Raw genomic sequence first — 72089 nt, forward strand, 5'->3', positions numbered from 1 at the left:
CAGCACTCCCTGAGTGATTCTGATGGCCACTAAAATTTGAGACCCACGGGCTTAGACCAATCAGGCTCTTTCTCTAGAGTGAGGGAGGAGGTAAATGCGTGAATAAAACCAGAGAGGTCTGTTAGAACCTGGAAGCCCAGGGCTGGTGGATCCTGGCGCTCCTCGCTCCCACCTCCAGGTGAAGAGAGGGGAGAAGTGAGACCAGCTATCCGAACCCCAGAGCCCCTGGCTGTGCAAAGAGGCCTCCCAACGGTGCCATTGATGCTCAGCCACTGAAATGAGCTGTTGGAAAAGGAAGAGGAATGTTCTGCAGCTATCCAATTTTTTCTAGCCTGGGGAATCTCTGTAACCATTTCTGCAGGAGTTAAGAGGGCTAAGAAAAGAGACTTGGTATACACTTCCCTGAAAACCCTACGAACTTATTTCAGCCTCTACAGTTTCAGCAGGATCCTGGAAAAGAAAAAGGCCATTAGGTAAAAACGAAGAAAATCTGGACAAAGTAAGGACTTCAGTTAATAATAACGTATCCATATTGGTTCATAAATTATGACAATGTGCCATACTAATGTCAGATGTTAACAGGAGAAACTGAATGTGGCGTATATGGGAACTGTGTATAAATCTTCCCAACTTTCCTCTCCATCTAAAACTATTCTAAAATGAACTTTATTCTAAAAAAGAAACATTAAGATGTACAGTTCTGGTGAATAGAGACACCTTTGGAAAAGCCTTTCTAAAATCAAGCAAAAAAGGTTCTTTACTCCATATTAACATTTGACATTGCTGTATTTTTTACGATTGATGCAAAGTCTTTTTTTTTTAGACATTTTCAGCTTAAACAAGAGTTGAACTGGAAAATATTAATGAATCTTCCTGATATGTCACACTTCCTAGAATCCGTACACGGCCAGATTTATCAAAGAGCAAATAAGAGACTGAAACTTGTCCATATGCTGAGAAACAATCAAGAACTGATATAGAAAGTCAGTTTCTTTGCCATCCTCTTAGACACGGGAAGGGGCAGGATGGCTCCACTCCACAGGGAAGGCAACACAAGCAGATGCTTCCTTCCCCAAATCCAATTTATACCAGTGAGCTTAAGACCATAAATTCACTTCAAGCACTCTCATTTCACCAACTCCACTGGAATGAATTCACTCCCCTGGCCTGAGCAGTGGACCATGCACCCCAGCGGACTGAGGTGTAGCTCATTACCAACAACTGTCCCCAACAGACCAGTACATCACTGAATTTGATTCCCGAATATCCTGGTCCATAATCAGAATGGAATAAGGAGCAAATCCTAATTTGTAGTTTGGAAAATGACTCAACGTAGTCGTCAATTGAATAACTTATGGTAAGTTGTGCTTATCTTTCTTCTGCACCAAGTATCAGGAAGGAACCCAATAATTAAAATTGTCATTATGGGTGAAAGTGTTATGATTAAGAGTTACAACAAAAGAGTATGTAAGGGCAAAACCACTTCAATGGCAGACACGTGGCTCAAAATGATCTTTTCCCCCATTTTATATTGGAATCTCTCCAATTTTGTCTTCATTGTTGTACTCTTTCATTGTGATCTTGGACAAGTTCCTTGGCCCTTCTATTCCTCATTTTGGTCATCTTCACAATGGGGATAATAATAGTACTTATTTCTTGGTGGTGGTATAAGAATTAATTGAAGTAATGTTTGTAAAAACTTTTAGCACAGTACCAAGTGTTGCAAAAGTGTTTACTTAATCAATAAATAAGATAGCCTCTGCCCACATTAAAGTCATTCAAAATAATGGTAAACCTCCTGATAATATGGTAGGGCAAAAAACACAAAAGAATATTCAGGTACCAGCTAGGAGGAAGGGAACCTCAGGCACGGCAGGTCTTTGAGGGGGCAGAAGAAATGTAGACAGTTTTCATCAGAAATAAAAAGACCTAATGGAACCCTCCCACATTACTGGTGGGGATGCAAAATGGTACAGCTGTTATGGAAAACAGTTTGGCGATTCCTCAAAAAGTTAAACCTAGAATTATCATATGACCCCAAAACTGTACTACTAGGTATATACCCAAAAGAGTGGAAAACAGGTACTCAAATACTTACACATGCATGCTCATAGCAGCATTATTTGTTCATAATAGCCAAAAGGTAGAAACACCCCAAATATCCATCAGGGGATGAGTGGATAAACAAATTGTGGTATATCCATACAATGGAATATCATTCAGCTATAAAAAAATGAAGTACTAATACATGGTATAATGTGGGTGACCCTGGAAAATATCATGCTAAGTGACAGAAGCCAGTCATGGAAAGTCACAAATGGTATGAATTCATTATTAGGAAATATCTAGAATAGGTACATCCATTGGGCAAGACAAATGGTTGCCAGGGGCTGTGGAGAGGAGGGAACGAGGAATAGGTACAGTTTTCTTTTGGGGTGGTGAGAATGTTTTGGAACTAGAGAGGTGGTGGTTGCACAACACCGTGAATGTACTAAATGTAGCTGAATCGTTCACCATAAAATGGCTAATTTTATGTTTTATGAATTTGACCTTGTTTAAAAAAAATACCTACATACATAAACAGGACAGTGAGTGTGCTGTCTTTGTTACAGTTGAGAAGGCAGAAGCATGCCAAGCTTCCACCCACCGAAGAATTCTTTACTTAGGAAAGTCACTAATGTGCAGCCCTTCTAGGCCTTGGTTTCCTCAACGGTAGGAAACCGAAGTAGTATCACATGACCACAGAGATCCCGTCCAGTTCAAATTCCAAGGTAAAGCAATTCAACATCCTTCTTTCTCCCCTGCTCCTCCACACGCTTGAAAATGACCACATCTGCACTGCAGATGCACTCTCGGAGACAACGTTGTAATTAAATCACAGGGAAATTAATTTTAGTTATTATGGAAAGGTATTTTAATATTCATTATTATAATGACACAAATTAATGAACAAATAACTAAAGCAAATGCACTTGAACAATTAACATTGGGTTTTGCCTCTCTGATGCTCAGACTCAGGGCCTGTGCCTGGCTCCAGCCTGTCTGTGCCACTCCGTGTAATCGCACACTCTGATTTTTGCCAGTCACAATATCTGTGGCTGCTCTGCCAAAGGCAGCGCTGGCAGCCCTGAGCTGAGTGGGAGGCCCTTGATTGATTAATAAGTGCCCTTGCCAAGCAGGGATGGCGCCAAGGGACTGAATTCCTCTCTAAACTGCCCATGCTTTGCAACTAAAGTAATCTAGAACAGTTTAGGGCCATCAAACAGTCACTAGAACTTGCTTAGAATATTACTGTAATTAGAACTAGACTAGTTACAATTTTACTCTGAAAATATTGAAACGTTATTTGAGTAGTAAGCCAAATTCACCCAGTCCTGCAACTTAAAGTTCTAGGTCAATATGTTCATTCTGGGAGGTGGGTATATAATTTTCTGTATTTTACTACCACCCCCTCCACTGGCTGCTTCAGATTCCCAGTCCTTTGTAAATTCCCTCCTCATTATTTCTAAGGGTATCAGATGTATCTACAAAGAAACTTCAGCTAGAAAAATTTCAGCCAGCTACTAAGTATTATCTGCCATTTATCGCCCTCCCCACCCCCCCTTTTTTTGAGACAGAGTCTCACTGTTGCCCGGGCTAGAGTGCCATGGCATCAGCCTAGCTCACAGCAACCTCAAACTCCTGGGCTCAAGCGATCCTCCTGCCTCAGCCTCCCGAGTAGCTGGGACTACAGGCATGCGCCACCATGCCCGGCTAATTTTTTAAATATATTTTTAGTTGTCCAGCCAATTTCTTTTTATTTTTAGTACAGACAGGGTCTCACTCTTGCTCAGGCTGATCTCAAACTCCTGAGCTCAAATGATCCTCCTGCCTCAGCCTCCCAGAGTGCTAGGATTACAGGCGTGAGCCACTGCGCCCGGCCTATCCCCTTTTAAATTCTGTCCTTTTCAGGGATATCTACTTCTGAGGTCTACATAGTCCCTAAAGCTGCAGAAATCACAAGCCACTGCCTACCAGGGCCCACATGCAGGCTGCCTCAGACCAGGCTTCTCCTGGTCACCCTGTCATCCATAGTGTCCCAGGAGGAGATCACTGGAGGGGCCCAAGTGGTTCCTGCTATGCGGGGTTCAAGCAGGAGTGGGGAGAAGGGTCTTCCTCCTTTTTGGTATTGTACTCCATTTCACTCCTTGCTGTAAATTAGCAGTCCTCCAGCTTTCATATGAAGTCTCCTGCTCCCAGGACTCAAACCTCCGCCATGGCTTAATAGAGAGACAAAGCCAAGAGTCAAATGCTCTGCAGAACTCCTAACTGCCCCTCCACTGGCCTCTGGGGTTTTGTGCTGGGCCAGGCTGATTTGTCTGACACTGTCTTCCAGTGAATTCTCTTTGCGGAGGCTCCCCGGTCCTTCTTACAAATGGACCATTTCTGCAGGCTTCCAAACAAGCCCAGACATGCTGAATCCCATGTGGAGGTTGCCCTGGCTCAGGGTCAGACACTGGGTTCCCAGTAACTATTTATTAGGCACCTACTATGTGCTGAGCACTGGGGTTCCAAGTATGCAGGTCTGCTGTCCTCGTGGAGCCATGGGAATTTAGAAACAGCTCCTTAAGCAATGGCCAAGTCAAGCCTTTACTCCAAGGAGGGGCACCTCCTGCTGAAAGGTCATACCAAAGTTGCCAATAATCACCTACTTGGCAGATAGCCTCTCTCAGTATAGCTTGAAGTTTCACCAAAGCTTCTTAAGCACTCCATTCACTGTCCTGGACACCCCTCACGTTCTCACCTGACCACGTGCCTCTGTCCGCTTCTTTCCATCTTGTAGCAGCGGCCTTTCCTCTCTACTCTTTGTTCTTGGTCTGGACCTCACTCCACTTTCCCCTCAGAGGTAGACAGGAGAAGGCTACTGAAAGGAGAACGAAAGTGAAAAAGCAGTAGGGGATTGTGCACACAATAAATCATACCTGAAAAGCCTGTACATTCTTTTGTTCAGCTCAAAGGAAGCACCTGAGTGCCCACTAATGTGAAATTAAAAATATGGAAATGGGCCAGGCGCGGTGGCTCACGCCTGTAATCCTAGCACTCTGGGAGGCAGAGGCGGGCGGATTGCTTGAGCTCAGGAGTTCGAAGCCAGCCTGAGCAAGAGCGAGACCCCGTCTCTACTAAAAAAAATAGAAAATAAATTAATCGGCCAACTAAAAATATATAGAAAAAATTAGCCGGGCATGGTGGCGCATGCCTGTAGTCCCAGCTACTCGGGAGTCTGAGGCAGAAGGATCGCTTGAGCCCAGGAGTGTGAGGTTGCTGTGAGCTAGGCTGACGCCATGGCACTCACTCTAGCCCAGGCAAAAGAGTGAGACTCTGTCTCAAAAAAAAAAAAAAAAAAAAAAAATGGAAATGGCTTTGTAGCCAATTTACGAATCTGTTTTTTCCCTGGTTTTGATCTCTGGTGTTGAGTAGGAAAGGAAAACAAAAATCGATAAAGCAGTCAGCTTATCTGTGGATAATTAAAAAGTCTTCTAAGTGGTGTCCACCCCTCCCATGCAAGGGCAGCTGCTTGTGGGAAAAGTTGAGAGGACAGACGGAACGCAGTGTCGCTTTTGGGGGACATACTTACATAAGCATGTGATTAATTTTGAAGGTAGAATTACAAGACATCATATTTTATTAAGAAGCTTGAAAGAGAAGCAGATGAAAACATCAAGCAAAGCAAAATGCAGAATTTGCAGACTTCAGTCAGATACGACCCAGCATTTCTTCATTGTGCCCATCCGCCCAGCCCCCATTGAGGCCGTAGCGCTTTGCGCACAGTAGGGCCTGAGGGAAAAGTTAATGTGTTAATTTTAGTTAAAACTGCATTCCTCCTATTCTCTTAGTGGCTTGACCTGGGTCAAACGGCAGAGAAAAGGAGAATAAAGAAGGCACCACGTAAAACAAGAAGACCACTGTTTAATAAATATATTTGTTCCTGGGTTCATTATTTTGCTCAAAAAGCTTGCGAGGTGACCAGCGCAGAATGTGGCAGTAAACTGTGCTAATCCCATTTACATTTTCAGAGTGGAGATCCAGGTTTTCAAGTTTGTTATGGGATTTTATGCAAAACAATATGCAAATCCAGAAATTCCTCCTGTTCTCCAGCCTGTGCCCAGGTCACAAACAACTGAGATTGGCGCCGGGCTCGCCGGGATCCCTCGCGGAGGGGGTGACCGAGCGGCGGTGACGGGCCGGGGGAAGGGCTGTCCCGGAGGCGGTCCCAGGGCGGGGCCGGTGACGCGCGGAGTCGGCCGGCTTAGGGGCCGGACCTCAGCCTCTCGCCGCGTCTGGCCGCCGCTGCAGCAGTGGTGGCTTCGCATCTCCAAAAGGGGCCCTTCGACTCCTGGCTGAGCCAGTCGGGCGCTGGGTCGTGGGGCCCCGCACTACTTCCGCTGGTCCCTGAACCGGGGATCCCTTCTCCCCAGAGTTGCGAGCAACTTTCCCCTGTCCCCGGCACTGCGGTGGCTCGGGGACCGTGGCCGCCGCAGGTTGCTGAACCCCGGGCCACGCTCCCCGGCTTTGCGCTCGTTGGTCGCTCCCTCTCTGGGTGCACGCTGGGGGTCCCCGATCTCGGCTCTGCGGGCGAGATGCCCCTGGGACACATCATGAGGCTGGATCTGGAAAAAATCGCCCTGGAGTACATCGTGCCCTGTCTGCACGAGGTCGGCTTCTGCTACCTAGACAACTTCCTGGGCGAGGTGGTGGGCAACTGCGTCCTGGAGCGCGTCAAGCAGCTGCACTGCAACGGGGCCCTGCGGGACGGCCAGCTGGCCGGGCCGCGCGCCGGCGTCTCCAAGCGGCACCTGCGGGGCGACCAGATCACGTGGATCGGGGGCAACGAGGAGGGCTGCGAGGCCATCAGCTTCCTCCTATCCCTCATCGACAGGCTGGTCCTGTACTGCGGGAGCCGGCTGGGCAAATACTACGTCAAGGAGAGATCCAAGGTAGGACGCGCGCGGGCGCCCTGCCGCAGCTGCCGCCCGCGGGGACGCGAGGCATTCGGAGTCCCTTGTATGTCGCCTTCGAAGGGCTGCAAACGAACTTTGGTTTATAACCAAGAAGTCAACCTGGTTTATCTCTCCCCTCTACCTCCCCTCCCTACCCGCCTGCCCCAGCCCCTCTGAGCGAAAGTCCACATTAAGGAGCTCAAAATGTATTATTACGATGACCTTCTGTTGACTTTGAAATAATGACTGGTGGGTGGTAAAAGTAAGACAAGCTGTGGCTGTAGTCCAATTTTAAGACATGGAGGTTCTCAAAGATCCAAACGAGAGAAAGGATGTTAGAAACGTTGTGTATGATCTGTGGTGCACCTGCACACATGGTCTTAAATGCCTACTTTAAAGCCACTTGATACTGCCCTTCTTTGTGGTCAGAAGGGGTCCCTGCAAAAGCACTCATAAGTTCTTGAGGCAGTTGTGATTTTGCAATGTGGCAGTTGGTTTGTGGAATTTGGCAGGTGTGGGAAGGAAGAGTTTGACATGTGAAGGGTAAAACACTTCACTGCTGAGTGCTGCCTTTGACATCTTGGACCCAGGACACTTGTTAGACCATCTACTTGGTCTAACTGAAAATTCTCTCCTGGTGCAGAGCCCTACACAACCTCCTTCCTTTTCCTAACTATCAATTGATAGCAAAATCCACATTAAACAACCATTTAAGTGCACATGAGTCTAGTCAAGCACCTCTGGAAAGAAACTGTGTTTTTGTTCACAAAGCTGGAAGTGACTCCCTGGGTGGTAATTTATCTTGGAAATGTTTACAGGTAGATTTGCAGAAATATGGGAACATGCAGGTACCATGAAGTTAGTGCATGTACATTACTTTGGGATAGCCTTACTCAGTCTTTCCTCAAGTGACAGTCCAGCCAGTTTTCCAGTGGCAATTCTTAGTGATTTGTACCTGTGGTCTGGGCAAAGGGCACTCAGAACTAGGGAAAACATTTCCTGAAACCCGGTGAAGCAAAGCATACTGGCATGAGGACATTCACTTACATAGCACTCTTTGACAACAAATGGAATATTTCTCAGTTTCAGGTTGATCCTGTGGTAAAACAAACCATTGTTGTCTCATTTCTCCACCAAGCTGAGAGGAACACTCTTGATAAAGGGCAGGTGGTAAACATTGAAAACATGTGGACATGAAGGGGTTGACGTGGGTGAGTGGGGTGGGGAGACAGACTGCTGTGCACCTTTCCAGTCAGGAGAACATGAATTGAATACCTGAAAGCATCCTTATTAATGCACACAATAAAGACAATCTTAGAAGAAAATGCTGCTTTCTAAATTTTACTTTGATTTGGGAAAAATTCAATTTTCGCTGAACTCTGCAGAAGATCGCTGTTAAAGTATTTCTTTTCTTTTCTTCTGTTGTTTTGGTGGTGGATTAGAAAGTCATTTGTCTTTTGATTAGTTTGGTTTTTGCACTAAATGACCTTGCTTGTCTCCTGAGCTGGGAGAGTGGGGAGAGTTATCTTCAGTATTGCTGAGGTGTGTGTAGAGTTAACCTGCAGTTTCTTCCAAACTCAGGTGTCAGGAATTTCCCCTCAGTGTTCTGGGAACAGAATTTGCCCTAAGAGAGGTCAGAATCAATTGGTAGAAAGAAGTCACTAACATATTAGAAAGTCAAATATTTTTATTTAGCTTTGACTTAATAGATTGGGGTATGGTTTCAGGCTAGAGTTTAACTCAAATGGAATGAAAAACACTGTGTAAGACAGGGTAAGGAAAAAAAAGATCTGTAGATATGATTCCTCAATTCGGGTTATCTTTTGGGTAGAATAACTTTTCAGCTAACCCTGTCAGAAGGTGACTGTGAATTGAAAAGAGAAAATTCATCCTGTTTCATACCCAGATTTCCAGCTTTATTTTGGCTGGGTTGGCTCTTCATTCCTGCCCTTTAGATAAATCACCTCTAGATTGGAATATTCCCTGGCCAATCAGAACCAAATGCAAACTGGGCTTGCACAAACATTTAGTGTAGTAAATAATTTTTTTTAAAAGTTTGATCTGTTTGTGTAGAAAAGTCTCCTTAGCGATGTCTTGTGGCCTTGGGTCTCTTGTTTGAAGTGCATTGTTAAAGTATTGTAGAAACACATTCCATTCTACATGATTTATATTAGTTCGACCTTAATTTAACCCTTTTTCTTTGTTACTTCACTGTCTTCCCTCAACAGACTCCCTTATTTTGTGTCGCTTCCCAGAGCAGAGATAGACCCATTTTCCTGCTGCATCCTTCAAGCAGATTTTCAATAAAAACCAAATTTTTAAAAGACAGAATGTGTACATCGATTTTAAAATTTATTTGCAAGTTTTTATTAAGGAAATTTTTAAACATATATACAGAGAGGCTAATTAATGAGCTCCCATCACCCAATTTCAACAGTTGCCAATATATAGATTTATTTTAGAACAATTGTTTTTTAGCTACTTTAGATTTTTGGGGGTATGCTTATTCATGCATCCATCCTAATTAAATACTTTTTGTTTTTTGCTGGATTTTGAAAGGTCATTGAATAATATTGCCCTTTATTTCAATGAAGCAATAGCAAAGGCATTCGGAATGAAACTTGAAATTCTGGAAGAGTATAGAAAGAAATGTTAGATGGTCCCTCTCCCTGCCAAAAAAGTTGTTAATGGTCAGAATTTTCTACTTTATCTTTGCTGCAGAAAAATTTAGGGTGATGAAGACCCTCTGGGCAAGTGATTTCCTGTCTTGTACAGCAGAATGGCGCCCCCTAACTTCAATCATGATCATTGCTGCAGATTTATCTGTTAGTCCCTTTTACCTCTATCTGTTACTCCTAGAGGTTTTAGACCATATCCAAGATAAATATTGGTCATAATTTGCTTCTTTTTCTTTGGCTTCCTAGATCTTGAAAATGGGTGTTTTCCAGAGAAAGTGTAATTTATAGAACCAAAAGTGCCTCTGCTCGAAGCAGCTCACTGTAGACTCACTAGTTAATAGTGCTAATAATAACAACTACCTTTTATTGAGGAGTTTGCTCTGTCTGGTACTGTGCTAAGCTCTTTACAAATACTATCTTACTTAACCTTAGGAACCACAATCTTAAACAAATTGAGTGATTAAATAATTTTCCCAAAGTCTCAGCGTCAATGGTAAGAAGCAGTTTATAAATAGGGGTTAGAGGTTTAGGCTTGGAGTTACCAACCTTGTGGCCTTAGACAAGTTGCTTAGTTTTCACCAAGTGTAATATGAGGGAAAATAATCTCTTTAAGCTTTTAGGGGGAAGGGGCATTAAATAAGATAATGTACATAAGGTTCTTAGCAGAATTATGAGATTCATCAACATTAGAAGGCTCCAAGGGAGAGATGTGGGATTCCAACCCAGATCTGTCTGATTCCAGAGTCTGTGTTCTTCCCTATGATGCCCTCCTGCTTTCGTCCTTTCATTTATTCAGCAAGTGTTTGTGGAGTGTTCACTCTGTGTGGGGTACTCCGCAGGGGTGGGAATGCCATGACAAACGAGCTTACCTTCACATATACTTTTGAATTGTAGGATTCTCTAGTTTACACTTGACTAATTCTCAAGCTTAAAACAAAGCAAAAAAAAAAACAAAAAACAAAAAAACAACCCCGCAAAAAAAACCAAAACCAAAAAACCCCAAACATTGAAGTGGGCCAGTTGAGTACATCTGAAGAGGAAATGGAGTGGTGTGCTAGTGTTTTCCTTCTGTTATTTTTAGGAAAAGTATTTATTAACAAGGTTGTTGTGAGGATCCCTGACTGGAGTAGCTCTGGACAGCAGCATTGTAAACAGATCATTCCTCCTCTAGAAACAATACAGAGGAATGATGAAACAACAAAAAGTTTATGAATAAAAAAATGTGTTGCAAGGTGGTGTGTTTATTCCTCTGCTGTTGAGCAATAACAGTTCTGGCCCACTCTTCTCATGGGATGTCAGGAATATCCATTACTTAATGGAGCTTATTATCATGGTTGCAAGCTACTTTAAGCAAAAACAGGATAATGTACTGCAAAGATCAGGGTAGCTCTTGGGACCCTGGTGCAGAAAATACAATCAGGGTTCTCAGAAGACTAGAGCCATGAACAAGGAACCAGAAAGTCCTTAACATCCAGGACAGCTGATGTGTTAGCTCTTTTCTCTGGAGACTTATGGCCTCCATCTTTGCTTCCCTGCTTATGCTGTTAATTTCTTCCCCACCCTTCAATCCGTCTTTTGCTGCTGTTCCACGCACATGGCTCAAGATGGCCGCCTCATAATGGCCCCTTCTACCTAAAGTTTGAGAAGAGCAGAGACTTAAGGAACCCTCCAGAATCCCTGTTTTCATTACCTGGGAAAAAGTCTGATTGTCTCACTTGGCTCAGAGGACCTATCAGCCTTGGTTAGGGGTGGTGGGGGCCTGTAGAATCATATGTCACAACTATGGTGTCCAGGTCCCATGAGAGCTGTAGTTCTTAGAGCACAGCGTTTGAGGACTGGACACCATAAACAGTATCTCTGCAGTTAAAATCTGTGAATAAGGTATTTTAGAGAGAGGAAGCACTGCATTTGAAGCACTGGAACATCTTTCTGTAAGGATGTAAGGGATTCCTATAAAATGCTTGGTATTAAAAATAACTTAGCTCCTGAAGGAAGGAAATTACTCCAAGATAATAATTTATAGAATACCACCCCAGTGACAGTAAAGCAAGTCTCTGCAATGGGTGAGTTTTCATGGCATTCTTCGTCTGTTTTGTTGAATTACACTTGGGAGCAAAGAACGTAGGGGTGTTCATGTTTAATTGATAATTTCTTTTGCTCAATTCTGGACCACTGGCCACTCCACCACAACCTTATCTGATTGCAGCAAAGCAGAAAATCAAGGAATATCTATTTAATTTATTCATTCACAAATCATTCTGTGTTTGCACTGTGGTAAACCTGTAGGCAAAGGGAAGTGGAAAGTGATTAAAAAAACCCACCTGAAGAATGAATCTGAGAGTTGAGTCCAGAGCAATAGTTGTCACCAACTTTGCTTTCTCTTTTTCTAGCTAAAAAGCCCACTTTTACACTCATTAATCGTTGTTTCTCTTTGGGTTTTCTCTAATTTCACTGTTAATTTAAAGTGAAATGACCAAAATAAGTGACCAAAACTATATAGGACTTTAATAATATGGGTTTTTAGAACCAGAGAGATATTAAAAATCATATCTATCCAGTCCCTCAATTATTCAACAGTTAAATTGTTTTTATATTTGGAGAGATGAAATCTTGAGCAGGTCCTTGAGAGGGGGATGGGGGTACATGTTGGGACCGAGAAAAAGGGCTTTAATAGAGAGGCTACACCCCCATGGCTGGGGTTGCTCCAGGAGTCTGGTAGACTGGGGCCCAGGATCGGTAGGTTGATTCAGATGCATCAGCATTTTATTCGGGAATTTTAAATATAATTCTGGCTGAAAATTGATAAACCCCCTTAGGTAGAGTTATGTGGCCTATCTTTACATTTGGCTTTTGGGTGTCATGAATTATTTTTCTTTCTCGCCTTTCTGCTTCAGCTCAAGCAACATTGGTAAATTTTTTTCCTGATTTCTGACTCTGGCTAGAAAAACTTGTAATTTCATAAATAACAAACAAATAGCCTAGCATCTTACAACCCCACTCTGAGAACACACCATGTATGAAAGACTTCCGTTAGCTGGGTGTAGTGGCCTGTGCCTATAGTCCCAGCTACTCAGGAGACTGAGGCAGGAGGGTCTCTTGAGCCCAGTAGTTTGAGGCTGCAGTGAGCCTCAAACTCTGTCTCAAAAAAAAAAAGAAAAAAAAAAAAACTGCACAGAAAAAGACTTCTCTGATGAAGCTTAAAGGTGGGGGTGAAGTTCTACCCAACTCATAATGAGCAGAATTCATCTGAGAAGCATCTATAAGCGCCTGTCCCCATCTTGTGTACTTCAGGGTAAAGCTCAGAAGGCCACACACCTGTGAGCCACATTTGCTCAGTTTGGCAAGACCTCTCTGCTTTTGACTCAACTTTGTGGCCCCAGGTAAATTAAATGACATTTCCACCTGTGCCCATTGAAGACCAAGGCATAACTTGCAGGTTAACCCTAGGGAGAAGGTTATTAATTTTTTGTTAATTGTTATAGCAACAGACTTGATAATTCCTTGGTAGCAGCACTTTGTTGACAAATACTGCTCTAAGAAATAGGTGTCCCTTTTCTCTAGTGTTTGTCAAACGCACATGTTCTGACAGTAATGATAGTTCAGATGTATTCTTCTGGGCATCTGCCAGGGGTGCCCAGCGGGTAACCGAATCCAAAGGCACCGGAATTGTAAATACAACAGACAAATCATTTTATGATGCCAGACTAAAGAATTCAGCTCTGGTAGATTGCCAGGAGCCGTTGATTTGGCTCAGATTCAGAGCCGTGTGTTTGCCAAGCAAGATTAGTTAGCTTGGTTAATTATACATAGAATTTGTACCCCCTTTCTCTTCATTATTTCTATCTTAAACCAATGTGACACTTAACTTTAATTTTGCATCTTCTTTCGATATTGATTTGTGGGTGAGCCTCTGTTCTTGTTTTTGGTGAGCTGGTAGTGACATGTATGTACTTTGCACCCTCAGCCGCAACCAATCCCAGCCTTACAGACCCATGGGTGTGCTGTTGCATACTGCAGCCTTTCAGATCTTGTGCTGGATTCATTCAGCACCTATTTACCGAGTATCCTCCATGTTCGGTACAGTGGCAATACTCCCTTATTAAATCAAGCCGATTTTTTGATTCTTTAGAAGGTACAATGATTAATGTTTCTCAAGTTATGGATAAATGTGCTTTTCTCAAACTAAATACCTTTTTCCTTCCAAAATGAGGCCAAAATACTATTACCATATAAAAATAATTCCAAAACACAAAAAATATCAAAGAATATGATAGTAGTCTTGATTATTTGCCAGTGGGAAGAAGACAAAATGAAAAACTCAATTCCAGGTGTCAGTGACATCTATTCTTGGTTCTAATAAACTTGAAGTTGTTTTGAGACTATCATGATACTATTTTTCTATGTGAGCATTGCTTGGAAGTAGTAAAGATAGACTGTTTTGAACAGTTTGCACATCTTAAGGCGTTTTGTGTTCTCCAGACACAGAGAACAAAGATTTGGCCTGTGCCCCTCCCCCAGCTTCCCTCCCATTTCTACTCATCTGTCCAGTCAAACCTGAGGGACTATTACAAATCTCAGATTTTTTTTTGAAATTCTTTCATATTCATATTGTTTTGCAGGTTAATTTGAGTGATTGGGGTGGATAAACAAAATCCCTTTTAAGCACTTTTTAAATTGAAGACTTAGGCAGGAACATGCAATATTATTGGTCAAAATTTGGCCTATTGTGCTTGTTTAGTTTTGTTTTTTAGGTTCACTGTGGAACCTCAAATTTTGTCCTTTTTTTAAATCTAAATTTTGCTTCCCCTTCTTAGAAATCCTTCAGGAGGGAAGTTTTTTTTTTTTTTTTTTTAAAGTAACTTACTTTAACCATAAATCACCTGCCTTTTGTTTTTGTTCTCTCTATAATCCATTTTATGTGCTTTTGCTAGAATGTAGTTGTTCCAAACCTAACTCAAATCATGCCGTCTCCATGCTTAAAGAACCTAACAAAAAACCAAAAAAGTCAACCAGGTTTTTTCTCTGTTATCTACTACTGTAGGGCAACGTTGTAAACTGAGCAAGGGAAGGCGTTGAAGGCCTGCTAAGTCTGATCCTTTTACACTTAATTTCTAGCCACTGCCTTCCTTCCCTCCGGTCCCTGAAGTGCAGAAGCTGATTTCTGGGGTATAATGAGCTTCCCCGTTGTCTTCCACTCTTTGAAGTCCATCCATCTCTCGTGCCTGTTCTGTTCTCTAGAACTCTGTGGGTGGCTGGATCCAGGCTGCTCCAGCACAGTATTTATTGGGCTGTTTACCTTGCCCCCCATATACTTAGAAATTCCTTGAACACCCAGACTGTTAAGATTTGTATATACTTTTAGTGCCTAGAATAGTCCTTTACAATTCTTAGGTGCTTGTTGACTTAATTTCATCGTCAAAAGGAACTTTGATTTAAATGGATGTCAGGGTGTCAAAAAAGCTATAAATGTTTTGTTAGGAAAAAACACGGGAGGAGGATTTGCAGCCTGGTCTGTAACTTGATGCCAAAGTGTTTAAATATTTTATTAGAGTAGCATGCTATGAGAGACCATCTCAAAGGAGGACCTTAGCTTTGAAATTTTTTTTTTCTCAGTTCCAAAATTCTATGCATCACCCTAGAAAGTACCTGAGTTACTACACCTGGATCCTAGCAACTCATGTGTACAGGTCTGGCTCAGAGAAGCTGGGACCATGAAGCTTAGGGCCCCAGGTTCTGGTCCTAGCTCAGCCCCTGGCAAGCGGTATCGCAGGACCTCAATTTCTGTGTCTTTATGTATGAGTTAGACATTTATTTCAAAATTTTAACTTAAATTTGGTCAGCACCTACTGTTAGGTGCTGAGATGGACATTTCACCTCACTGTGATCTTGGGCTAGTCAGTTCTTTTTTTTTTTTTTTTTGAGATAGAGTCTCACTGTGTTGCCCGGGCTAGAGTGCTGTGGTGTCATCCTAGCTCACAGCAACCTCAAACTCCTGGGCTCAAGCGATCCTCCTGCCCCAGCCTCCCGAGTAGCTGGGACTACAGGCATGCGCCACCATGCCCGGCTAATTTTTTCTATATATTTTTAGTTGTCCAATTAATTTCTTTCTAATTTTAGTAGAGATGGGGTCTCGCTGAGCTCAAACAATCCACCCGCCTTGGCCTCCCAGAGAGCTAGGATTACAGGCGTGAGCCACCGCGCCCGGCCTTAGTCAGTTCTTAGAACCCACTTTCTTCATCTATAACATAGGTACAATAACACTATATACCTACCTCTATGATTATAAGGAATTATTAATAAAATTGAGACTAAATTTCCATCTGAGAAGGAATAGTTGCTTTCAGTTTCTATTATTTGATTCCTAGAGAGAGTAGACTCGCACCAAAGTCAAACCCCAGCACTGACATGACAGAAATCCTCAAAGGCAGAGCCCAACACAAAACAGCAATGCTGGAAAGTTACAATTGGAATGTTTCCTGCCAGCTTTAGGAATGACACTGCAAAGCCTGTGCCAGAAACTACCCTAGGAATTCCTCTCACTTCCTGCTCTACACATCCACTTTCAGTTCCCCAAATCAATTAGTGCAGTTGACTAATTCCTCTTTACCTTTTATCATTTAGGTGAGGCATTGCATAAAAACTCTTGGTTTTGCCAGATAATCGCCGTGCCTCACAGTGGTCCCTGGGCTAGCAGCATCACCGTAACCTGGGAACATGCTGTCAATACAAACCCTTGGGCTTCTCCCCAAACCTACTGAATCAGAAATGCACAAATTCACCAGGTGACAGTCATACATGCTAACGTTTGAGTAAAGTTAATGCATTACGGGGAGACTAAATAGGGATGGGGCTGTCTTCCTACAGTTTCTCTGTTAACAAGAAAATCAGAGTTCAGTTGATCAGACCTGACCTTATTCATTGCTTAAAAACTAAAAAATACAGGCATTTTTAGTTCATTTAGGAACATTTCGAGAATAACCCACTACATGTTAAACACACACATTTATAACTTTTCTATTATTTGTACCAACAAACTTAATCTTCCAGAACTAGAATTGGAGCGAAATTTGGAACTGATTTCCTACTGTTGTGGTGAATGGAGGGGAACATAAATCGTTGCTAATGACTGCAGGATTGCTCCCTTAATGCATCCCACAGCCTTGCAAGGAGCGTGAGCTGAAGGCACCAGGAAAAATGAGAAAGAACCAGTGATTTTGGATGAGCACAAACTGGAAAATAGTGGCTTGCAGAGCAGTAGATTCCCTCAATAATGAGCATCTCTTATGTCTAACTGTGAACACCACACAGAAGCGTAAAGTGGTTTCTGGCCCCCCAGGGTAAGATGTCTATCCAAGGAGGCCTGAGAAAGCTGAGATGTGAGGCTTTTGGGGGAGAAAACTTGACAAACGAGTGGAATCCAGCTTGATTGAATCAAAGAAATGATTAGGTAGAGGGGGGCAGGCGGTTGCCACTTGGGCATGCAGAGCTCTGATTTCCCAGTTTCGGGTTTGAGCCTGTGTTTGCAAAGTGACAAGGATCATCTGGGAATCCTTTGTTGCATTACCTTGGAGTTGAAGGAAGGCAGTTTTATTCATGGTCATTCTAGAAGTAATAGCACCTATTTTCAGATAATTTTTTCCCTGATATTTTCGAAGCAGTGTTTAGTGGTGGAAAGACCATGGGTTTGGAATTCCGGCTCACCTACTTTGTTCTATAGTGTCTAATAAGTTACTTTTTGCCTCTGCCTCTGTTTCCCCATTTGTAAAATGGGGCTTATCTGTCTGTGAGGAGCATGGGTACCATTAAATGAACTACCTCCCCACCCCCCAAACTCAGAGCCAGGCACTCCTTTATTTCTAGTCCTTTTTCTGCTCCCAAAATAGTTTATACATCTCTCTCAGAAGAGCTTTTCACTTTCTACTCCTCTAACAGGTGTTCTGGACCCCACCCCTCCTCTAAGCAACAGTGAGTCTGCCTGTCTCCACTGGGGTTAATGTGGTAGTACAGTCAAGGTGTCTCCTAAGCCTTGTGCCTGAGTAGGAAAATTTTATCTCATCCCTGGGATTCCTTTACCAGGTGTTGCTCTTTTTCTTCACAGGGGAAACACACTTTTATATTTCCTTTTACTTTTTTTTAATTGACCATTTATCTTCTGACTTTGAAATAAGTCTGAAAACTGTGGCTGGTGTTGACCTGAGCTAAGGTCCTGGAGCAGCTGATTTTTCCCACAGAACCTCAGAGAGGGAAGAGCAGCCCTGCCTATGGGCTGGCCCTGGGATACTTGGGCTGTTGACCAATTGAAGGGGAAGCCCACGTGGGCCCTGCTGGGGCTACAGAGGTTTCATGGTGGGCTTGAGGCGGGCCCTGCAGTGGGAATAACCAAAGCAAAGCCAACAGCTTGGATGACTGGTGCTCTGCCGAAAGATTCAGGGTCAATGTCCTTGGTTTCTTGCTTTTAATAACATTCTCCCCTTGGAGCTTGAGTTCGCACACTCATTGTTCATATTTTTGTAACCTTTTTGTATTTTATGATTTTCTATCACCTGAGAGGGTAATAGCAAGTAAAACTGAAGATCTTAGTTCCCTCAACAATGAGGTGGGGATGAATTAGCTAATGTTAGACATGAGGTAAGCTGCGTGGGGAAAGCATAGTTTGGCGATTAAGGCTTCCCACTCTTCACCCACACTGTGCTCGAAAAGCCAAGTTACTGAACCTCCCTGTGCCTCTGTTTCCACACCTGTAAAATGGAGATCATGTTCCTACCTCGTGGGGATGTTATGAACAGTGAAGGAGGTAATATTCGTGAAGAACACAGAACAGTATCAGGCACATAGTAAGCACTATGTGAATGCTTGTTCAGTGAAGACATATGGCTGCTAAACGTCATGAGTTCTAATTCTACACTGACTTGCCGTGTGTCTTTTTTCATTCAGCAGATATATTTTTCTAAGTGCTGAATTGCAAATGTAGGTTTCTCCTGTTTTAAGAATACCACTTCAAGGCATTTGTCATGACATGTTTTGATTGGTAACTACACATTATTCATACATTATCTATTACTAATGTCTTGCCTTACCAATTGTCTTTGAGTTATCATGGCTTCTTTCAAGTATTTTACGATGAATTTCAGCTGAAAATGTGAAGAGAAGCCCTTCTCTTGACAGGAGTGCAGTCAGGAGCTTGCCTTGTCTCTGATATGCACAGAGCATTTATAGAGCCACAGGTGAAGTTTTATTTTTCTGATAAGGCTGTTTTCTCACATCAAAGGAAGTTGAATATTATGTCTTTCTGTAGAAATACGTATGATATCTTCTAGGTCCATAGGGTAATTTCCAGGGTTAATGACTGCTACTGAGAACTTGTGAGCAGTGTGACTCAGGGCACATACTGCTGCACACCTTCCCAGGAACCAGGAACTTAAACAAGACGTGCGTAAGGTGCCACCTGGCTATGTGGGTTCTCGAGAAATGGCAGCTGTTAATATTTGGAGAAAGGCATCAGAAAGGATATGGTTAAATACTTGTCTTAATGTCCTCAACCCCGAGCTGGACTGACTTTTGCTGATTGTATAATTGTGAGGAAGGCCTGTGGAAAACATTTCTCTGGAGCCTGGGGTAGTGAGGGGGAGGGGGAGGGCTCCCCAGTGTCCGCTCCCTGCTCAGGCTCCCTGGCCGTGTGCTCGGGTGTGGGCTGGCTGCCACCCTCACGCAGCGCACGTAGCTCTGTCACTCAGCCATCACCCAGCTGGCTCCGAGCCAGGCCTTCACGGGAAAGGCGGCCTGCCCAAACCCAAACAGCCTGTATTAATATGTCCATGTTGCTGGGCCTGTTTACTGTGCCTAATTGCATGGGCTCTGGCTGAATCCCCTCCAAGGAAAGGAATTAACCACAATTCAGAAAGAAATGACAATAAGTCTCTTAAATTCCTGGCCTCTGAGAGTTTCAGTGGCTTCTTGGGGGAGGGTGATTCAGTTAGAAGTTCATATATGAAGTGCAGGATGCCCAGGTGTAGAATCTTGATCTAGTACACTTAGGCTATACAGGCTTGTGAACCCCTGTAATTTGTGTGCAGACCCTATGTATGCATGTGTGCATATTTCTGGGGGTAGAGGATGGAATCCTGACATCTCTTTAATGTAAAAATCTCGAGGGGCTATCAAACCTGGTAGAACTGTCATCACTGACCCAGGAGAACTACATTGATGCTTCCAGAATCTGGGTAGTTCTTGATGCTTTTTTAGGTGATCCTCAAGCTAGGGCCAAGTTCACCTGAGGACAGGTTTTAAAGTAAAGATTGTAGAAGATTGTAGAAGATTGTAAATTCTCTGCCCTCAAAGCATGTGCTCTCTCCTGACCAGGAAGGGTGGGCAGATCCACTTCATTAAAGCAACTGAAAGTCAGTTATAGCTTCTTGCTTTTTATTTTCAGAAGTACTGAAGTTCCTACATTATTGCCAAATTCAGATATAGATGCAGTGTGATTATTGCTCTACGTTTGAAGGTGAGGTTATGTGTAGCGGTGTTCTGGGTACGTAGGTTCACGAGAGGATTTATTTTTAGTGCAGATTTAGGGCAAATGAGAAAGGCAGAAGTAGTTTTTATTGTAGAAATAGAGTAGTAAAAAACATTTTCATGAATCATTTGGGGTTCATTGAAAGGATTACTTACCTGACAGATACTTGACTGTCTGGCATTCCGAATCATCTGAGCTGTCTTGTCAGATGTTGCAACTTTGGGAAGGGGAATGTGGTAGCTCGTGTTGTTGCTCACCAAGAGCATATTTCTATTTCCCCCTCATTTTATTACATCAATCTCTAACCAGAGGCACTAGAAAGCAGGAAATAGCTAGGTTTGCTCTTAACCAACAACAGAGATAACAAGCAAGATGCCAAGATAACTAATGACAGTTTGAGCAAAGTTTCCTGCTTTTTCTCTGAAGTGCTTACATTATCTACAACTAATTTCTTTATACCAATCTAGGTGAAGTTAGAATGAATGTATGAAAATTCTAAAGCACTTTTAAAGCTTACAAGTTAGCGCTGTTTCATCATCACATTGAGACTTTACTTTTTTGTTCAATTTCATAAAAAGAGTGGGACCAACTAACTGGCAGCAAGTGTGAACTTCACGTCAGTGACATTTCTTGAAACTTGGAGAAAGCTTTGCATAGTTGCCATCATCTTGTAGAGAGGCCTTGTGAACATTGTACTGTAGGAATTTAAGTGACAACAGTGGATCCCCAGGTATCCTTGAAGGGGAGATGACAAAAGGCTAAAGCAATAGTTCCAGTTGACTTTTCATGTCCTCTGGATTTAAGGTACAAAGGATTTTTGGAGTTCTTTTCTCTCCTTTTCAGAGCCAATTGGAAAACAATGGAATTTGACATTTTGGCTTAATTTATCTTTAGTTGTTTTTTTTTTGTTTGTTTGTTTTTAACCAAAACTTGCAAAGACCACGCATCTTCCAGTTTTTTTCTCACTCCGGCATTTCCTGCAGTATGCCTACACATAGCAGTTTGGATACCTGAAGGTATTTTATTTTTCTTTTTAGGTAGGAGAATTTCAGTTTCAGAACTGCTTCCAGCACATATAGTGCCTTTTTTCCGGTCACTAATCCCTCTCCCCTGCCCAGATGAATTACCAAATGGGGCCCCTATCTCAACAGGGTGCCTTTGCAGAGGCAGGACACAAAGTATACAACCAGGGGGCTGGTCCACATTCACTGTGTTAAAATATGTGTTGAACACAAATCACTCAGATAAATGACCCTGGAAGTATAGCCTTCAGCTTCTCTACCCACAGCTGACTGAAAACATTGGCATGTTTGTCACCTAGACTGTTGTCACTGGAATATAAATGAGACCCATTTCTGGCCAGAAAACTTCAGCTATTGCATTCTGTACTATATGATGAGTAGCTTGGCTGTTTTTCCAAGCTAAGGTAGGTGCGTGGTCTCATGTATTTCTTCCTAACTCTTTGCACATCTGATTGACTGTGTAGTTGTGCCAGAAGGGGGAGAAGGGAAGGACATGGGTGTAGGACTTGAGGAGGGAGGTGTGAGGAGGCATGTGGAATGTGGATGGCCCTTACACATGCGGCTTTGTCTTTGGACAGGAAGTGTCTGAGCCTGGTGAAGAGAAATGGGGAAGGTCTCCCCTTCAGGAACTATCTCAAAGTAGCTTGACTTCTTGGGAGACCTCAGTGTTCTCAAAGTACAAATTGATATATATTTTTCTGTGGCCCTGATTAAAAAGTTGGGATCAATGATATTTTGGAGAGTTGATGTGAAAATCTGATTGCCTGCTACTCTCATAGCATCTGAAGATTTGCCCTCATTGAAAATGACGGCAAATCCCCTGGTGTAGGTGGCATAGCACACGCTCCAGAGTTCTGACACATGTATACTTGATTGGCTTCAATCATTTATGTTACTGCCAAGTGTCAAAAGTTATTTTAGTTTTCCAACCCTGGATTGGAAACTACAAAGCACTTTAAGTGGAATTGGATCCCTGAAGGAGAGATGTTCTATAAGCCTCAGTTGAGGGAAAGACAGACATGCCACATTATCAACTTTAAAAATAGCTAACATTTATTAAGCACTTAGTGTGTATCAGGCCGTGCACTAAGCATTTACATAGATTATCCCCTTCAGTCCTCATGAACCCATTTTACAAATGAGCAAACCAAAGTGTAAAGTAGTTAAGTGCAGATTATCCTGTACTCAGGTTGCATTTTATTCAAAATATGCTCTGTCTGAGACCATTCTTAATTCGAAACAAATCCTTACAAAGGTTGGCTGGTATTTCTGCTTAGCAGCTAGAGGGGATCTAGCATTTGTCAGTAGATCAAAGTACCAGTGTAGAGGTCATTCAACCAGATAGTTTTGAAGTTGTGCTATTCTTGATAGATTTTAAAAAATAGATTTTCACTTATTGCAAATTTTGCATATAAAGCGAGATTTGATTAATATTTTTATTTGCTGAGTTAAAATTTGCATAAAATGCCACTTTATTATAACTTGTTCACGATCAAGTCATACTATCAAATCTGACTCCAAAGTCATGAACAATGTAAAATACATGTTGTGACTGTTACTAGAGAAGGGGTAAGTCTAAGCTTTCTTACCTATGCTAAGAAAAATCATCATCGTCGCTGAGTGGACAATGGAGGTTGCTGATGCCACTGTTTTGAGATGTTTTTTACACGCAATCAAGCTGTGGCTGATTGCGTTCAAGAGCTTTCTGTTTAGGCATTGGAAAGGAAATCCTAGACTTTTATTTTAAAACTTTACCTGTGGACTTGATAAGGCACGATTTTTATGAAGTCAGTTTACTGATAACTATAACAGAACCTCTGTTTTCTTTTCTACCTGTGGCATTTGGGGAGCAGATTTTTATACTGGGATTTGACTGTTATAGTTCTATATATCTGTGTACATCTTCAAAGAATACATACATATTTCCTGCCTGAACGTGGCTGCATAGATGTCTAGAGCACATACACTGGTCTAGAGCCATCCCAGGATCGCTGGGTTCACCCCTCTGCTCATTTCCTATTGCAAGAGAGCCACGGAGAGGCCTCTGGCAGTGAGGGATGTGTGTGGGGGGGTCACTACGGGGTCAGGGAATGGTGAAAATGCAGGGGATATTTGGATTTATCTGCATCTCCAAGAATAGAACTATAGAACTATACTGTATTTGCTATCGTAGATGACACTATTGTGTTTTTCGACTTCTATAAATTTCAGATACTAGTCAGGAAGTTTTAGTAAACCAACAGCCTATAATAAAAAAGACAGCCTCCTGATATGTGTCAGTGTTATTGCTTGGCGTGTTTGTTATATGATCATTAAAGTCCTCTGGCCCTGTTTCTCTAACAATAGAGCATTGAAGTGTTCTCCTCTGTGACACAGTCTAAATCCCTTCCCAGGCTTGATGAGGTTTAGATAGCAACTCAGTTGAACTGATCAGTTTCCGGAGCTTGTTACTGCCCCGTGCACAAATTGGCACAGAAGTGAATGGCTAGTTATTGAAGTGAGGCTTGCTTCTCAGTGCATCCTTGGCCTCTTGGTTTTAGACCCTGTGGAAGACCAGCAAATAGTTGGGAATGTGCCCAAGCCAAGACCCATCTCCTGTGGCACTCCTCCAGCAAACACACTGATAAAATTGGCCCAGCGTAGTTTCAACAGGCCCACTGAGGCTCGCAATAATTTCCTTCCATTGTTTCAGACGTGATGCACGCGGCTTCTGGAACTAGGAGAGAGGGCGAATATTCACTCTGGCAGGAAAAATTATCTCTGTTTCTCTCCCTTAAGCAATCAGGTACTTTGCTGACACTCAGGGGTTTTGTTCTAATAGTCAAGTCCTCTGGAATTGGCTCTTTCTCTATGTGTGTGTTTTATAGATGGAGCATTTAGTAGAGGATGTACTTTTGTGAGTTTGTATCTATATTTTGTTCAATATTTTAATCTGTGCTGAACTCTGAGGCAGAGGGACACTTCATAATGCCCTGAAGAACTCTGTTGTATTTTCTGAGGTTGATGCTTAGATCAAATTTTAGATGTTTTTGGACCTTTGGAGGCTGTGTAGGCCAAACCCCTCTTTGTAGGAAAGAAACTGATCCTGGGACCACGCAATTAGTTGCAGAGTGAACTAGATGGCAGGCATCCAGATCACTGACCTTTTCCTTAGAGTAGAGCTGTTTAAGAATATAAGATTATAGCATTGATGGAGGACTTTTTCTTTTCAGACACACAGTAGGGGTTGGGGGGGAGGGAGAGGCTGAGATGGTAGGAAATATAGCCTGTAATTGTTTGTGGCTTAAGTGACTTTCATTATTGGCTCAGTGGTGGCTCTTATAATCCTAATAGCTGCTTCCAGGGATGGGTAATTCCCTAGTCATTATAGGTGACTTCATTTATCTCTTTTTCTCCAGCTAGGCCCATCATTTCTGTCTGCCACCAATCACCTTTCCCTAAGCCATCCTTTGCTTGGTGGGACCATCATTTGTTAAATCTTTATTACGGTCACCTCAAAATTTCACTTTCTGAAAGATGTTCACGTTAACAGCCTAACTTCAGCTCTAAGGATGACATTGCAGTGACATTTTTGATGTTCAAAGGCAGGTTATGGGGATTGCTAGCTGCATGAGGATATAAAGTGTGAGAGAGATGATGATTTAAGCTTTAAAATCATTAAAGCCACGTTACCATTCAGCCGTATTGTTCTAGTATGCAGTGTGAGATGCCCAGTTCCATGTTTTCATGCTACCATTGGAAGTGACTTGGCAGCCACATTGAAGCTGCTTCATTGAACCACTAGCGCATGAGTTTGGGGCTCTACCCAGCTGGTCATTTTACCAGTGAAGCAACCCTGCCATTTATCAGGGAATGTATGGCCTGGATCCCTGCATGTACCCTGCATGTATGTTTGAAGATAGGTTTTTAAAATGAAAGAAATAGCTATTGATCTAAGTAGAATGTGAATTTACTCTTTAGAGAAAGTGTCATTCACTAATTCACTGATTTATTCATCAGATTTTAAATGGACACCTTCTATGTATCAGGCACTGTCCTAGGTGCTAAGAAAATATCTGAAAAGAACAGGGGAAAAAATCCTGTTCTCATCTTACATTGCCAGTTCCACTATCTTCCCTGCACATATTGTATCCCTATAGAAATATATATATATTTTGAGGTAGGGTCTCACACTGTCACCCAGACTGATGTGCTGTGGCTTGGTCATAGCTCACTGTAACTTTCAACTCCTGGTCTCAAGTGATCCTCCTGCCTCAGCCTCCCAAAATACTGAGATTACAGGCATGAGCCACCATACCTTGTTGTATAAAAGTATTTTTTAAAATATGGCAGTGTCCTGTGAAGAAGAGAACTGGCTTTTTGTACTTTGCCTTTTTTTCCTACTCTCTGTTATAATTTTTCAATGGAAAAATTAGAAGTTTGTTATTCTCTAATAGTAATTTTCAGTAGGATTTTTGTTATGGCTTTTGGCTTTTTTCCTTCACCTGGTTGATATAGGTAGGACTTAGATAAAGAAAGAGAACTTGAGATTATCACCTAATTTGATAATCATCAGGTAAGAAGAGGACAAGCATTAAGAAACCCCTGTTAAGGCCGGGCGTGGTGGCTCATGCCTGTAATCCTAGCACTCTGGGAGGCCAAGGTGGGCAGATTGCTTGAGCTCAGGAGTTTGAGACCAGCCTGAGCAAGAGCGAGACCCTGTCTCTACTAAAAATGGAAAGAAATTAGCCAAACAACTAAAAATAGAAAAAATTAGCAGGGCATGATGGCGTGTGCCTGTGGTCTCAGCTACTCGGGAGGCTGAGGCAGGAGGATCGCTTGAGCCCAGGAGTTTGAGGTTGCTGTGAGCTATGATGATACTCTAGCCAGGCAACAGAGTGAGACCCTGTCTTAAAAAAAAAAAGAAAAAAGAAAGAAACACATGTTAAGATATGCCTGCGGGTCTTTCCTTGAAAGAGATCTCCTGGTGTTGTCTGTGTTAACAGGTTAGGGTGCAGCTTCCTATTGGTCCTTTTCTCTTCCTTCTATCCTAAGCATTTTGTGGAATAAGCATGACCTTTTCCTCCTTTGTGATTGGTTCTGTCTCTTTGTAAATACAAGTATCTTTAGCCATTGTTCTCAAACAGCATATGTGATTCAGTGATTCAGGGGCTCTTACTAAACAGACACAGTCCCTAAGCTCCACACCTAGTGATTCTGATTTTAGGGGTCTGGGATGGTAACCCAGAAACTGGTTTTTCAAAAAGGAGTATTGAAGAAAGGCCGGGCCTGCTAATGATGACGTAGAGATGGGTTACTTTAAGGAAGACTGTCTAAAATGTTCTAGAACTATGGGAATATTGTTGAACTAGTTTCCACAGGGCTGAGCCATAAAGTATGACCTGGCTGTTAATCTTACACACTGAAGAGTCCAAATTTATGTACTATATATGTAATTAAGAAGCCAGTAGCCACCTATAAATGTCACATAGCACCCAAGGAGACTGTGTTATTTGTCTGTTCACCAATGGGAGGAGGAGATTGTCATAGCTTTGTTAACCAGCTTTCTCGGATTTCTCCGTAGGCAATGGTGGCTTGCTATCCAGGAAATGGAACAGGTTATGTTCGCCATGTGGACAACCCCAACGGTGATGGCCGCTGCATCACCTGCATCTACTATCTGAACAAGAATTGGGATGCCAAGGTACTTTGGAACAATGGGAGTAGAGTGAAGGTTCGAAACTATAGGAAAAGAATTCAGATAACTTAGAAGAGAGTTCTGAGTTCGTAATAGCCCCATCTCCCACTGATGAATCTCCTCTGTTTCATATTTTCCTCCTCCTCCCCTCTGTCAAATTAGCGCTAAAGTTGATGACATGAAAATAATGGATATGAAGTTAATTTGGGGGGGTAAGGTGATTATTAAGGTGTGGGAAGGGTGGTTGATGAAGGAAAGGTAATTCAATATTAGGATTAGGAATCAAATTTTTTCATCTAATTCAGAGCTGATGTGGCTCTCAACACAGAATAGGATTTACACTTTTCCCCTTCCAGTAGCAACACTGAGAAAATGTAACAAAAATAGAACTGTGGATATAAAATCATCCCCAAGACAGATTTCCCACACAATCTTCTCTCTTGGGGTGATATGTCTCATTGATGGCTGCTTGCCACGGTTTACTATGGTTTGTGAATGCCAAAGGCTTTGTGGCTGATTTTTTTATTATAGAACATATAGATAGAGATATGAAGTCTGGTTCCATGCTTACAAACATTTGTCTGGACTTTGTTTGCTTTCTGAAAGTTAAGAATGATTTAGGAGTCTGGGAAGTCACAGAACTTTTCAAGCTTATTTAGCTTTTGAACCTTCTGCATCTCCATTTCAAGTTCATTAGGGCCAACACTGGCTGTCATTAAGCAATAATATTTTATCTGGGGTCAGAAAAAAAGAAACCTAGGAAACCAGTGAATCAGGGAAAAAACTTGTCTCTTTTCCCTACTTGGTAGCATGACTTGGAATACATCCATGAGGTCTCCTTTAGATTCTTTCAAAGTGCTGTTATAAGCAAGAGAGTAAAGTTATCAGCTTGAAAATAATAAATTGCAAGGTATGAAATCATTCAACAAATATTTGAGTTCCTGCTGGTGTCAGGCATTGTGCTATGGGGAAACATGGATGTGTGAGGTCTAAATATGGTTATCTAGTAGGAAAGATTAGTTATACATGTAAAAAAATAATGCAAGGAAGAGAGTAATATACGTCCTAAGAGGTGCAGATAAGGTGGTCTGAGAGTTCAGAAAAAAGAGATATAATTTCCAACTAACGAGGTCAGATAGCAGCGAAGGGAGTTCTGAAGAAAGCTGTAAATTCTAATTGAAGCGAAAGTTATGTGTGATGATAATCTTAGGAAGTTGTTAATGTTAGACAGAACCATATAAAATTGCTGGGGTTTTTTTGTAGGTCAAAACCAGCCAAATACTGGCAATTCTGTATGATTCAGTCTAACGGTGCTCTATCTGTGTCCATGGGCTTCATGATTGTGGGGGCTGGGGATCTTTTTTGGTATGAGGTGAATAAGGAGATGTCTTTAGCCAAGTTTGAAATAAAATTTGGTACAAAGTATAAGATCAAAGTAAAAATTTGGGGGTAACATATGCTTGGAGTGGAGCTTAGAAGATGGCATTGTTTCTAGATGGGGCTGAAATATCACTGTGGTAAACTCTATGTGAGGCCAGGAAATAATCTATCCTTATTTGTGGCCCTCAGCTACATGGTGGGATCCTGAGGATATTTCCAGAAGGGAAATCATTCGTAGCAGACGTGGAGCCCATTTTTGACAGACTCCTGTTCTTCTGGTCAGATCGCAGGAACCCACATGAAGTCCAGCCTTCCTATGCGACCAGGTAACAGCCGGGGCTCATCGTACAAACCCCAGTTCCCAGAGAACTCTCTGAACTCGTGTCCTGTGCATATGGGGGACTGACTGCACCCCAAAGCTGAGAGCAAACCTGTTGGGAGTTGATAAAAATTAAAGGGGAAACTTTGGATTCTTTAGTATACAAAACCTAACTTCGGTTTGAAATGACTCTTAATAAATTGTTCTCTGTTAGGTGAGCATATTGGATTCCAAATGTTTCAGAGTGTTTTTCTCTTTTCTCCTTTCATTCCCCACCCTCTTAACTCCTCCTGCCTTTTTAAAAAATCTAATTTTGATCTACCCCTAGAGACTGTTGGCTATCACATATCAGGAATTTTGTCTGGTTACTTTGGATGAGTTTACAAGTTGCCAACTGCAAGCAGAGGAAGAACTTTGAAAAAAGAAAGAGTGATTTGTGTGGACTTTTCTTCCTTTTTTACCCTTTCGTTAGCCTGAAATTGACTTGGGCTCAGTGTATCTGGGTCCCAACAATCGCAAACAATCTTTTCTGTAGTGTGTGCATGTGAAGATTTTCAGAATAACCGAATAATTTGGTATTGTTTAGTGTCAACCTAGAATTTTTTTTTTTTTTTTTTTGGCAACAAAGTCTTGCTCTGTTGCCCAGGCTGGAGTACAGTGGTGCCCTCATGGTTCACTGCAACCTTGAACTTCCAGGCCCAAGCTATCCTCCTGCCTCAGCCCCCTGAATAGCTGGAACTACAGGCTCACTACTTTGGATGGGTAATTTTTTTCTACTTTTTATAGAGACGGGATCTTGCTATGTTGCCCAGGCTGGTCTTGAACTCCTGGCCTCAAGTGAGCCTTCTGCCTCGGCCTTCCAAAGGGCTGTGATTATAGCTGTGAGCCACTGTGCCCAGACAATCTAGAAATTCTTTTTTTTTTTTTGAGACAGAGTCTTACTCTGTTGCCTGGAGTAGAGTGCCGTGGCGTCAGCCTAGCTCACAGCAACCTCAAACTCCTGGGCTTGAGCACTCCTACTGCCTCAGCCTCCTGACTAGCTGGGACTACAGACATGCACCACCATGCCCGGCTAATTTTTTCTATATAGATTTTTAGTTGTCCAAATAATTTCTTTCTATTTTTTTTAGTAGAGATGAGGTCTCGCTCTTGCTCAGGCTGGTCCCGAACTCCTGACCTTGAGCGATCCACCTGCCTCGGCCTCCCAGAGTGCTAGGATTACAGGCGTGAGCCACCGCGCCCGGCCAATCTAGAAATTCTTGATAAAAATTTTAATTCCTGATTCTGCTTTGGATTTACCTTTGTCTATGGCCAAAGCTGCACAGTAGGCAGTATCAGTGTGCTGTGGGTGCAGCTTGTGTTGGGAATAGCACTGGCGGGCAGGAAGAGAGTTTTGGTAGGATGATGACTAAACCTTGACAAGTCTAATTAAATTAAAACCACATGTGTCCCCCTCCAGAAATCATAGATCTGAGCCACAAACAAAGTCATATATTAACTGCCAACTGGAATGTGTTCTAGATAAGTAGGTAAATAATTCTACCACCAAAGTCTGCTTGTGACTTTTTTCATGGGGTACAATAATTGGACCCTGTCATTTGTGACAGAATTCTCTGGTTATTCCCCAGTCCCTGGGTGGCTGACTTCACAGGGAAAACATTAGCAAATGTTGATGGGAAGCCCGTGAAAAAAATCAGTGTTATGGAAATTCCAGTATCTAATAATAATTATAAAATGAAACTTTAAAGAAATCCAAGCATTTTTTGTTCCCATTACAGTCTATCCCATGGACAGGATAAAGCAAATTAGTGGGAATGCAGTAAAAAGCCTGAGGGCATTATTATTCAATTACATCTTTGCCTCAATGTCCAAAACTAAAGAAAGCCAGCCAAGAGTTTTAAATCTACTGTGATTTAAATAACTTATTCTTAAAAGCTTCATGAAACTGTCACCTCTGCTTCTTTGTGCTCCCCTCACCAACTTGAATGCCCCAGAGTGACTTCCTTCTAGTCCTTTCTGTATAGGTCACCTTTACCTGTTGCATTATGTGTTTAATCACCTGTCTCCCCTGCTTGAGCCTGAGATCCTTGAGAAGGATGAAGATTTGTTCCTAGGATCATTTGAATTCCCAATACCCAGGGTAGTGTCTGGCACATACCTGGAACTTCTTATGTGTTTAATACAGTTAAACAAAATTAAAAGCAGAGAAATTAACTTTAAATGAAAATGGGGTAGACTTTTAATAAGAGGGAAAACTTTAAATGTTGGTCTTACAAATGACTTTAGTGTGAGATTTATAGGAAGTTTGGTTTTTTAGTAGTATTATTAAACCTCTTTTCTTATACCTGCTTATCTTTTACAGATATGCTATGACTGTTTGGTACTTTGATGCTGAAGAAAGGGCAGAAGCCAAAAAGAAATTCAGGAATTTAACTAGTATGTTTGATAATTTTCTGTGACTTTTAATCAAGTCAATCCTTGATTTTTATTCAATTTTACATATTTTCTAATATACTCTGTCCAGTCTTGGTTATGGCTTAGCTTTTCCTATATAATGATATCTTCATGGGTTTAATGCTGAAAGCTTGGCCTTATGTTTCTTAGAAAAATCAGAAAAAAATGCAAGGGGCAGCCCTGAAGAATGCCCACTGATTGTGTGTTGCTTTATGATAGATGGGAAATAATTAACTTTTTATCATTAATGTTAACCAGTCAAACGTAATAGTTTGCCCACGATTTTGGCACATTGCAAAGGAAATACAATGGAACCCAGTTCCAATGGCTAATTTATTATAACTTGGGTGAGACTGTGACTCTCAATATAAAAGCAGGGTTCATGTAATATAAACTGAATATGACTCAACACCATTCCTGTTCCTTCCAATTAGTATTATAAGGCAGCATTTCCCAGAATACATCACATTAAAATATTAATCCTGCCAAGTTGGTTATGAAAAGGTAAATTCCTTATCCCAAAAGTGTGGGAAATATCGCGTACTGTATCCCTGTCTTGAAGAGTCGCAGTGCTCATTGGCATATCAAATTAAGGTTCTAAGAGATCCTCTTGTTGCCTAACTCATAACCCATTTGGACTGTATACCTATCAAACACCAAAGAAAACACCTTTTGAAAAGCTCTACCAGGAGGCTTTACTTTGTTGTATAAGATGGGAAGTATTTACTAGAGATTTTTTTGTGACATTTGTGACTTAAAACTCATCAGATCTGACTCCCTACCCTCTTTCTTCTCTTTTCTGTCCCCACCCCAGGGAAAACTGAATCTGCCCTCACTGAAGATTGACCGTGCTCTGAAATTCGCTGGCCTTGTTCATTTTAGTAACAGTTCCTGAATTTGCTTTAACAGTTGAGATCCAAAGATGGCCTCTTCAGTGACGACAAACTCCCCCTACTGCTTGCATCGTTCACATCCCTGTCTTACGTGTGGTACTTCATGTTTTCTTGCCAAGACTGCTTTGACCTGCAGATGCTCTCTTTGCCAGATGAACTTATTTGCTCACTCCAGAAATTCCTGCAGACATCCTAGTTGGCCAGCACTTTAACTGATAGATTCGGTAATACTGGCTATCAAGACAAGAGCCTAGGAGCACAGGCGAGGGGACGAATCTTACTTGCACTTTATGTGTACTTCCTGATTTGAAAGGAGGAGGTTTGCAAAGAAAAGAGAAAATGGTGGCAGATTGAGAGGCATCGTGGAAGCCTTAACAACAGAAAACAGAAATTTATGTCATCAAAACAATTTCCAGATGTTCTTAATCCAGGGCTGTTGGGGTTTCTGGAGAATTATCACAACCTAATGACATTATTACCTCTAAAAAGGGCTGCTGTCATAGTGATCGATTTATAAGTATCTCGTGGGGCGGACACTCCTTTTTCCCAGTCCTGCAACCTGGATTTTCTGCCTCTGCCCCATTTTGCTGACAATAATGACTTTCTCAACAAAGATGACAACACCATTTATTCTCTATTTTCCTTTCTTACCTGGAGAACCTAATTCCCCAGAAGCTAAAGCTAGACATTAGTTGTTTCGGTGCTTTGTTGGAATGGAATTTGAATTTAAATCAAAGGAACAAAATCTACCTGGTAGTTTAGTGTCAGCCTCTGATAACAGTGTGGAAAGAGCTAGGTTTACTGATATACAATAAACGTGTGCATCTTACGCAATTTGAGAGAGGAGATGGAGTTGGAAATGTGGGTATTGCTGTTTTTTGGTTTTTTTTTTTTTAGTTTTCTTTTTTAATGAACCCACCCTTCTTCTTTAACAAAATAAAAAAGAATAGGGTGCTGTATTTTAAAAAGGAAATGGAAATTAAAAAATCTCAAAAAGCTGTTTCAGTTCTTCCACGTTGTCTGTCCCTAGCAGCCTTTCTCCAGCTGACTTGACTCTTCAGAGCCACTGTGGGTGGCAGTCTGACCAGAATCGTGGAATTGTAGAACTGTGGAAGGTCCTACTACCGCACTCTCCTGCTGCAGTACGCAGGGATTCCACTGCTTCAAGAACTCTGTATTAAAGCACCTATTTTATGAAAGTTACCCCCCCTAGTTTTCAGTTCTACTTTCGTGTTTTTAAATCCCTTTGATTTCTTGCTTGAAAATCCCAGAAACATTAAAGAGCCAGAAATACGTTCTTTTGTTATGTGTGGAGATATATAAAGAGAGAGAGACTTTCCAAGATAGAAGTTTAATTTTTTCTCTTCTGGTTTTGGAAAATTTCCAGATAAAAGTTGTCGTTCATTCTCACAACTGCTCTATTTTGTTGTATCATAGTACTTATCACCTTCTAACTTACTATGTAATTTACTTATTTATTATTATGTTTATTGTCTTGTATCCTTCCTCTAGAGTGTAAGCACAATGAAGACAGGGACTTTGTATGTTTTTAATCAATGCAATATATTCCCAGCGCCTAAAATAGTGCCTGGCACATAGTAAGGGCTCAGTAAATACTTTTTGAATAAACTCGATCTCCTATGTTAGCATTCTCATGGTTTGATTCATTTCCTCTGTGTTTGGCAGGAAAGGCTTGCTGTAATTTTTACACACATCTTTCTAACATTGTTGACTTATAAATTTAGGCTAAGAGTTTTAGAAAGCTTTGGTCATAGTGTCATTTTATCTTTGTTTACCTATGAATAGATCATTCACTGACCACTATGAATCTGAAATTTGAACAAACAATATTTCTGCCCTTCTGTATCCTGGGACCATAGCAGTAAAGTAAGAGTAACTTCAGATAGGACAGAGTACATTCCTCCTTTGGAACATTTTGAAAAACTTCAATAAGAGAGAAAGAAGGAAGATTGTTAGGAATTTTGGATTCTGTAAAATTGTAACTTTTTTCCATGATTACTAATGTCATGAGAATGATAGTGACAATATTCAGAAGGAATATTATAATATGTAGTTCCAATAGTATGTCTTATATCTTTCATTTTAGCCAATTTTTTGACTTGTCAAAATATCTGACCACTTAGGCCTTGCTTATTCCTCCCAAACAAAGGTCCTATAAACTAATAAACTATATAACAAATCAATTTTTTACACACACTGATTTTTCATGCCTGAATTTGAGTCCTGGAAGATTAAGCTGGAAAATACAACTTTAATACTCAGTGTCTGCTTTTTGCTCCTATCTCTGACAGCCATTTAGGGGAAAACTTAGCCCTACTGAAGAAGAAACATTTGGCAAATAATCTGATCAATTTCATTTATATTCCTGGCAATGAAATGTTAAGAGCCTATCTCACTGTTATGTCACCTATATAGTTCAGAGTCTTTGGTAGGAGATTAAATTTTGAACCAAAGATCCAATTTCATGGAAATAAAAAGTCCTACCTAAGTGCATTAAATAGATCTTTAGTAGAGTAGTTAATACCATTTAAATGCTGGACTGTTTGAATCATGAATTATCCATTCAAACATGATTTTGTTTTTCAGGGTTTTTAGAGGCTAGGTTATCCTAATTCTTTTAGCCATTCAGTCTTGACATTTCCTGTGTTTTAGATAGCAGTGATGGGAAGTGCCATGTTAGGTCAGCAGTTTGTGTAAGCCAGGAGTTTGGACCTGTCAGGTACTTTTATATTTGATCAGCTAGGAGAATAAGCACAAGGGATATTCTTAGTAAAGTTATTTTCATTAAAAATAATATAAAATTGACTTAGCTTCAGTCTTGAATCTTTTGAATGAAATGAGAAGAATACTGGTTAGTGAGGTGGTTAAAGATTATTGTCAGAACAGAGTGGAAAAATAAACAGTTCTTTTCAAATGAAGCTGTCTATAGTTGAACTCTTTTGGATAATATAGGCAGGTTTATATTAAAGACCTAGTCTACTTTCAGACCCAGTCTACCACCATCTAAACGTGGTTTTTAATATGCTGCTCTCGCTGTTGCTGCGTTGATAGGTTAGGTCCTTTGTGAGGCTGGATTTACCATGGTTTATCTCTACATTTGCAAGGCCAGGGTCAGAGGTTAAAGAGTCATGATGTAAAGAAGCTGAGAACAATGAGTAAGATGACTGTACGTACTCAGAGAATACCTATATTCCAGCCCCTGTGCTACGTGCTCCGACATGTTTATTCTTTGCAACCACTGTGAGACATCTCTTCCTCTCTCACAGCTGAGGAAACGTTCCCAGAAGGGTTAGGTGGCCTGTCCAAGGTTACACAGTGTTGGAGTAGCACACCAGGATTTGACTTAAGACTTCCAGTGCCTCAGTATTTGTTGTCTTTGGTATCTCCTTCCTGCTGAGGAGATGACGCACAAAAGAGCAGGAATGAGTGGAGCTGGGAGAGGGGGAGCTTTAAATGCTTGCTGCTCGATATTTTTACATGACGTTATGGTTATGAACAAGAGAGTCATGCACAGCATCTTAAAGGAGTGTCGGTTATTCAACAAAAACCATACAAGCAGAAAACACCAGCTTCCTGGTTGGATTCTCCCTTGACTTTGCAATGGGATCTTTCCCATATGCTTCACGGGATTGTGGAGGAATTTTGGGTTTATGTCCAACGCTGGCCTTTTGTGCTAATGCTGGGCATGGGCTGTCTGGGTTGTGCCCTCACCCATATATCAGTTGAGTGTCATGGGCCATTCAGAAGTGAAAAGAAATTGGGATTTCCTGGGTACAATTTGAAGCCCTCCCGTTAGGCCACAGCATGCTGGGACATTTAGGTACCAGGCAAAGATGCTGCTGCCCTCATGTCCCCGTGTCAGATGCACTTGGGGGGAGGAAAAGAAACATTTCCTTTTCTTTTTGATACACCTAACTTCCCAGCTTGGCCTTGAAGCAGAGTTGTCAGTGGCCTTCTGTTACTGACAGTTCTCTATCTGATAAGTCCACGGTGTACTCTTATCATCTCGGAGTGACACTGAGTGGAAATTTACAAACAGTTTTGATTCTCAGAGGCACTTGGGCCATTTCTGCTTGATCTTTTAAAGGTGTTCAGTAGAAAGATGCCATTTTAATTCCTTTAAAACACACAGCTCTTTGGCTTACTTAAATACTATGAAAGATTACAAGTGTTGATAAAGTACCAATTTTTTTTTCTTATATCTTGTTTGTTTGATCTTTGATAACCTTAACACTTAGAAAAGTCAGCTTTTCTAGAAGTACTTGCTGCTGTGCTCCCAAGTGCCAAACTTTCTCAGATAATTTATAAAGGCCATTTTGTGATTTTTTTTTTTAAGTAGAGAAACATCTCAGATAGATAATGGCTGTTGTGTTTTATTGTTACAGTTTTGCAAACAGATTTAAGAGCAGTTGAGTGAAATCCATTATTTTAGGAGTAGATAAACACTGGGTCATTAAAAATTAATTTAACAAGTACAGGCATACATTGGAGATATTGCCAGTTTGGTTTCAAGCCACCGAAATAAGGCAAATATCACAATAAAGTGAGTCACATAAATCTTTTGGTTTCTCAGTCCATATAAAAGTTATATTTATGCTGTAGTATTCAGTTGTGCACTAGCATTGTCTAAAAAGAAGTACATACCTTAATTAAAAAGTACCTTACTGTTAAAAATTGCCAACTGTCATTTGAGCCTTCAGTGAATCATAATTGTTTTGCTGGTGGAGGGTCTTTCCTTGATGTTGATGGCTGCTGACTGATCAGGCTGGTGGGTGCTGAACGTTGGGTGGCTTAAAAAAAGACAATGAAGTTTGCTGCATCAAGTGACTCTGCTTGCATGAAAGATTTCTCTGTAGCATGCGATGCTGTTTGATAGCATTTTACCCACAGGAGAACTTCTTTCAAAACTGGACTCAATCCTCTCAAACACTGCTTCTGCTTTATCAATTAAGTTTGTGGAATATTCTAAATCCTTTGTTGTCATTTCAACAATGTTCACAGTCTCTTCACCAGGAGTGGATGCCACCTCAGGAAACCACTCTTTGCTCATCCATAAGAAGTAACTCCTCATCCTTTCAAGTTTTTTCATGAGATTGAAGTAATTCAGTGATATCTGCAGGCTCCACTTCTAATTTTAGTTCTATTGCTGTGTCTACCACATCTGCCTTGAAATCTTGAACCTCTCAAATTCATCCATGAGGGTTGGAACCAACTTCTAACAAACTCCTGTTAATGTTGATATTTTGAACTTTTATGAATCTCAAATCTTCTTAGTGGCATCTAGAATGGTGAATCTTTTCTGAGAGATTTTCAATTTACTTTACCCAGATCTGTGATGGGAATCACTGTCTATGGAAGCTCTAGCTTTATGAAATGTATTTCTTAAATAATAAGACTTGAAAGTCAAAATTACCCCTCGATCCATGGACTGCAGAATGGATGTTGTGTTAGCTGGCAGGAAAGCAATATTAATCTTGTGCATTTCCATCAGAGCTCTTGGGTAACCAGATGAATTATCACTGAGTAGTAATATTTGAAAGGAATCTCTTTTTTTCTGAGCAGTTGGTCTCAACAGTAGGCTTAAAATATTCAGTAAACCATGCTGTAAACAGATATGCTGTCTTTCAGGCTTTGTTGTTCATTTATAAAGCACAGGCAGAGTAGATTTCTCATAATCTCTTAAGAGAGACCTAGGATTTTCAGAATGGTAAAGAGCATTGGTTTCGACTTAAAGTCACCAGCTGCATTAGCCCTAACAGGACAGGCAGCCTGTCCTTTGAAGCTTTGAAACCAGGCATCTGATTTCTCTTCTCTAGCTATGAAAGTCCTAGATGACATTTTCCAGTATAGGCTGTTTTGTCTACATTCAAAATATCTTGTTTAGTGTAGCCACATTCATTGATTATCTTAGTTAGATCTGGATAACTTGCTGTAGATTCTGCATCTACTTGCTGCAGCTTCTGCATCTACTTGCTGCTTCACCTTGCACTTTATGTTATGGAGACGGCTTCTTTCCTTAAACCTCATGAACCAACCTCGGCTAGCTTCCAACTTTTCTTCACCTTTGTCACCTCTCTCAGCCTTCATCGAATTCCAAAAATTAGGTCCTTGGTGTTTCGCTTTCTTATTATTGGTGTGTTCACTGGAGAAGCATTCTTAATTTCCTTTAAGAACTTTTCTTTTGCATTCACAACTTGGTGCAAGAGGCCTATCTTTTGGCCTACCTTGGCTTTTGACATGCCTTCCTCACTAAGCTTCTAGTTTTTGACTTACAGTGAGAGCTGTGTGACTCTTCCTTTCACTTGAACACTTAGGGGCCGTTGTTTGGTTATTAATTGGCCTAATCTCAATATTGTTTTGTCTCAGGGAATAGGGAGGCCATGAGAGGGGAACAGCTGGTCAGTGGAGTAGCCAGAACACAAACAACATTTATCAATTAAGTTTGCTGTCTTATACGGCATGGTTCATAGCGTCCCAAAACAATTACCATAGTAACATCAAAGATCACTGATCATGGATCACCAAAACGGATATAATAATAACATAAAAGTTTGAAATAGTTGCAAGAATTACCAAAATTTGACAGACACGAAGTAAGCACCTGGTGTGGGAAAAAATGATACCAATAGATTTGCTTGACACAGGTTTGCCACAAATCTCAATTCGTAAAAAAAAAGACAACATCTGTGAAGCGTAGTGAAGTACAATAAAATGAGGTATGCTTGTAGTCTTGGTTTTGTGCCTCTTTCTTGAGGGAAAACCACATATCCCTTATGACTGATGCATGGTATGCATAGAGGTAAAAGGTGACTTGAGATTAAAGAGTAGAAGGAATATTTATCATTTCTGGGAAAATGGGACTTAAAAGGGAACAGGGTGTGAGTGCACGTTTTGAAGAGAGCTTTGGGAGTAGGTTGAGTTGATACGTGTCAGAGAAGCCACATGGAGCTGTTCCTCTTCTCTTGGGACAGGGGCAAGGGCTGGTGCGGGTGAGCGGAGGAGATTAGCAAGCAGCTGGGGAAGGACTTAAGTATTCACCGACTATCTGGATTTTGAAAAATTTCTTGGGGGACGAGACTACCTGCCATGGAATGCTGGGAGTAGGAATTTTCCAAAAACCTTTCCCATAAACATTCATTTTTTTGGAAAAGGTAATACATGCACATGGGGAAAGAAATGCAAACAGTTTGAAAAGGTATCGAGGGAAAAAACCTCTCTCTGTCTCCCCCAGAAACAGCCCCTCGGCCAGGGTTTTTGGCCTTGACTAATTCTCGGGAGGGGGTGGAGCTGAGCCATCCTGGACAGTCAGCACTTCGAGAAGGGTCCTCCTCTGGCGTGTTTGGCACGTTTGCTTGGTCATTTCCTCCTATTTTTATGCTTATTCATCCTGTGGCGTGTGTTCTCCTTGACATGCCTATTTTTTTTCCATCCTCCTGTGGGGAGAGATAACATTCTCAGGACCCAATTCTCATCTGATAAGTTTTATTTTTAACCACCTTCTACACCCTTTCCTCTTTGCTTCTTATTTTCCTGAGCCCATACGCTCCTCGGCCCTCGCTGGCTCTCTCAGAAAGTGCGAGGGGAACGTCTGGTGACGATATCTCGCTCCAGGCTTTTCCAACTAGGAGCAGCCGGTCAGCGTGCTGGGACCCTGGCTTAGCTTCCGAGGGCAGGGAAACTTTCTCTTCTGTGTACATTCCTGTCGGCAATTCACTCTTACCTCCTACTTCCCGTCTGGGCCGTCTGCAAATTTCATTTTGTCAGTAAATTTACATTATCTTGATGAAGGAAACCCGCTTTGAAAAAACAAGACAGCTGTGACTTGCAATAATGAGCATGGACCAGTTCCCCGTCAGCAGTAGCCTTGTAGCCACTTAAGGCTTCCACAGTGTGACAACTAAGCCTCGAGTTTACGTGATGATTCTTGGATTGAGACAAACTAGCCAGTTGTCCACCCAAATGAAGGGAAAGGGTTTTTTATTGTTTTACTGTCATATGACCCCTATCCGAGGCTTTCCCAGACAAGTATGTTAGGAGTAAACTGTTATCTCAGCTATTTAAATATATATGCATTCCTTTTTTCCCTTCTAGCCTTTGACCCATCACAGCCCCTCCCCAAATAGGACTAAATATGGTTCTGGCTGAAACTTTTCCAACTAACACTGGGGTGAAGAGGGCATTTTTAACCTGGAGAGGGGAATGGGGTTTGCAGTGACCGGCTCCATTCCCCAGAGAGGGGCTTGCATGGGAATGCTGCTTGTGACTTGAACTTCATGGCCTCCGATTTCGTTCTCAATGGACCACTTACTTGTCTCTCAAGCACGCTTAGCTCTGTCATGCGTCGTGTACATAGTCACTAAGCATTTCCTATAGCACTGTAATTAGCACTTGGAAACAAAAGTTTAAAAACAGGTCGCTGTTGTAGCTTCACAGGATGCAAGAGTATTATCAAATGACTTAAGAAAACTACAATAAAATACACACACATTATCAGGGTGTACTGACAGAGTCTCAGGAGGAAACAGATGACACACACAAATTAGGATAACTGGAGGAGAGTTAAATAAAAGTACTTTGTACCAAGGTGGTAAAAAGTTCCCACTGGGAAGCCACAGGAGTCAGTGCAGGACCCTAGGCCGGAACAGCAGGTGGTACCACCACTTAGAGGCACGAAGGGTGCAGGGTGCGAGAAGAAGGAACAAGTGACCAGAAACGGAGAGGCCTGCAAGAAGGGAACCAGGGAAATAAACACCCCACCCTTTCCCTCTTCCTTCTTCAGACCTGCTGGAGCACGCCCTGGGCTGAGCACATCTAGAAATCTGTGGTCAGTGGAGCCCACTGACACAGTCTGGCCCCGGTGGCTCAGAGCAGGGGCACAAGGGTGGAGGCAGCAGACAGGCAGAGGCAAAACAGTCTGTACAAATGGCCTCCAGAGCTCAACTCGATCCTGCCCCTGCCTGCTCCTCACAGCCATCTCCGACTACTGTGGCCCTAGTTTGCCATGTTCCTGTTACACTCTCATCGCTCTGTTCTTCAAACAAGTCAGGGGTGTTTCTGCTTCAGGGCCTTTGCACTTGTTCCCTCTGCCCAAAGTGTCCCTCCCCTTCTGCTTAGCGTGGATGATGACAGGGCATTTAGACCTCAGCTCTTTAAAGAGGATTTCCATCCTAATGTCCCTCCCATCTCTCCTCCAACCCTGCCCATCATAGTCTATCTCCCAATCCAGTTTTGTTTTTACATTTAAGGGAGCAATGAAACAGTTTTATTTTAAAACATTGATATTTACTATATACTGGAAGTTGTATTCTTTGCAAATATTCAAGCTTAAGATGAAAAATTTAGATATCACCTTCAAATTATGCAAGGGGTACCTATTTTTATGAACGTCATGTGGCTGTGCAAGCCAAGCTGTGTGACATCACTGGTAGAGCCTAGGTACTCCATAGGGCTTATGGGAAGGAGCAAGTCATCGCCCTTCTTTACTGGGGAGGGGACATGACTGTGCTTTTCACCATGGTGATGGGCACTGCATGTCCTTGTCTATAAGAACCTAAAAAGTCTCCCCCAAAGGGTCTCCCCCAAGGAGACTTTCTCCCACTCCGATGGCCATACCCTGACCCATTCCAACTCACATGGACACAAAGGAACCACAGTTTGAAGTGACTACTTTAGATCTACCTAAGGATTGGGTATATGTGCCAGACCAGGGCAATTTCCGTGTCTTTTAGAGGGGCCCCAGAGGGAGTGAGGTTTAAGGAGCAGAGTCAAGTGGGAGCGATGGGAAGACTGTATCACATTTGATAATTTATAGTGAGCTCTGCAGCATTGTCTCATTTAGTCAAGGGCATGAAACTGCCCTCAATGGCCTTCCTCCCACTGCCATGATTCCTGACTTAAGCAGGCAGCTAGGACACACCTGCTTTGTCCCCTACCAGCATCTGATGGGGCAGACCTCCATTCTGACCAGTGGGGCCCATGCCACATGGTCGTAAAGTATTTTTGTGATCACTCCTGCTCCTGAGGACATCGGTTCTGATGTGGGGCCAAGATTTTGCTCTAAGTTCTGTTGCTCATTAGTGGGCCACCATGCTTGTCCTCAGGTAGTGCTCTCACAGTGTCTGGATTCAAGAGGAAATGTCATCAGCATCTAAGAGCAGGGACCCAAGCAACATTGGACTAGGACTGGAAGCTTAGAGAGCATCCAGGACTGAAGACACTCCCAGGCAGTCATCCACCTCTTTCTCTCCTGCCCCCACTTCTCAGCTGCAGTTTCTTTTAGACCACAATGCCCTGGGTATGTGACTTTCTAGCTGTGTGACATTCTAGTTGCTTTCAGTCTTCCAATTCTTGAGAAAAGAATTTGATTTGCAAAGTTCATCTTTTTGAGCCAGACCAGAAGTCTGGACTGACTGCCCTGTGGTCAGATGCTCGCCAGTGTTGTGGATGGAGGGGAGGAAGTAGAATCATGTGGTGTCCTGCAGGACTGCTCAGGGATGTTTCTCTGAGAAGGGGGTGTGGGCAGAGCAGGCATTCCTTTTCCAGGGCTGTATGGGGGTAGAGCAGATGTGCTCTGCGTGGCATGGTATAAGGAGTTTTGAGAATTCTATTTGCCCCTGAAATATCCTGCAGGCTCTGACAGTAGTACCTGACCGGAATCCCCATTATTACTCACCAAAGGGCTAGTATATTAATATTTATTCATGGACTCTGGAATTGTTCAGCAATTCAGGGGTTAGGATCAGGTCTGGGGCACTTTCCTTCTTTCAGTCTGCTGAAAACAAGTGAATACTGGGTATTTATCCGAAAGAAAGGAAATCAGTATATTGAGGAGATACCTGCACCCCTGTGTGTATTGCAGCACTCTTCACAATAGCCAAGATATGGCATCAACCTAAATGTCCATCAACAGATGAATGGATAAAGAAAACGTGGTACATGTATACAATGAAATACTATTCAGCCATAAAAAGGAATGAAATCTTATATTCATGGCAACATGAATGAGCCTAGACGACATTATCTTAAGTGAAGTAAGTCAGGCACAGAGCGATAAATACTGAATGTTTGCACTCATACGTGAGAGCCAAAAAAACATTGACCTCATAGAAGAAGGGAGTAGAATTGTCGTTATTAAAGGTTGGAAAGGGGAGTGGGGAGGGAAGGACAGGGAGAGGTTGGTTAATGGTTACAGGTGGGAGGAATAAGCTTTAGTGTTATGTGGCCCTGTAGGGTGAATATAGTTAACAATAATTTAGTGTATATTTTCAAAAAGCTGGAAGATTTTGAATTTCACAGCACAAAAAAATGATAAATTTTTGAGGTGATGAAAGTACTAATTACCCTGATTTCATTATTACACATTGTATACATGTATCCAATATCACTCTGTATTCCCAAAATATGTGCAATTATTATACATCAACTAAAAATAAAAGAAAAATAAAATTAGATCCATATTTTACACCATGTGCAAAAAAAAAAAACTCCAAATGAGTTAGAGATTTAAAGGTAAAAAATGATAGAATTTAAGTAATTTAAGTAATGAATGATTTCCTCTTTGACCTTGATGTATATAAAGGCTTTCCAAATATAACTGAAAATGCAGGGACAGAAATAATAAATTTGACTACATTAAAACAAAAACCAGAACGATTCCAGTTACTTGTCACTTAAGAGGTAAACAGCTATGTTTTGGTAAAAATATTCATCCTTACAGGAGTGTTAAAAACTTTGGTGAGGACAAGGTCTGCCATGTAGCTTGTGGAGGCGTCAGCTGAGTGTGAGCGTCCCTGGATTTCCCTCTCCTCTTGTCCCTGGGCCCTGATGCCTCCACAGCTGCTGGGGCTGTGGCTGCAGAATGCACAGAGGCTGTTACTGAGGGGCCAAGGCAGAGCCATGCTCCCTGACCCTACAGTTCTTACCAGTCTCATCCCTTGTGTCAGGTTTCTAGTTTGTGTTGAGCTGGAAAAAGAACAACCTTAGGTATTGTCAGTTCCAGCTTGCTTCTTTTTTTTTTTTTTTTGAGACAGAGTCTCACTTTGTTTCTGGGGCTAGAGTGCTGTGGCGTCAGCCTACCTCACAGTGACCTCAAACTCCTGGGCTCAAGCGATGCTCTTGCCTCAGCCTCCCGAGTAGCTGAGACTACAGGCATGTGCCACCACGCCCGGCTAATTTTTTTTTCTACATATTTTTAGTTGTCCAGCTAATTTCTTTCTATTTTTTTAGTAGAGATGGGGTTGTACTCTTGCTCAGGCTGGTCTCGAACTCCTGACCTCAAGCAATCCTCCCACCTTGGCCTCCCAGTGTGCTAGGATTATGGGTGTGAGCCACTGTGCGGGGCCCAGCTCACTTCTTATTAGCAAGCAAGAGGAGATGGTGACGTCAGATACTGGCTGACTTCAGATGATAGGAACCTCTGAGATGGACTGCTGTCACTGCTAGTTTGGAAGAGAACAAACACACCAGAAAGGCCTGGCTTCTAAGGGAACAATGCATCCTTATTTGGTTTTTGTCCACACATCTCTTCATATCTCTTCAGATTGCAACAGGGACCTTTTCTCTAATTGTGAGGACAGAGACACTTGCCATTCAGAACATTTAGAAGGTCAAAACCAAACTTCTATGAGTGGGTATAAGTGAAAGTATTGAACTTTTGAAACCGGCCTTAACTTACTAGCTGTGTGACCTTGGGTAAATTCCTTATCCTCTCTGTGCCTCAGCTACCTTGTCTATAAAATAGGGCTAATCATAGAACATACTTCCTGCAGGCTTTTATGAGGCCCCATAAGTGAGTATTTGTGGTTACAACAGCGTCTGTTGCATAATGACTACCATATTCATGTTTGTTAAATAAACACAAGAATTGTGATAACTACTGCTATAGTAGAAACAATGAATGTCTTATCTTTAAAGATTTAAATAGTGGGAAGCTGCCTGCTTGCCTCTTTGTCTGTGCACTGATTTGTGAATCAGATTTGACGGCTGGGTTCTGAGAGCCTGGGACAAATAGGCTTCCCTCAGTGCTAAGCAGAGCTGAATAAGGTAGGGATCCAGGGAGCTTGGGTAGAGGGTGGAGGGGTGGAGGAGGGCGGCAGCAGCTGAAGGCACTTGGTCTCATTTCACATTTCCCAAGGTGCACTCTGCCTCCATACCTCACACCTCCATACTCATTGGTCAAATGGAAGAAGTAGAGGAGCAACACCTGACCCTGCCTGGCTATACAAGCTCAATCAAGTCTCTGAAGCCCACATAGGAGCCTGGTCTTGGCGATGACCTCTACAAATGAAAGCAATGTTATTATGAAGTTTCATCTTCGAGAAGAATAATTACATCGCGGCCATTTCTTTCCCTATTAGATTATGGCCAGCTGCCTCTTAAAAACAAAAGGGCTCTGCATTTACTGTAGGTACCAATTAACGTTTTCTCCAAATCCCGGCCATGCGTCTCCCACAGCCCCATCAGCTGCCACGGAGGTAGAGATTGTCGTAAAACAGGTATTCCAAGGCTGCGAAGGAGAGGGTTGGTAACGTTTAACCACCTGCGAGGGCGGAGCTCCTTCACAGCTGTTCCTTTTCTGAACAACAGGTGAGCTTGGGATTAGAGGAGTCCTTAAAGGTCAGCTTGTTCCTCCATCAGAAGCTTGATGCCTTTCTTCTGCGAAACCACTAACGCCATGCTTAAGCCAGACTAGCCGAGTGTCCACTGTCTATAGGATAAAAAGTGTCCTAATACAACTGCCAATGGTCTAGGTTCATGAACGAGTTTTTGCTGTAGTATCTTCAAGCTTGGAAAAGGCTGAGCTTGGGATAAAGTAAGGCCACTTTAGCTATAAAGGTAAGACACTTGGTTTTGCCATTCTTGGTTAAATGGTGCTGCTTTTTTTTTTTTCTTTTGGAGACAGAATTTTACTCTGTTGCCCCAGTGCGGGCTGTGGCATCAGCCTAGCTCACAGCAACCTCAAACTCCTGGGCTCAAGCGAGCCTCCTGCCTTAACCTCCCAAGTAGCTGGGATTACAGGCGTGCACCACCATGCCTGGTTAAGTTTTTCTATTTTTAGTAGAGACGGGGGTCTCATTCTTGCTCAGGCTGGTCTTGAATTCCTGAGCTCAAGCTATCCTCCCGCCTCAGCCTCCCAGAGTGCTAGGATGACAGGCGTGAGCCACCTCGCCCGGCCTTGGTGCTGCTTTTTTAAATGAAGAACACACAAGTGGATGGGAATGCTCAAGCAGCTAAGCATAACCATCAGTGTCGTGTGTCTGAGATGTAGGTGATTATCTTACATGCTGAGAGACAGCATGGGGTGTTTGGGCTCTGACATTGTGTTAATGAATCATGAATACTTCATAGCAGCTTGGCAGACAGTAGGAAACAACGGTGGACTTTGGAGTTGAACTTGGTTTTAAATTCCAGTTCAGCTATTTTTAATTATACAAGCTGTGACGTTATGTAACTTCTATGTGCCTCAATTTCCTCTCCTGTAACTTTGCCTCCACTCCTTCTAATGATTACAAGATAACCCACTTACAAAATATTTCTTGTCCCCATCAATCTGGGTTCAGCTAGCTTAGAGATTTTAGTGTTCAAGTGACAAATACTTCTACTAGGAGTGCAGTGATACTTCTGTTGAATTTGTATGTTGAAAGCACCACCTGGTCATTTGTGGCTTCTGGGGTCACTACTAGGTCAGTAGGCAAAAATGAATAATAACAAAACCTATCGTGGGCTGGAGTAGTTGACGAAACTATCAAGGGAGAGTTGGGGGTCACTGTTGCCCAAGGAGGATTCAGAGAAATGCGGATGGAAGGTTTCAGGGCTTGCCCTGGGGTCTGTCCTTGGGCTACTGTGCCTGTGCCCAGAGTAAAGGTTCCCAGACAGCACTGCCCAGGGCTCAGCCCCACTGGGAATGAGGGTTCAGGTTACTGTTCCAGGTAAGTAGCCCTGGAAGGCTGTGGAGCTAGTTGAAGGAAAAGTGCAACGAGTAGTGAATAAGTTAAACAGTTATTGATTTACTAACTCTCACCTCCAAGTCCACCCTTCATTGCCTTGATAATGGAGCTAACTGTAAACATTTCTTTGCCATCCAGCATAATGTTAAGCTTTGTCAGTAGAGGGTGCTGGAGGGACACTGCAGGAGGAAGGAGGCTCTCTTCCTGTTTTTAGTGTGCACCTATTTCTGCTTGCTCCGTGGTTGCCAGCAGCATATATGTGGGACACCAGGTGGCATCTACTCTTCAGCAAGTCTTATTGCCAGTCCCCAGCCTGTGTGCTTGCCTGCGGCACCTGGTGGGAGGCTTCCTGGCCACCAACCTGCCTCAGCTCCCTGAGTTTGGACCAGCTCCCACCCACTTCTCAAAGGAGGTCTGAATCCCAGCCTCGTGAGGGGGTGGCCCTTCCCGGTTTGTTCCTTCCTTGGCTACTCTTCTCAGCCCTTGGGTATTCTTTATCTATTAGTATATACTCCCTTTAAGTAGTTCTTCATGCGAAACCTTCTCTTTTCAAATTGCTAGGGAGTTTCTCTCCTGCCTGGCCCCTAGCTGATTCAGAATTGGTATAGAGTGTTGTCCCATAAGACAGACCCTCCTAAGAGCACATACACACACACGTGGATTTTTGGGGATTTGTTTGGGTTTAAGTGTAGTGCTCAGCTGCTTGCCAGTGGGAAATGGGATGCAAGTAATCTATGGCATACAGTGGTGTCACAATTAATCAAGCTGTCACTTGTGGGTATTTGCCATGAAATGTCAAGGAAGTGAACTCCTTGGAATCCCAAGCAACTGCTTGGCTTGACTGTTACGGCAGTAATGATGACTACACGGGCTTTGATGCGGGGTGGATCTTCCTGAGTTTACTAGAGTATTTATGGAGGGAAAATGACAGGCTCGGGCCCTTTAACGCTCACGTCAAGTCATGGTCTGAAAACCAGAGATCTTCTATTTCAGCGCTAAAAGAATTGTTTATTTCTTATGGCCACAGAGTTGATCTTGCTGAAAATAAGATACACAATTTAATGGTGTGGGTTGTTGAATCATGATTGTTAAATTCTCACTGTTGCCAAGTATCTCATGTTAAAGTTTAGGGCATTGACAGGAACAGAATAGCATTCTGAAACTTGAAATATCTGATTGGATTCTGGTAAAACTGACAATCTTGAAACTCGAAGTCACTGGGGGCTTCCCTTGGCAGTGGAAATCCCTTGCCCTCTACTATGTGAAGAGTCTAGCCACCTGTCATCACCTCTCTTGGGGTATGCCTTGAAAGGGGATGCTCACTGTCTCTAAGACCCACCACAACTCTCCCTTTCTAACATTTTTTGGCAAGTTGAACCTTGAGCCCTGTAACTAGGGTGAGTTACTGCAGGGACTGGCACATACTATGTTCCGGGAGGAAATAACTCATGCACTAAGCGAATTGCAGGACTGCTAATACATGAGGAGAAACCTGGAGAAAAAGTATGGGAGTGGATTCCAAGGGTGTGGACCTACTGTGGTTATGGATTTTCTCCACCTTATATTTTTACAAGGCTTTTTGCTTTATGTACTTTGGAGTTTTGGGAAAATTGCATTAACTCTTTGTGATTACTATGACTTTGTTTTTGTGGATTGTGATTTTTAAATAATAAAAATATCCCTCTTTGTTTTCTCTTGGTAATAGCAGACAAAATAGAGTTTAAGCAGCTATTGATATCGCACTCATCTGCTAGGTAGCATTTTTTCTGTTATTTTATCCATTTGACTTTAATGTGTTATTTTAGGGGTATCTCTTGTAAACAGCCCATAGCTTTGCTTCCCTTTATGAAAGACTTCTGTTGTAGTCACTGACATGCTAGATTGACATGCCATATTTCACCATGTTTATTGTGTTCTTGTTTTTTTCCTTTCCTGTTGTTGTTCAATTCATTTGTTTGCTTTTATTCTTGTTTCTTTTTTTACTTTAGTGGTTCAGAAACAATAAATTTTTGACATATATCTAAACATTTTTTATCCTCTAAAGTTAATCAGAATGTATAGCTTCATCTTGCATGAAATAAGAACGTTTGCATGCTTTCACTTTCTTTTTCCTGTATTTCTTCTATCTCTTACGTTAAAATAATCTCAGATACAGTTATAGCTGGGCGTGCTGGTGGGTGCCTATAGTCCCAGCTGCCTGGGAAGCTGAGGCTGAAGGATCTCTTGAGACCACAAGTTCTAGGCTGCAGTGAGCTATGATCGTGCCACTGCACTTCAGCCTGGGCGATAGAGTGAGACCTGTCTCTTATGTAAAAAATAAAAAATAATAATAATAATAAATAAAAGATAATCTCAGTTCTGGGGCTATTTTTTTTCTATAATAAAGAATTCTTAGAGGATGTGTTACTGACTTCTTGATTGCCATTGTTTTTTTGTATTCCATGTCTTTTGGATTTATTTTTCTCTTTGGCAAGAGAACATCCTTTAACGATATTTCAGAAGGTATCTGTGGATGCTAAAATTCAGGTCCTTGCATGTCTGCATTTTCCTTCTCTCATTTGAATGCCACTTTGGCTGCTTGGTTCATCATTAACTGAGAGGTTAAAATCTCTCCTTATGAATGCAGATTTTCCTATTTCTCTGTATAGATGTGTCAGTTTTGTTTTCTATGTTGAAGCCATTTTCTTAGGCACAAATAAGAATTTTCTAGTATTTTTTTGGCAAGTTGAACTTTTTGAAAAATCATTGAGCTAATCCTCTTTTTCCGGTAATGCCTTTTGTTTAAAAATCTCTTTTTTGATATTTATAGAGCCACCCCAGCTTTCTTTTTTTAACCTTGTTTATTTTTAATCTTTTAGTATCCTTCAGCTTAAATGTGGCTCTTACAAATAAACTGCATACAGTTGGATTTTTTTAATAATAAACTTTGCCTTTTAAGTGCATAAATGTTTCAGTTAAATTTTCAGTTAAATTTTATTTTTCATAAAAAGTTAAATCAACTTTATTTTGAAAAATTTTGAATCTATAGAAAATTTGCAAGAATAAGCACCAATTAGATTCACCAGTTATTAACATTTTGCCATATTCTCTCTATAAATGTGTATATACAAATGCCTAAGTAGATATACATAAAATTCATAAAAACATATATATATATATATACTTCTATGAACTGTATAAGAGTTGACTATCTCTCAAGGAACATGGACCTTCTCTTACTGCAATATAATTACCCACTCTAAAATTTTAACATTGACACAATATTATCATGCAATATATGGTCCATATTCAAATTTCCCCAATTATCCCAATAAGGTCCTTTATTAAATATTCCCCCATACCCAGGATCCAACCAAAGTTCATGAACTACATTTAATTTTCATTTACTCTTAAGTCTCCTGTAATGTCCCATAATGTAAGACAGGTCCCCAGACTCTTTTTTTTCCTTTTCTTTTCTTTTTTCTTTCTTTAGTTTTTCATGGCATTTTTTCTTTTCTTTTTCTTTTTTTTTTCTTTAAGGAATTCAACTTAGTTGTTTTACTGGATGTCTCTCTGTGTGGATTTATCTGACTCCCCTTTCATGATCAGGTCTAGGCAACCATTTCTGGCAGGAATACTATTAATACATAGATGATGTTGTGTTCTTATCAGTATGGTATTACTATATTAGGAGTGCATGATACCACTGGCACCATTGTTAGTGATACTAAATTTGATCACTTGCTTAAGGTGGGTTCCTGTCAGATTTCTCCACCTTCTGCCTCCCACCAATCTCTTACCCAATATTTTATTCTTTGGTGATTTTTTTTTTTTACTGGCTACAAAAGAATGTTTCTACCATTGCTTCTAAACACTTATTAGTTGGCATTCTGCTCCAAGAAAAAGCTTTCCCTTCTCTTTCCTTTGGCTCATCCTCTTTAAAGGAAATTATTAGTATGAGCATGGATTCATGAATTATTTTGTTTATTCAGTGTTATAATTCACTCCTGTCACTATTCATTTTGAGGTTTACATTTTCCTAGATTTGGACACTGAGAGCTCTTTCAGGCTCCTGTGTCGAGGGATCCTGTATCCTCTTGACAGCACCCACCAGTTTTTGAGCACGTCTTTACTCTGGTGTGAGGTCTTCCTTGTACTTGCTCAGTCTCAGGAAAAGAGCCCTGTGATCAATTCATTTCTCCTTTGTAGTGGGGAATGGTATTTAGAAACTAAAATCCAGACTCTAGGTGTTTTCCTTGGTATGGAGATTTAATTGCTTCTAGGTCCTAGTTTTTCTGTGGGAAAAACTAAGAGATTAATCATGAATTGAGTTTATACTGACGATACCTCCGATTCCACCGCAACACCACATTTCCTGCCCACACTCGATACTTGTACCTCTCTTCTCCCACAGTGAGAATCTAGGTTCCCAACAATACATTGCTCAGTCCTGCCATAAATTCAAAATATTTCATAATTGCTTCGCCAACAACAAACTTACTAAGCCGAGTTTAAGATTTCTTTGCAATTTTCTTTTGTCCTTAGACTAAACTGTATTCTACTGACGGCGTATTGTCAGAGTACCATGTTCAGAAGTTATTTAGATTAATTCTTTTCCTTGTGCGTGATATATAGCTTGGTTCTTTGGTATCTGTTGGCTTTTGATTGTAGGGTTTTCCCCATTCTTGTTTTCTATTTAGTTTTGAATACATAAAACATTAACATTGTTCAAAAGTTAAAACTACGTAAGAAGGTATACTCAGAAGTCTCATTCCATTTCCTATCCCTTTCCCCCCATGAATACCAACCTCTTCCACTCTCAGGTAGCTAATTTTATTTCATTTATACTTTGTTTTATTTTGCAAAAATAAACCTGTTATCTCCCTGTTTCTTCTTTCTTATACAAAAGATGGTATACATTCTTTTGTACCTTTTTCACTTAAAAATATAGCCTGAAAGCCACCCTGTATCATCTTATAGAGATCTTCCTCACTCTTTTGTATGTTTTAATTAGATTGTCATCACTGGCTGATTTGGGTTTAAATCTAACATCTTATTTTCTGTTTTGTGCTTATCCTGTTTTGTTGTACTTTTTCTGCTTTCTTGCATTTTTCAGTTTTTTTATAATTCTATTTTTTCTCCACTAGTTTAGACAGTCTCCATTCTTTTTCCATTCCTCTTAGATGTTATCCTAGAATTTACAGCATATATTGAAGTTTAAAGTTAATTGGTAACTTTGCCATCCTGGAAAATGCAGTGACTGTGAAATACTTTATATATCCCTCTCTCAATTTATATGCTATTGTCATATATTTTATTTCTGTATTTCAAACCCACAGGACGGATTTTATGCATTCAATCTTTAGATGAATGCACAAACCCTTCTCACATCTTTTATCTTCCACTTTGAATCATTTCTATTAATACTTTGACCTGAGGGGCATCTGTTAAATTTTCCTTTATTTGAATGGAAAAACTCTGTTTATGTTTGTCTGAAAATATCTTCATTTCACCCTTGTTCTAGAAATATTTTTACTGGGAATAGAATTCTAGGTTAACAATTATCTTCAACCTACTAAAAGGATCATTCCACCATTATCTGTCCTGTGGCTGTGAATCTGACACTTTTTTGAAGAAAATCTGTTGATTTTTTTCATTGACTTCATTTAGGAGTGTTCTCCTTGTTTTTGGTTTTCAGCAGTTTCACTATGCTATATCTAGGCATGGGCTTATTTTCATTTATTCTGATTGAAATACATTGAGCTCCTTGAATCTGGATTGGTTATGAAAAATTGTCAGCTATTATCTCTTTTTCTATTATTTATTTTTATTATTTTATTATTATTATTATTATTTTTGAGATAGAGTCTCACTGTGTTGCCCGGGCTAGAGTGCCGTGGTGTCAGCCTACCTCGCAGCAACCTCAAACTCCTGGGCTCAAGTGATCCTCCTGCCTCAGCCTCCCGAGTAGCTGGGACTACAGGTCCCACCACGACGCTGGGCTAATTTTTCTATTTTTAGTAGAGGCAGGGTCTCACTCTTGCTCAGGCTTGTCTCAAACTCCTGACCTTAAGCGATTCTCCCACCTCAGCCTCCCAGAGTGCTAGGATTACAGGCGTGAGCCACTGTGCCCAACCAGCTATCGTCTCTTTAGATCTGGTCTGTGTCCCACTCTTTTTGCAAGACGGCAGTTGAATGCCTTTGACCTTACCTCTGTGCCTTGTGCTTCTTACTGTCTCTTCTGCATTTTCTGTTTGTCTCTTGAGGCTACATTCTAGACAACTTCTTTTGTTCCTGCCCCCAACCCCCCTTCTCGAATGTGCTTGATCTGCTATTAACTTATTCACTGAGTTTTTTTTTTAATTTAACCTTTTTATGGGGTGATAGCACCTCCTCCACAGACCACCCTCACCGCAGCCTCTCTGTCCAGTCCTAGCCTGGCCGGCAAGGAGTGATCCTCATCTAGTCCGTGTGGCTAGGTTTCTTTAAAGTTCGAGTTTTTAACTTTGGTTATGACATTTTTCTAATTCTGTAAGTTCTATTTGATTCTTTCTCATTTGCTAGATCACTTTGTAATAGTTTCCTGTTCCCTGCAGATGTTTTCAAGCATATCTCTCATATTTCTTTAAATATAATAGAGTTTTCTTACAGTCAGTCCAAATCCGAGGTGTGTATGTATGTATATGCATGTGTGCATGTGCACACCTGATAATGTTTTTTCCCCTCATGGTGATTTGTTTTTAATGTGCGTCCTTATCATTGATTATTGACTATTGCCTTGGAAATATCTCTAGGAACAAGTGGATAATAAGAACAAAGTTACAGCCCTTCAGAGAGTACCTGAGTTTGCTTCTGCTAGGCACCTGAGGGCAAATCCGGTCCTGGACCACTCTAATCCTAGTTCAAGACTTCAGTTCTGGGACCACCTAGGATGTAAGATCTTGCAGGAGGCCTGGGTTCCTCTGCTTCATCCTCACCTTCGGGCCTCAGTTTATCGAGGGGAGAGTCTCCCATTAGACTCACCACCTTGTGTGGGTCTGGGCGTTGACACATGTCCCGCCTCCAGCCAGAAGTCATTCACATACACGTTCAAGTCTGGTGGGAGCAACAAATCCCCTCCAGACCAAAGTGGCTTCTATGCTGATTTCCCTCTGGAGTTCCTTTTGTTTTGGTAACTTCCATTACAGCTATGTTGTTAGCTCCTGTTACATTTAAGAAAGGGATGCATTTCTTTTTTTTTAACATTTAACCAGAGATTCAAGGTTTGTTTTTGCTTTGTTTTCAAGAGAGCTTGTCCATATCCTAGCCCATTATTACAGATAATCTGAGTCTTACAGTTTCCTCTGACAATTTATTTCTGCTGGCTTTCTGACTTTGGAGGTTTTTTATTCTTCAATTTTTGGTCTGCTAGTAGCATCTCTTACATTCCAGTGCTGTATGTGTATAGAATGCACAGGAAATGAGAGAAGGAAGCTATTCTGTGCCAGGTACCATCACAAGTGCTTTTTAATTAGTTAGCCCATACAACAGCCCTGGGAGATGGTAGAGTTGGTGGTGGCTGTCGTTTTTGCCATTTTGTATAAGAGGAAAATGAGGTTAAGTAACTTTACCAAGGTCATAAAATTAGCAGGTGGCCAAGCCACAGATTCAAGGTCTGACACCACAACATGGACTCTTAACCCCTGCATCCCAACAATTCCCATTTACAGAGAGGTTGTAATCACTTAGAACTCAATTTTGACTCAATATGCTCAGCAATAATAATTTTGACTCAATGTGCACTGATGATATAATTATGGCCTTGCTAGTCAAAGCCATGATTCCAACCAATTTTTACCTTGTGCCTGTGTGTGTACACAGATCTGCACTTCTCACCTTGACACCATCAGCATAGACACTTGCAAATCCTCAGCCAGGACAATACAACTTCCAGTTTTCTTTTCCTTTCTTCTGTTCTTTTCTCCTCTCTAGACAGTACAGAAGGAGGCAACTGGCTCATTTACTAAGTCTGCCATCGTGTTGCAATCTTGGGTTAGCTAATCCATTTTTTTAAAATATAAAAATCTACTAAGAGTATAAATTTTCTTCTATGGCTTTGGCCATGTTTATGTGAAGTCATACATTGTAGTGGTTAAGATTGTTGGCTTTGTAACCAGGCTGCCTGGGTTCACATTTTAACTCTGCCCCTTACTATCTGCATGACCTTGGGCAAATTATTTGACCTCTATGTGCCTGTGTTTCCTCACTTGAAAAATGAAAAAACAGCAACTACCTCATAGTGTTATTATGAGATTAAATATAAAGTAATTAAAACAGTATTTGACACACAGGCAACAAATGCTTATTCTTAGTAATATTTTCATTGTTTATTTCTGAAAAGTTATTTCTAACTTCAGGGTTTTTTTCCTGAATCAAGAATTTTTTGTTGTTAAAATTTCCAAACGGTTGGTATATGTGTATTTTTGTTTTCACTTAATTCCAGTTTGATTGCATATTTAAAGCAGAACTTAACTAAATTTTCAAAACTATCAGTCTTAAAAGGATGTCATTAATTTAATACCTAAATAAATTTTGTTCCAGAAACATTTGTAAATGTCTATTTTTCTAAAGAATAGAAAGTTACTTGTGCACATATACATCTCCGTTAAATCATCCTTGTTAATGTTAATTTTCTAATACTCTACACTTTTTAGTCCACTAGATCTGAAAATCAGAAACTCTGTACAGTGTCTCTAGATACATGTATTTTTTGGATTTAGGTATTTTTTTAAATCGCACTTTGTAGTTAGTGGATTTTTCTGATCTCTGCTGAGGGGAATATTTTCTATTCAATTATCCTTGTTCCTGTCTTGCATTACTGTTTTCCCAGGATCTCTGAGAGTCAAATTTTGGTTTAAGATTAAGATTAGCTCCTCTTTCTAGGAGCTGGAGGAGCCCATGACAGAGAGAGCAAGCTGCTCTCCCTGTCACTGGATTGGCATCAGCAGAAACAGGGACCGTCATGTCAAGATACTAGAGTGAGGAGGTGGTGGAAACCGATGCTATCAAGCTTGCTGTTGCTTACTTTGAAACCAAATAACACAGCTTTCCTCCACCTCCTGGCAGCCCAAGGAGGAAGCCCCAAGAATCAACCTAAAGTCAGACTGTGCATGAAGAGGTGAGAACACTCTCCCAAACAGTATTGGCCAGGCGCAGGTGCTCTCTCACGGGGCAGCTCTTCCGAGGTGGTGTTCCATGACACCACAGACATGGTGCCTGCTTATTCTCAGCCTTTCATGAGAATTTTTCCTCTCCACACTCTACCTAGGAAAGTTGCTAGGCAGCAAGGAGATAAAAGTGTTAGAGAATGTGACTGTTTTCTTGCAACTCTTTGTCTGTTTCTACGTACGCAGAGCAAAGCAGCTTTCCTGTGGGGATTTCTCTTCAAAAGCGAAGCACTCCTGTCTTTGCTCCTCTGCCTACATTATTAGTAGTAATGGAATCGCCTGGTTTTCTAAGGCTACAAAATCAAGGGAGCACAACCTCCGCATTTAACTGCCTGTGCCGCACCTCCTGCCTTGAATGCCTTCCCCTGCCATCGAAGGACTTTGAAGGTTTCTCAGTGCAGGGTCGGGTGCTGCACTAGTGGAAGGAGCGGATTTGCTGCCAGACGTTCTCTCATGTAGCTGTTACCTTCATTCCCACGCAGGCGCTACTCTTTGTGTAACTATGGCAGCTTTGGTCCACCATCAGCTGGATTTGTGTTTTGAACTGCTGATCCAGTAGTGGGGATGGGTTTGTTCTTACTCACTACTCTTTATCTAGCAATCACTAAAGTATATTTGAAAAGCAACTAGCTAGTTTAAGAGGCAAAATCTTAGCGGGGTTTGACTCTTTTTCCTTGCCAAAAGCTTACTTTTTCAAGACAAATTTAAATACCACTTCTGTTTTTACACTTTATCTTAATTTCCCATTGCACTATGCTCTGAATTTCAAGGAACTCATGACAAACTGCCTTTGTAGCTATTAATGAGCATGTTTTATTTTACTTGGTTTTTTGGACGTACTTCAGGGAAACAAACTGAATGCTTTTTATAAAGTAGTTATTTAATAGCAGTTGTGTAAGTGAGTGATCAAACTGAAGGATTGGTTAGCAATGTGCTGATACCATATGAGCTAACCAGCCACTAGACGAAGTAGTGTGTTTTCATTAGTTTTTTTTTTTAAAGATTGTGTATGTATGTAGAAAACTTTATTTTGTTTTAAAACATGATACAGAGAGCCTTTCCTACGTGTCTGAGGGCTGAGAGTAAGTACCGCCAACATTCAACATTCTACAACTCCCCCTTTTCTGTTTCCCATGGCTTAACTTGGGACTATGATGGACTATTTCTGATGGACTATTTTTCTGTTAGGTTGTAAATACCTACCAACAGTGTATAATCATCACATACAGACCCAAGGGTCATTCTTTGCTTTGATCATTAATGTCAGCCATTTTATATTTCTAGTTTAACTCTGTCAGAGGCCATAGATGCCAGCAAAATATAGCCCTCATAGAATAACAGATGATCAGATGATCAAATTAATTAGCAGACTTCACTTTCACTTACAATCACTTCTGCTACTATCGTATATGAAATGAAAGGGTTTCCTGTCTTTAGACAGTGAATTGGGAGCCTTGTACAGGTCTCCCTATTGGTCAATTATTCAATCAGCAGTTTTTCTGAGACAGGGTCTTGCTCTGTAACCCAGGCTGGAGTGCAGTGGCATGATCATAGCTCACCATAACCTCCAAGTCCTGGGCTCAAGCAATCCTCTTGCCTCAGCCTCCCGAGTAGCTGGGACTACAGGTATGTGACACCTGGCTAATGTTTTTTTGTTTTTGGTAGAGACAGGCTGGTCTCGAACTCCTGCCTTCAAGTGATCCTGCTGCCTTGGCTTCCAAAGTGCTGCAATTACAGGCATGAGCCACAGCTAGAATTTTTGAACATGATCTGTATGCTTTGAACTGTTATATACACTATGAAATGGATATACAGAAGAAGTAGGTTCCCCCTGAGAGAAGTTCCAATCTAGTTGATTAGGCAACATACATGAAATACTCAGTGAATGAGATGGTGGTACATTAACATTGTCAACTACCATGAGCAAACTCTTCCTCAGTGTTCTGTTATCCCCCTAGCTTTATTGAGATACAATTGAAAAAAATTATATATATTTACAGTGCACAATGTGATGTTTTGATCTATGTGAAATGATTAAGTCAAGCCAATTAACATCCATCACCTCATATACTTATCATTTTTTTGTGGTGAGAAATTTAAGATCTACTCTCAGCAATTTTCAAGTGTGTAATATAATTAACTATAGTCACCGTGTTGTACAATAGATCTCTTTATCCTGTCTAACTGAAACTTTATATTTTTTGACTAATACCTCCCCTTTGCTCCCCCAGCCCTGGCAACCACCATTCCACTCTCTGTTTCTATGAGTTAAACTTTTTTATGTTCCATGTATAAATGAAATCATTTGGTATTTGTCTTTCTGTGCGTGGCTTATTTCACTTAGCATGATGGCCGTCCATGTCCATCCATGTCATTGCAAATGACAGGATTTCCTTCTTTTTTAAGGATGAGTAGTATGCCATTGTGTATATGTACCACATTTTCTTTATCCATTCATCTAATCATGGACACCTGAGTTGCCTTCATATCTTGGCTGTTGTGAAAAATGTGATGAGCATGGGAGTGCAGGAATCTCTTCCACATATTGGTTTCGTTTTCTTTGGGTATATACCCAGAGTGGGACAGCTAGATCACATGGTAGTTCTATTTTTAATTTTTTGAGGAACCTTCATGCTGTTTTCCATTTGACTGTACCAATTTACATTTCTACCAATAGTGTATGAGGTTCCCTTTTCTCCACGTCGTTGCCAACACTTACCTTTTCTCTTTTTGATAGTAGCTATTCTAACAGGTGTGAGGTAATATCTTATTGTGGTTTTAATTTGCATTTTCCTGATGCTTAGTGATGTTGAGCATTTTTTCATATACCTGTTAGCCATTTGTATGTCGTCTTTTGAGAAATGTCTATTCAGGGCCCTTGACCAATTTTTAATTGGGTTGTTTTCTTGCTATTGAGTTATATGAGTTCCTTGTATATTTATATTAACCCCTTATATATGGTTTGCAATTATTTTCTCTCACTTTGTAGGTTGTCTCTTTGGTCTGTCGATTGTTTCCTTTGCTATGCAGAAGCTTTTTTGTGTGATACAATCCATTTGTCTATTTTTGCTTTTGTTGCCTGTGCTTTTGGCAACCAAAAATTTATTGCCCCTAGACCAATGCCGAGATGCTTCTTCCCTATGGTTTTGTCTAGTAGTTTTACAGTTTCAGGTCTCACATTTAAGTCTATAGTCTATTTTGAGTTGGTTTTTGTACATTGTGTGAGATAAAGGTCCAATTTTATTCTTCTACATGTGAATATCCAGGTTTTCCAGCACCATTTATTGATGAGATTGTCCTTTCTCCAGTGAGTATTCTTAACACCTTTGTTGCAGATCCACTGACTTTAAATGAATGGATTTATTTCTAGGCTCTCTCATCTGTTCCTTTGGTCTATTTGTCAGTTTTTATGCTAGTACTATGCTCTTTTGATTATTAAAGCTTTATAGTATATTTTGAAGTCAGATAGTATGATTCCTCTAGCTTTGTTCTTTTTGCTTAAGATTGCTTTGGCTATTTAGAGTCTTTTCTGGTTCCTATGACTTCTAGGACTGTTTTTTCTATTTATGTAAAAATGTCATTGGTATTTTGGTAGGGATTGCATTGAATCTGTAGGTCACTTTGGGTGGTATACACGTTTTACAAATATTAACTCTTCTAATGCGTGAACATGGGCCATTTCCCCATTTACTTGTCTTCAATTCCTTTCATCAATGTTTATGGTTAGGGTACAGATCTTTCACCACCTTCGTTAAATTTATTCCTAAGCATTTTATTTTTTGTAGCTATTGTAAATGGAATTGTTTTCTTGATTTCTTTTTCAGACAGTTTATGTATAGAAACACTACCAATTTTTGTAACTTGATTTTATGTCCTACAACTTAACTGAATTTTTTTTTAGTTTTAATAGTTTTTTGGTGGAGTCTTTAGGGCTTTTTACATATAAGATCATGACATCTTCAAACAGACAATTTTACTTCTTCCTTTTCAAATCAGATGCCTTTTTTTCCATTCTTGTCTAATTGCTCTGGCTAGGACTTCTAGTACTGTACTCAATAAAAGTGGTGAGAGTGGGCATCCTTGTCTTGTTCCTTATCTTAGAGGAAAACTTTCAGCTTTTCATCATCTAATGTGATGCTAGTTACGGACTTCCCATATTTGGCTTTCATTGTTTGAGGTGCCTTCCTCTTGTACTTAATTTCTTGGGAGCTTTTTACCAAGAAAGGATGTTGAATTTTGTCGAATGTTTTTTCTGCATCTATTGAGATGATCATATGATTTTTAAGTCATTCTGTTAATATGGTGAAACACATTTATTGATTTGCACATGTTGAGCCATTCTGTCATTCCTGGGATAAATCCCACCAATCATAGTGTATGAGCCTCTTAATGTGCTGTTGAATTTGGTTTTCTAATATTTTCTTGAGGAAAACCCTCAACAAAGTATGCTCATACATTTATGCTCATCAGAGGTATTGGACTGTAGTTTTCTTTTCTTACAGTGTCCTTGTTTGGCTTTGGTATCAGGGTAATGATAGCCTCATAAAATATGTTTGGAAGGGTTCTCTCCTCTTGAAATCTTTGAAAGAGTTTGAGGTGGTGTTAACCCTTCTTTGAATGTTTGATAGAATTCAGCAGACCTACAGAGGTCCAATACCTCTGTAGTTTTCTTTTCTTACAGTGTCCTTGTTTGACTTTGGTGTCAGGGTAATGATAGCCTTATAAAATATGTTTGGAAGGGTTCTCTCCTCTTGAAATCTTTGAAAGAGTTTGAGAAGGATTGGTGTTAACCCTTCTTTGAATGTTTGATAGAATTCAGCAGTGAAGTCATCAGGTCCTGAGCTTTCTTTGTTGAGAGTCTTTTGATTACTGATTCAATCTCCTTACTCATTATTGGTTTGTTCACATTTTCCACTTCTTCATGATTGGAGCCTTGGTAGGTTATATGTTTCTAGAAACTCATCCATTTCTTTAAGGTTATCTGGTTTGTTTATGTATGATGTTCAGAGTAGTTTCTTATGATTCTTTGTATCTTATGATTCTTTGAATTGTAATATCTCCTTTTTAATTTATAAGTTTATTTATTCAAGGCTTCTCTTTTGTTGCTCAGCCTAGCTAAAGGTTTATCAGGTTTTTTTTTCTCTTTGAGAAGCCAACTCTCAGTTTTATTGACCTTTTCTGTTGTTTTATTAATCTCTATTTCATTTATTTCTGCCCTGACCTTTTTATTTACTTCTGTTGACTTTGGCCTCAGTTTGTTGTTCTTTTTCTAGTGCCTTGAGGTGCAAAGTCAGGTTGTTTGTTCGAGGTCTCTTTTTTAATGTAGATGTTTATTATTATAAACTTCCCTCTTAGAACTGCTCTTGTTGTATCCCATAAGGTGTGGTATAGTGTGTTTCCATTTATCTCAAGATATTTTTTGATTTCCCTTTTAATTTCTTCTTTGACCCCTTGGTTGTTTAATTTCCAAATATTTGTGATACTTGCAATTTCTTCATGTTAATGATTTCTGCTTTCATACCATTGTGGTTGGAAAAGATACTTGATATGACTTTAGTCGTCTTGAATTTGTTAAGTATTGTATCGTGGCCAAACATATGATCTATCCTGGGGAATGTTCTGTGTGTTAATGAAAAGAATGTATATTCTGCTGCTATTGGAGGAAATATTCTGCATATGTCTGTTAGGTCCATTTGGTCTATAGTATTCATGTCCATTTTTTTCTTTAAAAAATTTTTTTTTACATCTCAAAGTATTAAGGGGGTACAAATGTTTTTGTTACATAGATAGCTTTTATGATGCTTTAGTGGGGGCTATAAGTGTGCCCATTACCCATATAGTATTCATTGTACTTGTTAGGTAGGTTTTTACCCCTCCCCGCTTCCCCCTCCTCCTCCTTAATTGTCAATGATTTTTTACTACTTTCTGTGTCCATCAATTAGTTCAAAATTATTAGAGAGTACTGTGGTGTTTATTTTCCTATTCTTGAGATACTTCACTTAGGATAATGGTCTCTAGTTCCATGCAAATTGCTGCAAAAGACATTAATTCATTCTTTGTTATGGCTGAGTAGTATTGCATGATATATACACATACCACATTTTGTCAATTCATGAATGGATTGACAAAGTGTGGTATATGTATATCATTCTTGCGTTTGGTCTCTTGCAACATTGATTAATTTGGTTATTCTAACAGTTTTTCGGTAGCATCTTTAGTGTTTTTTACACATAAGATCATGTCATTTGTGACTAAAGATAATTTTACTTTCCAATTGGGATGCCTTTTATTTCTTTCTCTTGCCTGATTACTCTGGGTACAACTTCAAATATTACGTTAAATAGGAAAAGCAAGGATAGGCATCCTTTCCTTGCTCCTGATCTTAGAGAAAAAGCTTTCCGTCTTTCATCATTAAATATGATGTTAGCTGTGGCTTTTTCATAAGTGGCTGTTTTTATGTTGCGGTAGTTTCCTTCTATTCTTAGTTTGGTAAGTGTTTGTTTAATATCTTGAAAGGGTGTTGAATCTTGTCAAATTCTTCTTCTGTATCCATTGATATGATAACATGGTTTTTGTTCTTCTATTAGAGTGGCATATTACATGGATTTTCACTTATTGAATAATCCTTGCATTTCATAAATAAATCCCACTTGGTCATGATGTATAATCCTTTTAATATGCTATTAAATTCGGTTTCTAGTATTTACTAGGTTACTATACTTATCCATGTATTTACCTTTATCAGAGAACCTTATATTTTCATTTGGCTTCATGTTTCTGTCTAATGTCTTTAATTTTAACTTGAAGCACTCACTTTAACAATTCTTGTAGGGTAGGTCTACAAGAAAGTAGACAAGTGGTAATGAACTTTCTCAGCTTTTGTTCATCTGAGAAAGTCTTAATTTCTTCTTCATTTTTGAAAGACAATTTTGTTAGATATAGTATTCTTTGTTGATAGCTTTTTTTTTCTTTCAACATTTTGCAGGCCAGAAGGGAGTGGAATGATATATGCAAAGTTTGTGCTGAGAAATCCACTGATACTCTGTGGAAGCTCCCTTGTAAATGATGAATTGTTTTTCTCTTGCTGCTTTCAAGATTCTTTGTCTTTCATTTTAGGTAGTTTTATCATAATGTGTCTTGGTGTCATTTGCTTTGTATTATTTTAGTTGGAGTTCATTAAGCTTCCTGACTTTGTATTTCCTTTTCTTCCATCAGACTTGGGAAGTTTTTAGCCATTATTTATTCAAAGAAGCTCTCTGCTCCCCTCTTCTCTTTCTGGTATTTTCATAATGCATGTATTGATCTCCTTGATGGTCCCTTAAAGCTCTCTTTACTTTTCTTAGTTGTTCTTTTTGTTCCTCTGATTTGATTTCAAATTACCTGCTTTCAAGTTCACTCATTCTTTATTCTGCCTGATCAAATCTGCTGTTAAACCCCTCTAGTGAATTTTTCAGTTTAATTATTCTATTTTTCATCTCCAGAATTTTTTTTGGTTCGTTTCTTTGTTCATATTCTCATTTTGTTCATGAATCATTTTCCTAATTTTTATTTAGTTGTCTGTGTTTACTTTTAGCTAATTGGGGATCTTTATGACAGTTTTATGTTCTGTTAGGCAGCTCATAGATCTTCATTTCTTTAGAGTCAATTTCTGAAGTTTTGTTTTGATCCTTTGGGCCATGTTTTCTAGTTTCTTTGCATAACTTATGATCTTTGCTGGGATATGGGCATCTGGAAAAACAACTTCTCTCCAAGTCTTTACATGCTGGTTTCATGCAGGGAAAGACCTTCACTAATCAACTCTACTGAAGGTTGTAGGAGGAACTGTCAAACCATTTCTGATCTCTTGTTCCCCCTGGTGTAAGCCTGTTGAACTGCAGCTCTAACATGCAGTAGGGCTTGCCTGTTTTCAATGACTTTTAAACTCTGCTGCTGGTCCCTAAATGCTCTAAGTCTGGCCAGCCAGAAAAATCAGTCCCTCTGGCAGCCTCCAGACAAGCCAGAATGATAGACACACAATCCATTCGTTTCTGTCCTGAAAGAGAAGGCCTGGTATGGGAAGCTTCTTCCCAGTGGCACACACTGTATTGCATAGATACAGGGGCACAGATGGATGTGGAAAATGCCATGAAGTTTCTTACTCCTTTCACTGGAATCCCTTCTTGTTTTTATATTGACCTGAGTGCTGTAGCTTCTCAACAGGTCTCTAGAGTTCTCACAGAAATATTCCAGTCCATATATTGTTGTTAACTTGGTAGCTCTTGAAGGGAAGGAGAACCTGTAGCTTCCTAGTCTGCATTCTTGCTGACATCATCCCCTTTGTGAAAGTTTTAATAAGATTCCTGTAACATCATTCCAGGGACTATCAATACTCTGCCACCTGAGATGGGATCCAGCCAGCTGGTGGGTGATGCAACTTCAGCATTTTTTCTCTAGGTTTGCTTCCTGGGACCACTGCTGATAACTCTGTCAGGTCAGATTCACTGGAAACAGCATTTGAGACAGGGATTGTATTTGTGTGGTTTTTGAGAAAATATGTATAAGGGAGGGAGGGAAGTGGGAAAGACACAATCAAAGATGTATTTTCGGTTCAAGTTTATTCTTGGCCTGATTTAGGAAAAGGGGAAGCCTGGATCATAAATATCATCATAAATTATCCTGCATTTAGATAAGAGGAAAGCCTTTTTACCCTGTATCACTGGCTATAGGCTGATCTGTGGGAGGGAACCTACTTTCTTGGAAAGCACGAAAGGCAATTTTCCATAGAAGGGGACAGCCATGAGCCATGAATGACTAGTACTCACAGTAGCTGGGGAATCTGGGTAGGACATCTACAATTTCTATTATACCTGGGGTATTGTTAAAGATCTGTGCCACCCATCCCCCAACAGTAGAGTTAGTGAATCTCCCTCCATGCTGAAAGGACAGAGGAGCTATATGTTTATCTATGTACTCTAAAATCTGAGGTCCACTAATCTAGTCAGTGCTCTCATTTGCAGCACAGAAAGTTTATGATAGAACTTCATAAATCATAGAGTTAGAATAGCAAATTCAAATGCCATCATGGTTCAGATGATAACATTTAATGAGTTAAGCAAGTCCACTGTAAAAAAAGTTTCCCTGCTAGGAAAAAGTGTAAGCCAGGATGAATGACAATAGCCTCAATATTAGGAATAGGAAAGAATGGCAGGAACAACTGTTGTAAACCAGATACCTCTTCCCACCCATTTTGAAGAAGTAGGACTGTTCACCTCCAGCCATTTGTTGCTCAGTGGGAATGTGGGCCCAGGTTTTACTGGAGTACTGGTAGTTTTTGACCTTTGAATTGGACTTGATAAATATGATTTTGGCTTTTCTTGTTGTGTAAGGTCACACAGATTATTATTGGCTGGGCTAGGACAAGGTCCCAGGTATCCCAACAGCCAGGCCTTTATGTTCTTTCCAGCAGTTGTTTAGTCCTCAGGGTAAGAGTAGATAGAAATGGGTTGGGAGCTTGGAGGCAGAAAGACCAGGAAAAATATAAGGGTGATGGATGGTGAGGTGTAGTGTTTGCAGTAGTCTCATTGCAGAAGCTTCATGATTAAGTTTCTGGTCAATCCATGGCTGAGACAGATCAACACCCACAGGAAACACAGACTGGAATGTTGGCTGCAAAGCACAGCATTGGCAAACTTCTCAGATTGGAATCTGCCTCCACTTTCCCTTTCTAATGTTATTTCTCAACTGAATACTTCTCTAGCCAGGCTGAACTTTTTAGGGTCTGGCCATGTGCCATGCTCATTGCTGAGACATTTCTTCTTTCATGTTGTTCTTTTCTGTCCAGATTGCTTTCACCTCTTTCCTCTATCGGCCTTCTGAAATCCAGTTTCTTCTCTAAAGCTGAACAAAATGGGCCTCTCTGTGCTTGTGCCACTCAGGCATCATTGCAAGCTGGAACACATCTCCCACTGGACTGTGAGCTCTGTGGTCAAGCGTTTTACTTTAAACATAACAGGATTGAGCAGAACTAGCTTCCTTTCACCTATTCATATCCTAGCTTGCTCCATTTTTCTCAAAATTTTTTTAAAAAATACAATTATATTTAATGACTACATAGGCATAGTTTTTAGTCATAGTCCCCTGTCCCCTTCCTCATTCACAATTCCAACAGTTAAATTTTTAAGAACTTTCTTAGCTGTTTCTTTGGGTATTTACTTCCATAATTCTAGATAGCTTGCTTATACTATAATTTTCTGTTTGATTTAAGTTTGGAATGCTATTGGCTTCATACTTTTAAAATGAAGATCATTCTTTTCCTCTTCCAGCCATCACCACCATACCCTACACTTCCCTGGAGATTCCAGTCCAGATTAGTCTTTCCATCTAAATTCTCAGAGCACTCTGTTTCTCTGTGCTCATTATTTTTACATTTAGTACAGTGCCAATCATAATCCCAAAAGACACAATCCCAAACACCATAACCCCAAATGTTGAAATACCAAAAGATCAAAATCCCTAAAATCACAATCCCAAAAGGTTGAAATACCAAGTGTTGAAGTTTTGAAAGCTGAATTCCGGGGAAGGGATTAGTGTGTTTTGGGCTGTACACAGAATAGTTGCATCATATTAGGCTGAACTATTACCTTGTTATTGTCTTCATTTTGAAATTAAGTGTGGTTTAAGGAGATGTGTATGGGTGCCAAGTTGACAAGGGATTGATTTGTGGACTTAGGTGTTGACTTGACTGAATTAAGGAATACCTAGAAACCTGATAAAGCCTTATGTGTCTGTGAGGGTGTTTCCAAAGATTTGTTCCACAGTGGGCAGGTCTATGCATATCTATCTCAAAGTCTGAGGAAGCTGAGAGGCCAGGAAAGAGGCTGACATATCCAGTTTCTCAGAAAGATACATTTAGTAGGGACTTAAAAACAGAAGCCATGTCCCAGGTGGCCGCAAGATGGTATGGTGGATCTGTATGCCATTACCCCCCTAGACCAGGGCTTATATATTATAGGGAAGGAATGTGTGGGATAATCAAAGTCAATCCCCCAGGCACAAACAAGAATGCTGGGTGAATTTGCCTAAATTGGTGCTTGTAGGTAAGAATTAACCACACCCTGCATGATTGAGTCAGTCAATGTTGTAAAGGGTGTACACTTGTCAGAGGGAATAAGCTACAGTGTTATTTTTGGGTCCTGTGACAGGTTTAAGTCTCTCAGAATAAGCACATGAAAGGCCCAGGTGGTGGGTGGGCCCCTGAAACTTCAGGTGAGTCCTTATTCTCTGCCACAGGAGAGGCGGGTGAGGGAGTGCAGCTGGGCAGGGCTGAGTTGGGTGAGCCTGCCCTCAAGCTTCACAAAAGCTGGCAAGATATCTGTTTCAGCAGGGGTCAAAGGTCTGCTCCCAGCTTCTGGGTAAAGCCACCAGAGAGGGGCTGAAGTGGCCCCACCCGACCAGCAAGTCTGTTTGTGGAGGCAGGGCCATCTGAGATTCACAATCTGGAAACCTGGAGTGGATCTCACTCCTCTCTGCCTTCCCCTGTTCTGTGGTTTCTTTTTGGTGTCTGCTGGCAGGCAGGAGCTCAAGCCAGCTGAGCTCCCCCACGAATGTGATGTGGGCCAGGAGGTTCCCTGCCCAGGATCCTGGCCTGCATTGAGAGTGTGGCCCTCCCATGGGGGGAGGGGTGCCCCACAAGCAGACTGCAGTTAGGACCCACACTGCACTCTCTCCCTGAACTGCCCGTGTGGGCTCTTTCATCTCCTGAGACTAATTCACAAATCTCCCCTCCGTACCCCTGAGCAATATAATCGAGCAATATAACCTGGGGCCCTGGGATCTGGCCTGCAGGCTGTTCCCTGGGTTCCCGACCTGCTCACTGTGGAACAAATCTTTGGAAACACCCTCACAGACACACAAGGCTTTATCAGGTTTCTAGGTATTCCTTAATTCAGTCAAGTCAACACCTAAAATTAAGTCCACAAATCGACCCCTTGTCAACTTGGCACCCATACACATCTCCTTAAACCACACTTAATTTCAAAATGAAGACAATAACAAGGTAACAGTTCAGCCTAATATGATGCAACTATTCTGTGTACAGCCCAAAATACACTAATCCCTTCCCCAGAATTCAGCTTTCAAAACTTCAACACTTGGTATTTCAACCTCTTGGAATTGTGATCTTCTCCCAGGGAAGACCAATCCCTGACAGTGTCAAGGAGAAGCGTGCTGATCCTGAGTTGCCCACTGGGTGCCCAGGCAGGTTCAATGTCTCTCCACCTCAGGGCGTGCCCCACTCTGCTGGAGTTGCTGGATAAGCAGCACCAGGGAGGGCCAGTGGGCAGGGAACTCGCAGTCCAAGAACATCTCAGCCTGCAGCAGGACCCTAAGAGGAAAGGTCTGAGCCCCACTGTCTGTGAAAGCCTTGGTGTGGTGGCTCCATTGTCTCTCTCCACAGCCGTGGGTCGGGGAGGGGCTGGGGAGAAACGGAATCTGAATAGACGAAAGCTAGCACTCTGGTCATGTCTGTCCCTCACTCTGGGAGGCCACCTGCCCAGAATGTCCAGACAGCGGAGTCACACAGATTACCTGGGACCCACTGGACCCCTGTAGCTCCTGCAGTCTGAGCCAGAGTTGGGAAATGTCTGTGTGGGAATGAGCAAGAGAAAACCTGAGTAGTTGAAGCCCCTTGGGGAGGACAAATGTGCACAGTGGGTGGAGAAGCAATATGGCGCCTGCCATCTAGCTCTGGTCTGTGGAGACGGGAGGCATCCTGGGGGGCTGGGAGCCTGGTGCCCTGTCCACAAGAAGCTCCCAGCTCACTGGCAGCAACAGCCTCTGGATTTGTGTGGGTAGAAAGTCTCTCCAGCAGCTTGGGAACTCGCTGAGTGCCAGAGATGCGAGGGAGGAAGGAACAAACTGCTCCACCTACCCTTCTGACTGGACTCCAAGCCTCTCAGGAGTTGATCTCTGCTGATACCTTGCTCCCTCCCATTCTGCTCCAAAGATTCTTCCCATGGAGTCTCTTGATGGTTCTGGCACCCTTCCCTCAGGTCCACGCCTGATCTATTTGTCTGTTTGTTCATTTTTTCCTCTTTCATCTAAAATTTCTCCTTCTTACTCAGATGCTCTGGCAGCTGGTGTCTGTGGTCAGCCATCTTGCCTTTCCCCCTGAATAACATTTTATATAACCCAGTTTATCCAAGATATTATCATTTTAACATGTGGAACTAATTACATTTCAACTGCTTAATAGTTACGTGCAGCTAGTAGCTACCACATTGGACAGCATACTTCCAGATTCTTAAACCCTATTTATCTGTGGCAATGTCTCTAAATATTTTAGCTACTGCACCTATATTTAATATCATTAACTTCACTAGTATCTATTGTTTTAGTTAGAAAATGTCTAATATTGATCTAAAGGACGACTAAAGAGCTTGTACTAGGGTCTTCTGGTATGGAGATTTTTTTTGATGAAATGTTTGGCTGACAGAAACAGCCAAAGGTGTATATTCCTGACCCGCATAACTGACTGCCTCTATGGTGAAACTTAAAATGACACGTGGAGTTAGTGTAACAGCATAAAGTTTATGCTGGTGTACAGCATTTTAAAAGTAATTCAATATTACCCTTACTTTGGGAAATAGTCCTAAAGAGTTCTGAGAATAGAGAAGATCTTCAAAAATTTCATAAATACCCAAACACAAATATCGTATTGTTTCAAAATTATGTGTGTGTACACACCCATACACAAAGGATGAAAACTATAAGTCAAACTGTCTTGGGTGTCTTGCTAGAACTCTTTCCCATTATTCTTTTAAAAATTTGTGATATGATAGCACCAGGACACCAGAGGCAGCCAGGACCGATGCTGGTGAGGCAGAATAATATTTCAAGATAGTTGAATTTTGTTTGCTGAATATTTTATCCCTGTCCTGAATTCTAAAATAGGTAGCTAGACCCCTAGTATTTTCTGCCTGAGGTATTTTTGCAGAACCAAAAAGCAGAAGCTGCTTGAAGAGTCAGTGCCTCTTTTTTTTTTCTTCACTGCCAAGCTTCTTGAAAAGATGATGTTGGGGCTCCTGTAGGTGAGCAGGGAGAAGGGAGTGCTGGGGAGGGGTGGGGAGTCTTAGAGGCTGGGAGATGGCAGACAGCTGGAAGGTTGCAGGAATGTATAGCAAGAAGAGGAGCAGGCTTTGTAGCATTGTCCCAGAGAGCCTGAAGGACCTACACTGACAGCTTAGGGAGGTTGGACTCCAGGTGTGAGGGTTTCCAGCCTCTTCTCTGTGATATTCATGCTTTGGTGAAAACCAGCATGGATTTATAACTAGAATTGGCATTTGGAAAGCTTTGGTGATACATGGGTCTTCCAAGAACTTGGCCCAACCATGGGGTTTGGAGTAAGGGGAAGGAATGTCAAATAATTATGAGGCTGAAAAACATCTCGATAGTAGAACTCTGAGAATTTCAGGATGGTTTAAAGAAAATAAAGCACTGTGCTGCTTTTTCACCCCTGAGTTGGGACTGAGTCATCCTGAGACAAAGGCTCCGCAGACACACACAGATTTAGACCTGAGAACTGGAGTTTCCTGTGCTGTCATCCTCTAGTCCAGTGGATCATAAATGGATTAAAACCCAGCTGCTAATTACTAAAATGAACTTAACTCTGAATAAAGAAGCAGGAAGCCTGATTTGTAGCCATGGTTCTGCCCTGGGAAAGTCACATCAATTTTCTGGGCCTTCGTTTCTTTCAAGGCCCAGGGAGTCTGTGAGGTGTGTGTGGTACACCTTCTACGTGAGGGGCACTGGGAAGGAACTACAATTCTAGGGAAATCAACATGTCCAGAAGGATGTGAGCTGGTGAAAGTTTCCAGTCTCCCACAGATTTTCCTAATAATTTCAGAAGCAAGACTGAAAAAATCATTTAATAGGTAAAGAAAAAAGCTTAATAGACTGATCTGTCGTTAGAGGTTTCAGCTGTAAGCCTCTGGCTTCAGTAGCTACAAGAAGCTCCACATAGGATAATTCTTTGATGCTTTTTAACCAGCTATTTCCCTCTGCATGCCAGGTCTGCAACTGAATGCCCAGGTTCTCAAGGTGGAAGCATATTTTAGTTCTCCTGAAAATGGCTGTTTGAGCTCCTTTCAAAGTTCTAGACCATTTTCTCTGATTTGGGAAAAGTGGTGGCTAGAACCTGACCCGTATCCCACAGTTTGGGTTCCAAAACAACTCATGAGGAGACGGACATACGGATCTTGACTTAGTGCAACTTACTGTGCAGAGGAGTTGGGTGTGCAGCCAGACCACTGGAGCTTGGGGTTCACTGATATTTTTCTGTTAAGTGGTTCTCAAGTGGTAAATTTCCCTGATATTTTGGATGTCTTCTAATTTTCATAATCCAAATTTGAAATGTTATCCAAAGAATTATTTGTGTTAGACCAGATATAACTTTCAACTTTGGCAAACCTCAAGGCCCTAATGACTGTTCATTATTACAGCTGAGTATCCTAGAGTACGTTCAAAACATTTTTTAAAAGATTTTACTACTATAGTCATGACAGGTTGCTAAGGGGGGAGGAATATTATGGGATGTATTATATGACAATGATTTTATTTGAAAAGAAATACATGTTAATGGTTATTAAGAGCTTACTATGTTATTTCTAGAATTATGTTGAGTACTTGACTTAGAGCACTTCATTTAATGTTCATGATGGCAGAGAGGTCCTTATCACATTCCACTGACATAGAGGGAAACAGGACAGACAGCCTAGGTCTCTTATCCTGATCACCCAGCTCAGGAGACAGAGCTGGGTTTAAACTGATGCCATCTGACTTGGGTCTTACCCTCTTCTCCCCAGTTGGTTTACATTCATATATATGGGCATATATGTAATATTTATACACAGAATACCTATACATGGGGTAGCTATGTGTACATACTTTGTGTACCATGAAATATTTGTAGACTACGAACTACTCTGTGTCAGGTACTGTTCCAAGTTCTAGAGGAGAAGAAATCTGACAGACCAGGTCTTTGCCATCCA

General features: G+C 41.1%; 1 protein-coding gene across 1 annotated transcript; it reads left to right on the forward strand.

Annotated features, from left to right (window-relative positions):
- Positions 1-6308: 6308 nt before the first annotated feature.
- Positions 6309-33566, forward strand: EGLN3 (egl-9 family hypoxia-inducible factor 3). The gene is made up of 5 exons (XM_012647899.1): positions 6309-6974; positions 26754-26873; positions 28437-28573; positions 30929-31002; positions 31835-33566. The coding sequence occupies exons 1-5, from the start codon at positions 6618-6620 to the stop codon at positions 31864-31866; spliced, it is 720 nt and encodes a 239-aa protein (XP_012503353.1). The 5' UTR covers positions 6309-6617; the 3' UTR covers positions 31867-33566.
- Positions 33567-72089: the final 38523 nt, after the last annotated feature.

Source organism: Propithecus coquereli, unplaced genomic scaffold (genome assembly GCF_000956105.1).
Source record: "Propithecus coquereli isolate 6110/MARCELLA unplaced genomic scaffold, Pcoq_1.0 Scaffold273, whole genome shotgun sequence".
Classification (NCBI taxonomy): Eukaryota; Metazoa; Chordata; class Mammalia; order Primates; family Indriidae; genus Propithecus; species Propithecus coquereli.

Bases quoted from the DNA above. Each gene is read 5' to 3' on its own strand.
- EGLN3 (XM_012647899.1), top strand. From the start codon at position 6,618: ATGCCCCTGGGACACATCATGAGGCTGGATCTGGAAAAAATCGCCCTG. The intron at 28,574-30,928 runs GTAACAGCCGGG...TATCTTTTACAG, and splicing joins CAGCCTTCCTATGCGACCAG to ATATGCTATGACTGTTTGGT. The intron at 31,003-31,834 runs GTATGTTTGATA...TCCCCACCCCAG, and splicing joins GAAATTCAGGAATTTAACTA to GGAAAACTGAATCTGCCCTC.